Source organism: Tinamus guttatus, unplaced genomic scaffold (assembly GCF_059628265.1).
Source record: "Tinamus guttatus ecotype Peru unplaced genomic scaffold, ASM5962826v1 Tinamus_guttatus_pri_ptg000125l, whole genome shotgun sequence".
Lineage (NCBI taxonomy): Eukaryota > Metazoa > Chordata > Aves > Tinamiformes > Tinamidae > Tinamus > Tinamus guttatus.
In genome coordinates, this window is record NW_028288659.1 from 1,688,100 (window position 1) to 1,749,047 (window position 60,948).

The window sequence follows — 60,948 nt, forward strand, 5'->3', positions numbered from 1 at the left end:
AATTGCCGAAAGCTAGGGGCATAAATCCATGTCACTAAAACAGTAACCTGAGTTTCAAGGACTCGTGTAGAAGGCCTGATCTTCTTCCATTTAGCTCCATAAACAATTGCACAGTCTCCAGTGGATGCAGAATCGAGCTGAAACAGCTGGGGAAAAAACAATCCTTTGCCTCCTTTCTTGAGGAACTTCACTCAAAATAAGTAAATAGCCGTTAAAAGGTATTGCCTCCACTTGAGATGCTGCAGACTGAAACTGCTAACAACAGTGACCTTTTTGCTTTCCCCTGCTTTAGTGTGAAATATTAACAGTCTCCTCAAATTTGACAGAACCCAAAATTTCGAGAGCATAAAATTGCCTGAAACGAAACAGCAAAATTACATGTGTGTAAAAATACTTTCACACCTCTGCACCTTTTATTTGTCAGTGCTCTAACAACCACACAAATCACTTCTGACCCAAGCAGGTAGAGCCACAATTAGTTTAATTACATGGCGCAGGCTGTTGTTCAGTCAATTAGACTTTTCCTTCCATCCACACCATTTCAATGACAGCCGAGTAGCCCCAAGGCTCGTGCTTCTTGTTTAGAGTCGTGACCAGCTGATCCGGCCACAACAGACTCGATGCTGATTTTCTGCTCATGGCACAAGCAGCATATGTTTGAGCTTCCTGCGTCTGCGAAACCCTTGACATTGCGGAGCCTTTCTCAGGACAAGCAAAGTCTTCAAAAGGCAGCACTGTGCATCGTAGATCAGATATGGGTCATCTGAGTGTTTTGCTATGTCACATGTGAGGGAAAGAAGATGAAGCCAAACACTGGCCTGTGGCTGAATAATTTCAAAGCACAGCGAAGGTGCAGCTAGCTGTGGGCAAATACTTTTAGCAGGATGCTGATGTTTTTGAACAAATGTCTTTTGTAATGAAAATATTCACTTTCTTTAGAACAGGAAAAAAAAACAACACTGAATTTGGTAGGAGTGAGAGGGCAGGGTGGTGTAAATCTGAAAAATCTTGATCATACATTTTTAAAGGAATTTTTTTTGACATGTAGGTTCCTCCATCATCAATCACTCAATAGGAAGGAGAAGAGGGCACTCTGGCACCACGGTTCAGAGGACATCCAAACACTTCTCCAAAATGCCTAGGGAAAAGCCCCTCTCCAGACCCAGATCTGTTCCTGAGTGTATCACGTATAGGCAAACTGACCCTAATCTTTACAAGATCCCCCTCTGCCCAAGTATCCCATCTCCTCACTTGGGCAATGCCTGACACTTCTGAGGAAGAATAAAAACACACCTGGAAGCCAGACTAAGTTACAGGGGAAACACTCCCCCAGTCTTACAAGCTGCTGGCCAAACATTTACAGCAAGAGGAAGCACTTTCAGCATACCTGGATGCCTCTTGTAGAAGGTCCCCAAGAAGGACCACACCATCTCCTCAACCCATGCATGCTCCTCATCCTCCTCCCAATGACAGCAGTGGCAGCAAGGAAGCCTCCTCCGCCTTGGTAGCCCTTCAAGAGCAGCACGGGCTGCCATCCTCAGCAGGGTTTCCATGCCCAGCTGAGTCTGACAGATCTTGCATTTTTGCAAAGCGTTCTACACACTGAGGGAGAGGTTGAGACCCACCTCTGCTGCCTAATCATTAATCTGTTCTCCTCATGAAGTGTTTTGACTGCTTGCTTGCAAGAGAAATTGGTACTAATAAAGCACATGAGAGGAAAAAAACCTGCCCCTAAGATCAGATGCAACTGGTGGGTTGCCCACCTTCACCCTCCTTTTCCACTTTCCTGCGTGACACTTGTGTTGCTGAGATCCATGTTTGACCCTTGCCTTTGCCCAGCTTCCCTCCTCTGCCAGCAGCCCTCACAACCCGAATTTTCCCAGATTGTGCTGCAGGTTAGCTCTGGCCAACATTGCACCAAAACACTTTCCATCTCAGCAGAGAGGGGCACAGTACGGAGATGGGCAGTGTTTTATATCTCCCTAGACAAGCAGGATGTTGAGGTGAGGCCAGAATACATCTAGAGTCCCTGAAAACCCCCCAGCTGTGACACTTACTGGTGCTTCAGTCCTCAGTCAGGAACATCTGCCCGCAGCACCTGGGAGGGCTGCCAGTGCTCCTCATGGGTCAGGGAAAACAGAGGGGAAAACCTCAGAGAAACCTTTTGTTTCTGGCTCCAGCCTACTGCCTGGTGACTTTGTCAAGCGACACCTTAACTCTTGCATTATGTAAACAGAAAGAATTGGGTCAGCTAGCGCGGTCTCCTCTGTAGCTTTGAAGGCCCATTTAAATCTCCTCTGGCTCTTCCTTCTGCAGGGGAAAATCCTGCTCTCCCTCGCAGCAGGAGGAAGGTAGCTCGCTTTGAAACTTGGGAAATGCACCTGGGAGCAGCTACAATGCAGGTCGGGCCCTGCTCTCTCATGCGCAAGCAGAACTAATGGCTCTCTGCAACTCGAGAGAGTGGTTTGGGAACTAAACTACTATGTCTGGAAGTGAAGTAAAACACTAAAGAAGACCTCGTCTCACCTACCACTGTTACTCCCATCTCGGGTGGCTGGTTCTGTCTCTGAGGAAAGTAGTGGTTTTGGGGTATTTTTTTTTTAATCCGTAGCTGAGTAACACAAGTAATGCAGCTGCTGTGCTTTTCCATAGAAACATTAAACTGTTTTAATGCCCTTATTTGAAGATCATCTCACAGCTGCGAATGCCAAAGATGAGCAGCGTGCATCTGTCAAAGCCCTTGGTCTTGCCGAAGCTCTAATCTCCAACAGCCTTGCACAGGAAAGGCCCAGCGTGGCTCTGGGTGGACACAGGAAGGATTTCCTGGAGAGCAGGGGGTGGGCAGAGCCCTTCCTCAGCTCTTGCAGAGCACCCAGCCCTGCCCAGGCAGCCACACCAGCACATAGCCCAGCACCAGACCAGTCTCCACCAGACTCCCACCAGTCTCCAAGAAAACCATAAGCAGCTGCTTGATCCCCTGCTGGCATCAAGATTGGGAAAAGACAGACAAGCGGCTGAAAGGCATTCCTGTCTCCTTCCTCCCCAGCAAAACTACTGCATTAAAAAGATTAAAGGCTTGTTTCTGCCCATTTACAATGTACTGATTAAAATAAGAACCATTTCCCTTTTCACGTAGAGAGCAGACTGGCACTGGGATGCCAGCTTCACCATAGCACAGTTTTATACACTTCTACTTTCCTCATCTGAAGCGATCCAGACATTTTTAGTCCAGTTTTCTTATCTAAAGTGCCTATCCATCTGTCTATTCCCAACCTCGGGAACTCCTTGAGCTCACTGGCTCACTCCAACCTTATTTGGGAAACAAGCAAGGACTGAAAGACATGAAATATCTTGAGAATGACAGGCGGGAGAGAGGAGAGAGATTCAAAGGAGGGCTGCTACCCTGAAAAGGCTGTGAGATGAGCCCAGCAGCCCTCTCTGTGCATTGTATGCCAGCCAGCAAGTTGACACCAGGCTAGCTAGGAGGCAGGCAGCTCCAGAGAGGAGAACTTGGAGACAGGGGGGTTGAAGGGATTTAAGGGGAACGAGAGAAGAAGAAAACACTGCCCTAAGGGACAGGTAATCAGAGATGGAGTGACAAATGAAATTATGAAGAGAAAAAATAGATAGTGTTAGTTCTCCAACTTGCTATTCCTCCTCTAGGACAGAAACTACTATTTTGCTCATATTTTTTCCATGTTCTTCTGCACAGCTGAGGGATAATATTTACTGGCCTTCTCTGCCTGTCTCATTCCTTGGTAAGGGACAATCTTTCTCCAGGGAGGCTGATGGAAAAAAAAAAACTTCCAGTGACTTCAGTGAAAACAGCACCAGGACAGGAGCATCTAAAAATGAACACCAAGTGCAATTTCAGCTGAGCTGTGACACTCCATTCTGTTCTTGCCTTATATCTCCTGTTCTATGCTTACTGCAGCCCAGCATCCCGTTCGGTGCCACCACCTGGGCCAGCAGCCTCGCTGATCCCCAGCGATTCCTCAGTTCTTCTCTGCAAAGAAGCTGCAGAGTGGCAATTCAGCTGTATATGCTGGAGTGTGATTTACTTTACCTTAGCCAACACGGGCCCCTGGGCTGAGATTCTTACCTCAAACACTGGGCATCAGCAGCAGCCCAGGCAGATGCTGGCATTTGCACAGGTAAGCTTCCCTGTCTGCTGAGGAGTCAGAAGTGCAATGCGTAAGGCACGTCTGTGCTATGAGGGAGGGTGATTGTATATGTGGAGCTGGATTTGATGCATCTCCACAGGCATTTCTGTGGTTATTTGCTGGGTTGTTTTTTCTGTTTTTTAATGAAGTCACAGAAAAAAGATCTAGACAAAGTTGGTCTTGCAAAGGAAAATGACGTCCTTCACCTGAGAAGATCGCTTTGGACTTTTTGCCATGAGTTAGTAATGAAAAAGTGAATAAAGGAAAAAAAAAATGACAAGGAACAAAAACTGAAACAATAACAACAAAAAAAGATCCAGAAACTGCATTTTCCACATGCCAGAGGAGTGATCTGTCCTCACCTCTCTTAGACTTCTCTTAGCAGAGGCCTGGGCACGGCGTATGGCCCAGGGGCGTAGAGCTGGGGATGCCTTTGCCCACGCTGGGAAGAGCAAGCCACTGGGTGCCTGCTGGGGCAGGGTCTGTCTGCAGAGTGCTGGAGAATTGGGGCTGCTCTGGTGAGAGGAGAAGGTGAAATTCCTGCACTGGCTCAAAGGTCTCTGCTCCTGTGGTCAGCTGAAACCACAGAAGGAGCAAACAAGTGAGAGAGGGAGGAGGCAAAAAAACATCCTCTTTGCCTCTGCTGAGCAGGTCACGGCAGCAACCAAATGCATCAAGAGCCAGGGAGTCTTCCACCACACCAATCTAGACCAGGAGCTCATCCAAAACTTGGCACCTCCAAGGCTGCCTGGCGTCCTTCAAGCACTCTTATCCAGCTCTGAGGAAAACTGGAGCCTCGTGGAGAAGAGGACAGCAGTGTTTTCCTGCTATAGCACAGGCAAGGCAGCAAGGAATGTGTCCCACTTCTAGTCGCCAAACTCTTTGTTCTCCTTCTGTATGAAAGTGGACATGATGACACCCCAGTGCCCTGGGAGTGCTGTGCGTCTCTGCTTGTTCATGTGGCCCTTTTGGGGGGTGGAAAATGCAATATGCCAGAGGTGGCTCCTCTGCAGGAAGCACGTGCGAGCATTGCTAGCTGGCACCCTTTGGCTGAGATGTCCCTGGAAATACTCCAGGAAATGTGCTTATTACTCAGTAAGGACAACTTCCCCCGCTGTCTGCAGCTAACTGGGTATTATCTTTTCTACTACTTTAGCACCTTGAGCTTTCTCATCCTCCCCCTACCAATACTGCAGTAAGTGCTACACAGCAGCAGTGAAGAACTAGCCCTTTCCCCAGGGCTTGTGATATCAGTAGGCAAGGCAGGTGACAGAAACGCTGCTGTTTCCATGTGTCAGATGTATGACTGAGCCAAAGGGAGCTGGCATGGACCTGCCTGAGCTCACAGAGAGGGGCTGTAACAGGGGTTACCAGAGCCTGTCACCACTCCTCCTGCATGAGCATCCCTGGGCTCCACAGAGAAGGACCGCAGTGTCCCATATGTGAGCCCTATGGCTTTGGCTGTCACCTGCAGCCTGGGATGCCGTTGACCCATTGGGCAGGACCCAGCACCAAGGAAGGGGTCTGTCCTAAGTACAAGAACATAAACCATTTGTTGTCCTTCTAGCCATCAACCTGCCCAAGAAGTTTGATGCTTGACCCAGCTAAATATCCTTGGCCTGATCTTGTTCTCGCAGGTGCATGCTGTCCCCTGGTGCACCATGCACAGTGTGCTGGAGTGTGCCCTTCGGACTTGGAGCAACCTTGAGCCCCTCTGACAGAGCAAACACAGGGATGGGTCCTGGGCACATTAGGGGCTTTCTGACAGACCGGGAGGTGACAAAGACCTTATTAGGACTACTGCAGCTAAAACAAGAGTGGAGGAAAGGCCCTCACCACTCAATAAGAAATTCAGGCTTCTCAGTAACTCCCTGTATCCTTTTGCCTGTTGGTCCATCCCCACTCCTGCTGCCAAAGCTCTTCCCCTATGTCTTTGCCACATGTTTAGCAGTGGTGTATGTTCTCCACCTCAACAGAGTGTGATCCTCACCGGCCCAGGCTCCTGCTCAGTGAGAGAGGCACTTTGAAGTTGAGGTTGATGGTTGCAGCATCCCCTTTTACATCTAGGGGCATGAAGCTTACTGTGCGCGGCAGTATCAGCCAGGATAGATGCTCCCTTCCCAGGTGACTGACATCTTTATTGTTGGCAGACAGAAGAAGAAATTTAGACATAGGGGTGCAGCTGAGGGTAAATACAGGCAAAACTTGCTCCTACACAGGGTGGCATGCCTGCTTCATGCCACCCAAACTGAGCATCAGGCTGGTGAGTCTGCCCACTTGGTTGCTCACTTCTACAGCACCCACTGAGAAGAAAAAATTTCATCCTCCTTTCTTCCTTGTCCTCTGAGACACTGAGCTCAATGATGGAGAAGGGCACTGCCGTTAGCAGTGGTCCCCTCCTTGGTCTGCCCAAGACCTGCTCATGGAGTCAGGCAGCTCTCCCCACTCGCTTGTTAAAATGCCCCCTTTTCCAGCCACTATCCCAGCACTCAGGTCTCCATGGCAGACCACCACTGCCACCAGGACCCGTTCGCTCCCACCGGACGCACCTACCTGCAGTGCCCGTCGAGGTCCTCCTGGTGCGTGGAGCTGCTCAAGAAGTCACCAGTCCAAGGAGGCATAAACTGAAAGGCTCCCACGCCTGGGGGAGGTATGAGCCCCTCCTGCCTTGCTCCCTGTGCCTCACCCCATGCAGCTCCTCATTGCCTGTATCGACGAGGACTTAATGAGCTTTGAGCTCATGTCCAGTCAAATTAACCCTCCGCATGTCGAGGGGGATGCATGTGTGTTGGGAGGGGGCAGGTTTCCACAGCCACTGGAAAAACCATGCTGCCCATACAGGTCACTGGAGGGAAAAAAAAAAGGCTTCAAGGGCATGGAGGGAGCACTGCACACCCAGAGCTGGCTGTAGGCCCGGAGAGGGCCAGTGCATCAGACATCAGTGCACCAGACCAGCTCAGCCCTGCTAAGGGCAAGTAGGCTCCGGAGGACTCATCCTGAAGGATGCCCTGGCACCCCAGTTAGGCGCATTACTGGCTGTGCTTCAGGCTTTTGGGGTGAGAGCGTGGAGGCAGAGCCAAAGAAAGGAGGCAATTGTGAGGGAAAAAAAAAAAAAAAAAAGGACAACTAATGTGTAAATCCTATTCTTGGCTCCAAAAGGGGTTGCCTGGAATCTTCCTTTCTTTCCAGGGCTAAAGATAATCTGTGTCCACTGGGAGCACTGAGAAGTCTCTCTCAAAGCAAGTGCAAGGGAACTGACTGCTCTGCGAACACCTCCTCATTAGTGGCAGTATTTTCAGAGGCACAGGAGAAGGAGCACAAGTGAATTAAAGTATAACTCGGCTGAGAGATCACCTGCTAAAATGACACCTTCTCACTTAACAGCTCCTCTCTTCATGTGAATGCAGAGCTAGGTATGCCTAAATTAGTGACAGAAATACATTTAGCAGCTTTCAACACTGCAGAAACAACACAACCAGCGACCTGGATTTTGTTCATCCTCCTGGCCCTATTAGAGAAGTGTTAGCTTCATCCCAAAACTGATGCTTGCACCAGCTCTCTGGGTGCCCAGGAAGGCTGGAGGGCACTCCCACACGTTTTATTACATGTGATGGGAATGACCCAGGTGGCAGGGAGCCCAGCTCCACACCAAGCAACCTTGTCATGCTTGTTAGCCTGAGAAGGTGCATGTGCCGTGGGTGAGACACAGTATGTGCCACTAGCCAGCAGGGACAGAAGTGGCGTGCACGGGCACACAAATGAGTGCAACCAAGCTACAGGGGCTCAACAAGAAGAGTCTCTCGTAAGAGCAGTGCCATTTATCTGTGCTGCTGGTCTTTCAGCTCTGACTTATACCTGCCCAGGCAGAGCCTAAAACCATGCCTGGCCTGTGCTTCTCATTGCCATGGGTTGCCACTGCTGAAGCAGTCACACAGCGGGGAGGGCAGCATATATCTCTACCACATCACACAGACCCAAGGGAATTAGGAAAATGCACCTTCTTTAATGGATCCCATGTATCCCCTCAGAGCAGAGAATCACACATCATAACTCACTGACGTTAAACCTACTACAGCGCATCTGTAGAAGCTCTTAAATCATCTGGATGGGAAGCAAAATATGCTAGCATAAATCCTTGCGGAGTCCTCCTTGGGCTGCTGTGCATAGTCCCACCTATCCTTGTGCTAATATCTTTCCAGTGAACTATGTTTAAGAATCATGTTCCAGGCTAAGCAGGTAATAGAGGAGTATGGAAGAGCAAGAGGAGTATAGAGGAGTAAGACCCCCACTAAGATAAAGGAAAAAAAGATGTTGATTCCAGGAGGACAAGCAAGGCTGGAGAGGGGATGGAGAGAAAAAAAAATCCCTTTTCCTAGGTAAACCCAGAAGGGTTGGAGTGCCGAAAGGAAGGACCACAGACAGGCTGCAGGCATCCTGATTAAAAGGCATCATTTCTGAGCTGACGAAAATTATATAGGTGAGAATTTCATTTCAGAATGAGCTGTGGAGACTGACGGATCCCCCTGCTCATCTACCAGAGAGCTCTGTGACCCCAAATACCTTTTACTTAGGATTTAATAAAGTTAACAGAGAGTTAAACTGCATTTTTCTCATAAATCTTTCCCTTAGATCCTTCTCCGATAGCAAACAGCAAGTAGTAAATAGCCAGCAAAGACGCTATGCTGCCCCCGCTCCCTGCAAAAATCCATTGTGCATTTAAGTGAGTGCAGCCAGCACTGGACAGGCCCGCGAGCGCATGGAGGAGGCGGTGCAGAACAGAAAAACAATTATCGCCCGTCACGGCAGAGGATCTCTGCTGGAATTACTCCCAGCTGAGTCTCGCAGACATGAGATTAAGTCTTTGCCCTGCGATTCTAGACTTGCAGCATTTCAGAGAGCTTCTTGACAAATCTTGAGGAAAGCAAGACTTGCAGTGGTATGGTTGTCTCATTTCTCAGGGTATGCAAGGGCGCAGCACTGAAATGTGGTAGACTATTTAGGAGGCTTAGCTCTCCCTGTGCTGGCAGGCTTGCTTAGCAGCAGTCATGTAGGCCCCAGGCTGGAAAAGGCTTTCTTGAATTTAGCACAGTGTTACCAGGTCAGATTTATTTCATCCAACCAAACTAAATTAGAATAGCTATTTGCAAATGTTAGTTTTGGTAGGGAGCTATAGCAAAGCCTCTGGCTTCCATTTGCCGAAAGGAATGAAAATCCAGCTGTGGACATTTCATTACTTACAGCTTCCTGACCACTCCACACCTGGTCCTCGTTCATCACTGTCCCCTGGTGGTCTTCAGGTCTCTCTTCAAGTACCACTGCTGATGTGATACCTACTTAAAAAAAAAGAAATAGGTGAGAGACTGCAGCAGTTTGCTTGCAGAGCAGGTGAAGGGTTGCCAGCTACAACTCTTAGTCATTCAGGCCTCGTTGCTGCAGATGCCCTCATGTGTACATGAACCAGTTGTCACTGCTGGGATGTGTCAGTCTTTCTCAAGCCAGAGAGACCTGGGTTAGCCCAGGTTAGCCAGACACCAATCTTTTGGACCATCACTACTCGCTGTAGTTCAAATGAAAACACCAGGCTCAATAGGCAAAATCATCTGGTATTTTCTTTGGAAAAATCAGGTCCGTTTTTTTCTTTGGAAAAATCTGTGGAAAAAAATCAGGTTCAGCAAGGGCAAGTGCAGGGTCCTGTACCTGAGGAGGAATAATCCCAGGCACCAGTACAGATTAAGGATTGGCCTGCTACATGGAGAGGAATTTGGGAGTTGACAAGACGTTAACCATGAGTCAGCAATGTGCCCTTGTGGCCAAGAAGGCCAATGGGATCCTGGCCTGCATCAGGAGGAGTGTTGCCAGTAGGTCGAGGGAGGGGATCCTGCCCCTCTGCTCAGCTCTGGTGAGGCTGCACCTGGAGTATGTGAAGGGACGTGGAGCTTCTAGAGAGGGTGCAGCGCACAGTGATGAAGATGATTGATTAAGGGACTGGAGCATCTATCGTATGAGGAAAGACTAAGCAAGATGGGCCTGTTTAGCCTGGAGAAAACTGAGGGGGGATCTTATCAATATGTATAAGTACCTGAGGGGAGAATGTAGAGAGGATGGGGCCAAACTCTTCTCGGTGGTGGCCAGTGACAGGAGAAGGGGTAGTGGGTATAAATTAAAACCCAGGAAGTTTAACCTCCATATGAAGAAGAGCTTCTTTACTGTGAGGATGACAGAGCCCTGGCACAGGCTGCCCAGAGAGGCTGTGGAGTCTCCTTCTCCAGAGATCTTCCAAACCCGCCTGGATGCCACCCTGTGCCACGTGCTCTAGGTGTCCCTGCTGGAGCAGAGGGGTTGGACGAGATGATCTCTAGAGGTCCCTTCCAACCTCAACCGTTCTGTGATTCTGTGAAATCACAGTTTTTCTCCATTTCATACACTACTGACCTATACAGAGAGCAGGTCACAAGGCAGCAATTTCCACTGAAGGAGTGAAAAAATGACTTTGAAAGCAACAGATGATACATTTTGTAAAACATTAGTTGTGTGAGTGAGAAACACAGTTATGCAGTGGGTATTTAAAGTACAAGGAAGCAAGGATTCCTCTCAGCATCACTCTGATACAAGCAACCCCTCTCTTTTCCAGAAGAGTGAACCAAGAAAAGAATCAAGAAAAGAAGAGAGGATGAGGATAGTTCATCATTGGCTAGAACTTGACATGGGCCAGTAAACCCAAATGAATTTGGGAATGTGCCTTAGGAGAGAAGCAGAATTTGAAAGGGTGGGATTTTGAACTGTTCTGTTGGTTGTTGCCCATAAACATTCATGAGACTGAATTTTGATTCACTAGAGTGTTCACAGAAAATGGGAGCTTGGCAGATATGCAGACAAATACGCATTGGCTTGAGGATTTGCATTTGAAGCATTTGGGCTGCCATCTCTAAAGCTTTCAGTGACTTGGGAAGTCTCCAGCAAAAGAGCCCAACCCCACCATATAATCTGGGTGAGTAAATACAAGTCCAAAGAGTGTTTTCTGATTAACAGATATTGGATGTGATGACAGCAGTAAAAGCAGCCAAATAATCAGGCTACCCGTCTCTTGGTTTAAAATTCATTTGCAAAATCATTAGCACAATCATTGCAAAATAAGCAGAGGTATAATCACTCAAGGATAATTTGCAAAGAGTAAAAGGGCTGCTCTCACTGAAAAGAGCTGGTACCATCTCTTAGGCTCCCTGACTCTGTTTGTGATTCCCACCAGCTCCAAAGGGAAGCTAAACTGGCACTGTAGGTCTAGCAGGCATTGCTTTCTTGAGCCCAGTCTAAAACATGTCCTTCCCTTAGGCATCCATAGCAATCCTGCCAACCTGCACTGTGTGGATAGCTCACTTCTTACCTCCATGCTCCCTGATCAGCTGGTCCCAGGTTTCAGCCTGGTCTGAGAAGCAAAGTCAAGCTGCCCAAGACACCTTCGCTCAAGCAGTGATCAGTAGGGCAAATTTAGAGAAAACCTATAAGATGAGGGTAGGTAAAGCATGACCATTGTTGTGCTGAATCCCCTAAGCTTCAACCAAAAGTGATGTAGAGAATTGTCAATCTAGAAGGCATATTTTAACTCTCTTGGAGGACTTCACTCTATGGTTGCTTTGTCCGTAGCAGTCAGGCTGCAAATGTTCAATAAGATAATCATCTCCCAGCACTCTTCTTTCTATGAAAGATGCCAAAATGAAGGCTTCTTCCAGCCTAGGCACTGGCCACCCTCTCTGATCTCTCCCAGTCAAGCTGGCACCAATCTGACATACAGAGAGCTCTCACCACACACATTTGTAATTCTTCATGGACCGCCAGCTCCACTCCCAGGGCACTGAACTTCAAAATCCTTCTCCTGGAAATCTGTCCAGTAAATTTCACAGCCAGCACATTTATTTACAGCTGCTTTCACCCATTGCTCTTAAAACTACATTTATGCCACTTGCCCCTGCAGCTGCTAGGAGCCCTTGGGAACAATTTCATTTGGGCTTTACTTGTTTCAAAGACTGGCTGTTTTTAAATCACTTCATTTCCAGCAACAAAAACAAAACAGAACATGATGGAGGAGGTAAAAACACAAAGAAATATAGCAAGAACAAAACTGAAAATAAAAACAAGGAAAGAACAGGAATTTCCTTCCTGGTAGAGATTAAAGGTGACCTGCAAAGGAAAAATAAATCTGGCTGGAACAATTTTATTTAGGATTTGCCTATTCAACTTTTCCCATGGAATACCTTAGAGACCTGGACAATGAGTAAGATAATGTCACTGGAGATATGGCAAGTAGAACTTCATCAGTTTTGAAAAATATGAAAGAAGTTCACCTTTCTTTTTCTGCTGTTTCTCCTGTGTGCATCAGCTTAACTCATGTTAAGCTTAGGAGAAATCTGTCTCTGCTAACAACTTGTTATCAGCTTGCTCTCAGTTAGCAAGAAAGACCTTGCACTGGAAGGACTAAACATTACAGCACAAAATAAAGATCAATCTGACAAGTCTTGAGATATGCTACAGGAGAAAAGAGGATATTAGGGACTAGGGACAGAAAAGTCTACTAAAAGAAAATGCCTTTATTCAAAAGACGTCACAGTAGTGTTTTTCCTCTCCTTTTTGTAAATGAAGAGCCTTCACTTCTGGTTTTCTGAGAGGAGAAAAACATACTGCTTTACCTAAAGTAACTTGCCTGTGGCTTTTGTTAACTGGCAAAGATAGGTGAAAGCTCAGACTGCTATACCATCATAAAGTTTCTTCATCAAATGCAGGAAAGCTGGCAGTGGCATGTAAGGATGATCGGCGCACACAGGTCACCCAGCCTATTAGTTTGATCATGGTAATAACTAAGGGGCAAGGAACCAGAAGCGAGAGCTGTCACAGACACCAGCCTCAGGATTTTGCAGGGGGAAAGGTCTTCTAAGAGGTACTGACCCAAGGGCTATGGTACCTTCCCACTGACAGAAAGTGCAGAGAGCTCTGTTAGGTCTTGTCTTGTCCTCACATAAGCAACCTATGTTGTCTACCTATATAAAAATCAGTTAGTCTGGAGTAAATCAGAACAACCCACTTTGCAAGCATGTTTGTTGCAGTATAAAGACTCTTTAAATTAGCAGGTGGTCACAATCATTGATGCAAGTACACTTGTGGTTACAGGTTGTGTCACTAAGTGTATTTTTAAAAGCAGAACATCTTTCTATCAGTGAAATTGCTTCCACGAGAGACTGATGATTAAGCTGTTTTTCTTCTAATCCATCCAAAAGCAGTGTGAAAAGTAACAGTGCTCAACTTAGACTTAATATAAATTGAAATGAGTGTAAAAGGAACAGAAATAGAAGTGTCCACACATACTTTGGAAGATTTATGAAATCACATACTAAGTAAACCATCCAAACTTCAAATGCAAATGTGCCCTTAGGTCTAACTACATCATTAGCAAAGCTCTGCCAGGAGAGAGTATGACTCTTTTCACTCTTTACTAAGAGGCTTATGCAGTTGAAAGCATGACAGTAGATGTTTTAAATCAGCTGAAGTTCAGTTATACTGGTATAGCTTAAGTCATTTCCCAGTACAACTGTATGCCAGCACCTTCCCACAGGGAGAGGAAACCTTATTGCAAAGCAATTGAGCTGCTGTGCTTAGTCTTATGTGCCTCCAAAGTCCATGGATTTTTGGAAAAAAAAATGGTGTCATAGTTGCAAGGAGAAAGAACACATTTGGCAGCAAGATGCAAGGCAGGCAACAAAGTAGATGTTAGCAAGAGGCAGTGTAATCACTGACCAGTCAGTATCAGAGTCACCAGGGCAAGTGCAAAGACTTGGAGGAAAGAGGAAGAGAGGAGATGGCAGAAGAGGAAGACCCATAGCCAGTCAAGGATTACAGACACGGGTCTCTGAGGGAATCACAGGCAAGGCCTTGAACCACATCAAGGAGTGGAGGACGAATGTTGCAGGTGTCATGGGAGCCCTGTGATCATCAGTGGTACGCTCCCGTGCTAATGGTTGCAAACAAGTTAGTCATCCAGCAAAAAACAGCACTTGAAAAGAAAGATGAAGGAAAGGAGAACTTCTTGTTTCAGGGCTACAGGGTGGGACCTCCCAGGACATGTTCTTTGAGCAAATTGTGAGTGAATAAGCAGGGAAGAAAAGGTCAGGAGTAGCCCAAACTAAAGCAAAGACTTGAACCCTCTGCAAAGCCCCATGTGGTCAGAATTTAATTTACATCAGTGGAGTACCTAGAAAGAGACTGTGCATGCCCCTCTGTGCAGGAATATGTCTGCATGTGCACCAACGGAAGAGAAAGGGGCCCAATGGGGCATGGGTGAGAGAAAACGTCTGCAGTCCGGAGCCTTGCTCCTGTTTGCTCATGTGATGCATAGGCACAAAATGAGCTCTTGTTTTCAGTAATCAGACTTCATCCCCCAGGGAAGACATGTTTCCATCAATAGAATCGGACATTTGGAAATTGCTTTGCCATCGCTCGATGGGCCATACGTCAACCATGGTGGGACTTGGGCCAGAACAACCCAAAGTTGTTACTGATGCCTCAGCCCAGGGAAAATAAGATGCCCTTCCCTTCTTCCAGGAAAGAAAGAACTTTCAGAAAGGTTATGAACTAACTCTATTTATAGTCGGGATCTAAGGGTACATACCAGGGCAACCTAGCTTACATTTAGGATTTGAATTTTAAAAAGTTTGAGTGATGTGGTAGGTGAATGGGAAAAGGGAGGGGTTTGGAGGAGCCACCCTCATTATTAATAAAGTCCAACTCTAACTGCCTGGAGGCCAGGGAAGCTGGAAAGCGGTCCTGAGCTCTCCCACCCCCAACGTAAGGGAAACGACACCCCTGTATTGAACTGCAGAAGAGGAGAGGATGGAGATCCTTTGTTTCATATAGAAAATTATGTTATGTAAAACTTTGGAAAATGTAGGTACCAAATAACTTTAAAGGCTAAAAGAACCAGCTTTTTGATAGGACAGGTAAAAAAAAATCTCACCAAAAAAAATGAAACAATCAAACAAATTAATTTTAACCTGCCGTTTCTTTCTTGCCACTGCAAAATCAAAAATCAACATGCTCTTCAAACCCTGAATATCTTCCATCCACAGGTTCCGAAAGGAAGTTAAATCAGTCTGACCTGTACAGCTCTCTGAAAGACAGAAGCCCATTCTTGGCTCCTTGAAGGGAAGGTTTATGAGATGAGACTACTAACACTGCCCATGAGCTTCAATTTTATTTAGCCAGTAGCATACTCTTTAGTTAAGCATCACATTTAAAACCGAGCTCTACAAATGCAGTCAGGAACTTGGAAGCCGAGTGCTGATAATGGGACATACACTTGTGCCTGGTACTCATTGCTTAGGTCCAATTAGTGGGACAGGATAGCACGAGGGGCTGGGAAGAGAGGACTCCTCGGCCATTGCCTATTTATTTGTGACCAACATACACTGCCAATGAGAGCATACCTCTCATAGGTACCCTTGGCCCCTATGAAGGAGGCATATCTCATACCCTAGAAAACAGGAATGCCTGGACACTTTTCCCTTAAGGTATGGTAGTAAATTCCAACACTGGGTCACTTTCAGCTGACACTCTGCTTACTGCAATCCTGAACTCTCACCAGAGGGTTTAACCTGCAGTTGCCAATTTAAGGCACTTTGCATTGCCACTGAGATCTGTGTCCAGCAGCTCTAGGGGCTCACATGTGAGTTGCTTGCAGTGTCCCAGCACACAGCACTCCAGCTCTCTGGGTGACTTGCCAAGAAAAATGAGTCTCCTGCTCAGTGTAATTAGCTCATCCCCACTCAAAATCTAGAGAAATCTGCACACAGGAAGGGGATGCTCACTTTGGGAGACATGGTGCTGGTTGCTCTCCAGGATGTAGGAAAGTGAGAAATCGGTTTTATTGTTGTTTTGTTTTGCTTTGTTTTTGTTTTTGTTGAGGGATGAAGGTGAGCTTATTTTTCTGTGAGAAAAAGAACTACTGATGAAATATGAGCTTGTGAAAGTCACTAGACTACCTCAGCAGTCAGCCCTTTCCAAGAAACCATTATCTGTTCCACAGCACAACACAAACCTCACACTTAATAATAAAGTGTATTTTGGAAAAGTCTAGTAGCCACGGGAAGAGAAAGAACAAGAGTGATCATTCCTCTGATCCAGAACAGCCATTCTCGCCTGCTAACGGGATGAAGTTCCCTGCCCTGGCTATAGACCAAAGTGGGCAGGAAAATATTACACAGTCTGTAGAACGATAAGAAAAAAAAAAAAGAGAGAGAGAGAGACTGCATTTCACCAAAAACAAGACAGGGCTGAGTTGCCCATGATTGTCTTTCCATAGCCATTGAAAACATTTCTTCCTGGGAATCCCTGTCCTTTCTACGTGACTTTCCAAACCCAGGCTTGACAAACCAGAACAGACAGCTCTGAAAATATATGTCCTCCTTTGCAGAGATAGGTCATGGGTCAGAGATTCAAAACAGATCCAGAATCACATTCCAAGCGCATGCAATGGGTCAAGCTATTCTGGGTTTAGAAAAAAAAAAACACAAACCAAACCAAAAAAAGCAAGAATTGTCAGAAGTTTTCTCCATTCCCTCTGCCTCAGCAAGAGATTCTGTGTCTTTGATACTTTCTTCCCTTTCTGCAGCCCATGGAGGGAACTGAAAGGTGGTGTATCCACATCTCTTCAGTTTCTCAGGTCTCAAACCCTAATTTTCATCTTTCTGTCTAGGTGTCTGCATTTAGCCTACAGAACACCCCTCTAACCTTTCCCTCCACTCTTGGTATTAATGTGGACGGCAACCAGCAGATCGTCCCCCTCACTCACAAGCAACTTACTGAGGCATCTTACGAGCCCAGCAGGCCATTCCTCACTTGATGCCCAGCAGGCAGGTTATCATGGAGTCCCTTTGGAGAACACAAACTGTACACACAGCTATCTGTGTGAATCAACCACCATCTTCCTGCTCTTTGAGATGACCTCTGCTGCAGGAGTATCCTCAGCACAAGCGTGGTGCCAGTTGGATGGTGGCTCCTACCAAGGAGATGACAGTCCTCCTCCCAGGAAGGACCCTTCTTTGTGTGGGCGTCCTCGGCAGAATTTGGGCACTCACAGTGGGGACAGGCAGCTCCACAACAGTCCCAGCGGGTCACGTCTCCAAACCCCAACAATCTTCTCTGTTTCTCCAGTTCAGCCAGACTCGTAGTCAGAGCAAACAAATTTGCTGGGTACTGGGAGATGCTTGCTCTGTATGTAGACATGCAGCGCCTATGCCTTCAGGGCAGAGATGAGCTATACTTGAGTGCACGTAAACTACTAAAACAAAGAACAAGATGACACAAAGCTCTCAATATCTTCCTGAATGTAGACTGCTCTGTTTGCTGACTTTTCCTTATTGTGCACCCAAGACATTTGGCTAATGTCTCTTATTGCTGCCTGGATAAGGCCAAGCTCCCTCCAAAACTAATTCACCAAACGCTCCTTTCACATACCTGGAGCAGCAAACATTTATGTCAGCCCCAGCACACTCCACAACCTGAATCACACAACGGCTGCAGACAGAACATGCATAACTCACATAGCACAAGCACGAGCTAAGACTGCTGTCATTTGAGGAATCGGTCTCAACTGCTCTTGCATAGGTTTTCCATAAGCAAAATGCCCCGTTTACTCCAATACAACCTCTACTGTTTCCCCTGCTGTAGATGCCAGCCTGGCTTGTAGCACCTTTCCATCCATGGCCTGCAGAGAACAAGGAGGCTGTCTGGGAGGCTCCTGGGCCAGCTCAGTCCCAGGGCTGCCTCAAGGATGTCATGGCTTCTCTTTATCTTACCCAAGTGTAGGAGAGATTGATTCATTAGAGAGATTGATTGGGCCATGGCCATGAACCACCCTTATTTTGTTGAGTTTTTAAGATGAGAGACTCAGAAATTACACGTTTCCATTAGGAACAGGAACAAAAACAAAATTACAAAGAGGACTTGGGAAGGGGCTCATTCAAGTATGTGGCAACAAGGCCTTTCCAACCAGCACTGGTCCCTGGCCATCTCTGTGCCCTCATGTTCAGCTGGGCTAGGCAGGCCTGCAGGGAAGAACACCCTCACCAGGACACTGCAGTTTCCACATAAATTCAAGAGCAGGCTGCTTTCTGGATTTACCCCATCCTGGGCAGCTCAGGAATCCTCCTGCCCCCCTAAGTAAAGGCAAGGCTTCAGCAGCAGCAGAGGGCAAGAACGTGCTGACTAGAGCATGGCTATCCAGCCCTGAAAATCCCTGCCTCCTCCTGTGGTCCAGGTTCAACTGAAACACTAATGCTGCTGACAACAACCAACCAATCAACATCTTGTTTGGCTTGTTTGTTATTGGTTTTGTATTTCTTTCTTCGAGGTTGTTTTTTTTCAGTAAAAGTTTGCAGCTAGTAGTTCCTTCTCCTCATTTTTCCATTTGCCCCTGTAAAAGGAGGTAGTGAGGGCTGAAGGGGAGGGAGCAGGAAAAATGGAATGGAAAGAAACAAAATGAGGGAAGGACAAGGGGAAAGAAAATTCAAGATCTTTTGGATTCTTTTATTTCTTAACAAAAGATTTTGCTCTTTTCCTTTCTGGAAAGAGGGCGGAAGGATCTTTGTAGTTAAAAAATAAAACAACAACAACAAAGCAAAAACAAAAGCATCCTCCCAACAATTAGGTGCTTGAAGAATGTGTGTCCTTTCTACTATAGACAAAGACTTTCGTCTCACTACTAGGAACAGCAGAGAACAGCTACCTCGTATCTTCTCTTCTACTTCAGCTTTAAATGCATTAGTTTTTGGCTAGCATCAATAATTAGAGAGAAAATTCTCTCTTCACTCAACACCATCCCTTTTAACTGTGTTTGCAAACCGGTGGTGTGTAGAAAGGGAGCACTTTTCCTTCAGATAGATTCAGAGGTCTCCAGCAATGCCTATGGAGATGTCTGTGCAAGTTTAAACTCTGCCTGCAGAGTTTAAATCCCTGCAAGCTGGGATTTCTTTTTTTTTTCCCTGCTTTTCAAACTGGGCACCTGGGTCATTGAGCTTTTTCTGAAACACCCTGTGATTCTGTCAATCCCAACCAAAGTGACTGGATGAATTTCCTGATCCTGGGAAATTTGTAATTGCTTTTAATGGGGACAGCTGTGCCCCCTCTAACTTTGTTCAAATAAGCTCCTTTCTAGAAAGGGTAGGACACCACTATCAGGTTATACATAAGCAACAGAGGAACTAGTTCATATAGCAGTTACTTTCAATAGCACAACTCCACATTTGCATCAAAAAAAAAGGTGTGAAGTCATTTAATTTCATCCACGATTTTCGTAGCATTATGAGATTAGCTCAGAAAAAGGACTGAACACATCTCACCAAGCACGCTTGCAATATGGCACTACCGTACGTCTTAAAGGCATGGTAACAGGATTAAAGGGGTTAAATGTTGTGCCAGGGTTACACAATAATCCTACGGGAAGGCCTAGTCTCAATCCCAAGCCTTAACTTCTCATTCTATTGTTTGAAGAACAGAAGAATTTTTCCTTCTCAAAACCAATACCCTGCCTGGCCCTGGCTGTGGCAGCTGCTGGCTTTTGTTCTGGCCATGTGAGGAGCCAGCAAATCATGGGCAACATCACACCCAACATCTGATGGGCTAAAGCCACTAGAAGGGAGAGGGGAAACAAACAAAATACTTACCATGAGACCTGACTGCAAGCCCAAGGATTTTAAGCTCTTCCCTCAAATTTTGCTGAAACATGACATTTAGTGCTTTAAAAATAAAATAAATAGTGTCTTATGTGATGCTGCAGTCCTTTGAAGGGAATCAAGAATGAAGTTTGCTGGCTATCTCTGTGTTTATTGTAAATCATCTCCAATCAATTTACAATATCCCAGAGAGGTATGAATTTTGATACTTGCCTTTTAGTGTTCATTTTGCCAGCAATTTTTACTTTTAATTTTTAATGAAGGAAATTAAAAGGGGGAAATTGCCCTGTACTAATTCACCAGTTAAATGCACAGAAAATTGCAAAAGATAAGGTTCCCATAGCAATTGGAAAGGTACTGCATTGCACAGATGAGGCCTGAATTTCCCACTTACATTCAGTGCTGGTGGTTTATCTACACGTAGCACAGAGACGAGTAATTACTTGGAACAAGGAACAAGGTAAAGGAGAAGTGGGATAGGAGCCTATGGCATCTGTGATTCTTTTTAATGGCAATTCTCCTGCATGTTTTGATATGCCATTTTTGCAACATAGCCATCCACTGGCATGTGTTCCACAGACCACATTAAAGGTCCTGAGGAGATCCTATCATCGGCTTTTCCTGTGATTTTAACTATGCAATTCCAATATGCGCTCAAGCAGGCTTTGGCACTGCATTTTACAGCAGCGCTGTGTAAAGTCCCGGTCTCTGCAGGACGATGTTGTGTAAAACTGCACCAAATGCTGTATTCAAGTGAAAGACCTCCCAGGCATTGCGTCACGGTCACGACTACCCTAGCAGGGTAATTTGACACAATCTGTTTCCGATGAACCCATCTTACCTATTAATTATCCCTTTATCTTTCATGAGTTTATGATCATTGTGCCCGATTATCTGTCTTCCTTATCCCTTGAGTCATCACAGCACAGGCCAGGGAGAAAAATCCTTCTCCCACCCTTGCCTTAAAGCTACTCTACAGTAGGAATCGGGCCCATCAACTCCTTTATTAAATCCTCTATAAAATGCCCCAGAAATGCAGTTAAATTTGTGGGTGTGCAGTCCCTGAGGTTTCGTTTCTCCCTTCTGTGCCGCAGTTCATTTTTAACTGACTGGTCTGGGACATTTCCTGCGCTCCATGATTTTTCTGAAAGAACGGTCAAAGGTTCAGCTATTCCATTCTTGGATGCATTTTCACTGGACCATATAGATTTGAATAAAGCAAGTCACCTAGATAGCTATTCCTCATCCCTTTCCATTCTGAGACTGCCTTGAGATCCTTCATCAATAACTATGATTACATTAAGCACTCTGTCACTCTCTTCCTTTTTAGTGACAACCGAAGCCGTAACTACTAATGCTGTAGTTTAGCCCTTTTATCATTGCCTGTGATATGTTGCTGGCTCCCTCTCCCTTCTGCACAGGTGACCTAGCAGTGCACTTTCCTTTGTCATCCTCCAGGTTCTTATGCACTTCTGAACCAACTCACTTATTCCCTGTGCTAATGCCCTGTGGTTTTGTGCCACTGCATCTCTGGCTTTTCTCCTGCACACCTTTATTTTCTGCCCTCTCTTACCACTGCGGTTTCCTTTCCTCTCCCCCAGCATGACCACATCTTTTTTCTTTTTGGTTGATATACAGCTTTTTTGCTTTTCTCTTTTTCCCCAGTGTCAGCACTGGAGGACACCTCTGACAAAAATCATTTTGCTCTCTGTCCAGGTGCTGACAGGGAGCTCCATTCCAAGGTGCCAAAAGAAATGCCGGCCCAGTCCACATCACCAGCCAGCCAGAAGGAAAGGGTGTCCCAGATACTTCTATCTCTGATGTGAAGGAGAGAAGGGGAGAGCCCAGGAGAGAAATGAAACTGCTTCAGAAAGAAGGAAACAATCCAGAATATGAAGGAGACATCCCCGGTTCTTTACAAGTGGGTTTCTCTCTCTACGAAGCCGAGCACCTCCTTGGCGGGAGGGGACAGTCTTTTGTGCTCTGGTTGAGAGCCGTCCCAGAGCTCCAGCACTCCAGCCACATGCTTCCTTGGTTGGGGCAGATCCTCCGCCGGGCAAACGAGCTGCTTTAGCCGCTGTAGAGAGGCAGGCAGAGAGAGGAAATCTCTATTAATTAAGCTGATAAGCCAAGTGACACCCAATAGCAATCCACAACAATAGCTGGGGGCAAAGGCATCTGGAAAGCTAATGCTACCAAATTCCTGCTCCTTTCCCACTGAATAGCTGTACAAGAGAGCAGGCTTGTTTTCCTACCTTGAAGGGGTCTCAGTGATAATTATTCTACCTCTGGGCTCAAAGCCGCACCATGGCATGATGATCTAACAAGACACTGGGCTCCTCAAAGACATATTTCTGGGAGGAAGGATGCCAGTGGTTAGCTAGCATGGTAGCTAGCATGGCCTCTAGTCCCCTGCTTTCACCACAGACAATTTTTTTTTTGTGGTCGTGGCAAAAGCTGTGTAAACCTCAATTTGTCTTCTTACGCCAAGCAGCAGTACTTCGCACTGACTTTGGTGGAGCTGTGGAGCTTTCAAAATGGTCTGGCCCATCCAAAGAGCTGCTCATCCACTGCTCGGTGTGGAAGCAACAGAAAAGTCAGGATCGTAAAGGACTCCCCGCCTTGCTTCAGCTCCCATGAAGCAGATGCTATGGTGCTATCCACCCCAGCATTCTTCCCTGGGTATAGCATTGCCTTCCCAGCGTTGAGGAACTCCTGCCCCATGGCACCAGCTCTGCTCCCCTCTTGCAGCCCCATGAACCATGGTGGGCAGGCAGGACTCGGAGGCAGGGGACCATCACAGCATTCATCCCCTCACCCCTTCTCCCCAGGAAGAACAAGGCTCACAGACGTTACTCTGGTGCTGTACCTACCTGTCCAGCCCCACACCAGCTCGCACCATGCCTCCTGGGCATGGCTACATCTGCCAGGGTTGCAGTGTTGTCCCTGTCCTCTACAATGCAGCTCTTGCTGCAGGGGGGTTGCCCTGCAGGTATCCCCAGTGCTGTCCCAAATTACTGGCTTTTGGGGCAGTTTATCATTAAAAAAAAAAATGTAAAGAACTCGGAGCTGGAGCTATTTGGGTGATATGTGCTACATTATCTTTCTCAGCCTGCAAAGACAGCATCTATGACTTTCTGATCTTTCTCATTTTGTTTCAGAAGCCCCTCTGGCACCACAAACCTTCCTGAAACCCTGAGACCCTTGTTGCAATGCAGTAACCTGCTGTGTCCTGCAGCCACCTGCCCAGCTTCATGGGGCAGCACATCATTTCCCTGATGAATACTAACTTCCACAGTTACTAACTTTTCCCTTCACACATTGTTTAGGCCAGTGTACGTTCCTCACTTACAGCGCACATTGCAAGCTGAAGCAGGCAATTCATCCACGACTCATCTGATTCATTTCAAATACTCCCACTCCTGGTGAAACACCTGCTAGAATTCAGGATTCCTCTCATTTATTCAAAAGTATTTACCCCATAATTTCTGATATCAGCCATGGCCTAAAGCTTCTCTGAGAGCAGTTCATTGCACATTTTCAGTGTCTGGAACTTGAGCTGTCTTAATCAGACACATTAAGAAACAACATTTGTGTTTCTTGGTCAGCCAAGTGTAACAACAGGAATCAGTTTGTTGCAGTGAGTGGTTATAATTACCAATTACAAACTTGCTTTCGGTGAATGGTTTGCAATATTCAATTGAAATGGACTATACCTCGAAGCGTTTGTGTCAGCAAAATAATTTATTACATTTGTGGGGCATGAGTGGAAAAAAGGAACAGGTAGAATTTGGAAACAAAACCAAAACTGGAAAAAATATTCCAAAATATATTGCACTGTTTGCTTTTATTGTCCCCTGAATCAGTCCAGGCTGCTTTCCTAAACCATGTCCTTGAGAGTTTCTTCATAATAATATAGAGTAAATGTAAAGTTCTTGGAAATTACACCTAATATCACCTAAAGCAGGGAAAATAGAAAAACTCTCAACCTGAAATTGTCAAATCAGTCCCTTGGATGAGCCATAAAATAGGCATTCATAGCAGCGTTTCAGTCCAAGGACTCAAAGCGGTTTGCCACAGGTGAAAAAATACTGCCAGTTTAACAGGTGGGACATTTAGACCATTATTTCAATGACAGCTCTGAGTCCTCATATAGACATATGAAATCTCTGAGCTGTGGAGAGTCCGACGTTATCAGCTGCACGGTCAAGCTCTTCAAACTGGCTGTGGGAATGGGAAGATGTATTACAACTAAATGGCCTTGAGCACAGGAGAGGGCTATAAGAAACAAGACTCAAGACCTAAGCTTGGAGCTAGTAGTATTGCAGAAACTTGGCAAAAAAAATCACCTGGACTTTCTCTTATTAGGAGGTTACATTTCCAAATGGAAGAGTATTGGAAGTGAGAGTGCTTGAGCACTTTTCCTTAAAGCAGTGTTCAATTGCCAAGGGATTTTTTTTTTTCAGGGTGCCACTACATTAGCCTTACACTAAGCCCTTTTTTAAGGGGATTACATGGGTGACACCTCAGTATGTCCTTGACTAGAGACCCTTTTGGGCTAATACAACTTTGTACATGTTTATATACCAGTGTTACTATTCCAGGGTCTTTTTAAGTCCCTCTTGACTTGACTTGAGTTGAAATGAGTTGGTCCAAAACCTACAGCAGGCTGTACGGTCCTCTGGCAGCACTACGTTAATCCGGGTACTGGAGTGCCTTTGCTATCTACACTCCCATGGATGAGAGGCGAGGCCAAACAAATAGCCAAGGAGGCCAGAAGCCACTGGGACAGACCCCACGGCAGAGCTCTGGCCTCTCCAAGGTTCTTCTGACAGAGGTGGCTGCATTGCTCCTGGAGTGCACAGCTCTGGGCTCCCCACAAACCCTCATCTCACCACAGCAGTAACCAGGAGGGAGTTAGGAGCCTATTTCTTTGTATTGCCATTCTCCTACACGTCTCTGCCTGCATTGTTCATGCCTCTGTTTCTCTGACGGCTTTTCTCCCTCTTCTGCCTCTGTGCATTGCCTCATAACTTCTTCTGAACCTGGGGTGGACATTAGCCTGCTCTTCCACAGAGCCTGTCACCCCTTGTTAAGTCACAGTTCGCAGACAGTAAATAGGAGCCCTCATGAGCACAGATTCACCTTCCCTGAGGAGGCAGAGCCAAAGAGGACATCCCACACCCAACCCAGTCGTGGCTGCCTTAGCAGGTCCTCCTCTCCACACATCTCCCATGTCACTGGCATGCCTTTGCCATGAACACTGAGACATTCCTGATCCCTGCTCCCCTACAAGCCCTCACCCACAATCAAACCTGCAATCAGTGGTTGGGGGGAAAGACATGGAGAGAAACTGTGCTGAAAACGAACTGTGCCTCATGTAACACTGGTCCTCCTCCATCAACCATGGGTTACATCTCCATGACTTCATTTTCTCAGGCACAATTCTTCTTAGGACGTTACCAGAGGTCTGAAAAGATGCTTGCAGTGAAAGATGCATGTGAAAGAGAGGCATGGGCGTAACCCAGAGTAGAATTTTATAACTACATGAGTATTTTCTCTTTAATAGCCATGTGTCATTCATTCAGAGAATGTATCTCTGTCCGTACAGGACAATACAGTCCTGACCCAGGACTAAAAAGGGAGCAGGGGTAAGAGACAAAAGGTAAAGGCAGACCAGTACCTGTTTTTACATGTGGTTTGCCGTGGTACAAATCAGTAAAGGAGGAGGAAAGAAAGACTATGTTATGCCATCTTTGTTATGCTCCCCTGCTTAGGCTCCCAATGCCCGGGACTTTCTCCACACTGGGATGAGATAAAGGCATCCTTGAGCTCTCAGCCACTCTGGCTTTGCACACACTGAGGGAATACTCTGCTATCCAGTGGAATGAGCACTAGAGATATTCTGCATATATCTACACAGTGCACCAAATGTGGTGGTCTGACATCTCACAGAAGATGGTGGATGTTTGATGATCTTCCTGCAGGCTGTGCTGAGAATCCCCAAACCCTCCCAGATTATCATCAGGAGCTATTGGGCATTCTGGGGCAGGGTCACTCCCATGCCATGCCTTCTCGATGGAGGAATGTGTTATGTGCATTTTCCTGAAGCCCTTCCCATGAGTGTTCTGGAAGAAGACGGGTGCCCTGTGCCATCAGTTTGCCTGCTGACCATGATCTCCGTACCTGCTTCAGGGGTCCCTTGGTTTTCAGGAGAATGAAGATGGCGTAGAGAGGAACGCAGAGCATAGAGGACAGTGCCATCATCCAGCCCAACACATAGCCCCAGGGTGGGTACACGTAGACATTGTTGTATTTCAAGGGTGTGTACTTGATCAGAGAAAACAGGAAGATCGCCTGAGGAGGAAAGAACACAGACACGGCCAGAGCAAAGGGGGCAAAAGGAGACAGGCAGTCTGACCAAGTTGGAAGCCCAGTCTAGTTAATAACAACTGTGTTGTCTAGCAAGAACCATCGTGCGCCTTACTAGCTAGAGCAGAGCAGAGATTGGTGCATACTGACTGTGCTAGGAGCTATCTCAGAGCCAGGGCCAGGCTTCTCAGCATGTACAGCCTTCAGGTTTCCTTTGAGATCGAACTAAGCAAAGCTGGCAGTAACTCTGAGGGTCCAACAACTCTGAGGCAACAGCTGAGACATTGATAAGCCAGGATTTTGTGTTGGCACTTTCAGAAGCTCTCCAGAAGTACTACCTGGGCACATACTCTTGGGCCCTCTAACCACAAACCTCTCAGACAATTTGGGACAGATCAGGCACTAGCTTTGAAAACTCCTCAGGCATTCAGATCCTGCTGAAACCCATGGACAAAGGACCAGACATCTTCTATAAACAATAAAAGATCCCCTCTACATTTCCACTGAGGTCAAAGAAAACAACTGTCCACATCAGACAGAGGAGCAGAATTTGACTTAGCGATCATGTAAAAATCAGTGGAGCAAGACTGAACGTAAATCCAAAACAGGGAAGAACTTGCCTGATGCAGGGTGCATTTTCTTTAAATAGAGTTGTCACAAAAGTTTTCAAAGAGGCTTCATAAAATATAAATCAAATGGCTATAGAAAGATATTTCTGAGTCACAGGGGGGCACAAAAACACGGGTTGAAGCAAGCATTTCAGAAAAGGATAATTCTCACTGGTCTTCTATTCAGAAGTAATTTGACCAAACCTCTTCACACTTTGAGGATACATTTTCCTTTGCCATCACAGTGAATAAGAGAGTTTTCAACCTCAATTAATTTTCTGGGCAAAAGATAGGACTTTACAAAGGAAACAAATTGCAGCTTCAACTGTGGATCAACTTATGCTTCTCCATAGTAATTTGATAAAATTACAGCAGCACTTTGAAAACAAATCAACCTTTTCTACTATGAATCTAGAAATCCAGTGTTAATACTCCATACTGTTGTAATTGCAGGTACTTACCAGGCACATGCCTGGGGTCAACACTGTCCAGCTTATCTTAATCAGGGGCCATGGCCGGTAACCAATCATGTCCTCAATGTTGTCATAGAAGCGGTCCGCACCTTGGCCAGAAAAGAGACAGAGATGAGCAGGTGAAATTTGCTTTGTTTTACTTCACAGATACTTATCCCGAAGTTCATTATCCTTAATGTTTCTTCTCTTTAAAAAGTGGCCATCCTAATAATTCAACATCAGGAAATTGGCTTTTCTGGCATTTAAAATGCCCATTTTTAATGCTTGATGGAGATGGCGGTGTTTGACTTTTCAAAACCATCCATAACTTTTCAAAAAGCTTGATATAAAAGAACACACAGCAGCAGCTGTAAGAAGGATGATGCAGCTGTTGCACCACTAGCTGCTGGAACTAATGCCTGGCATAAGTAAGCAGGTATGTCTTGGGCACAGCTCAGTAAGGGAAAGCTCTCACAGGCTGAGCATGTGGAAATGCATGAGTGCAAAATTTTGAAAGGAAGGAAGAAAGTAGAGGACAACAAATAAATTCTTGTCCTGTAACAAGATTGGCCCACAAGGGAATTTCAGGTCAAGAATCCCCACTGGACTGGACATTTTTCTTGTCATCAAAAGTATGCTTTCCAAAGACCGCTTCACTTTTTGCCTATCACAAGAAAATCTGGCAATCCAAACACTGCTGGTAACCAAATCTTCTGTCTGCAAGCATTGCTGCTGTCTTGCCCAAATTAGAGTTGTCTGCTGAGAGTCTGATCTCTTTCTCTTCCCATTAGCCTCACTCACTACATTACATATGCTTCATCAACCTGAGTCACAGAATGCATCTGGATGCTAAATACCTCTGAAAATCAGCAAAAGTCCCGCTGACCAAACTCTATCTGTGCTAAGCTCTGACTGTTCCCAACCCAAAACACAAACAGGAAATGTGTGCAATGGTATACAGAGGAGATGATCTAATGCAAATGGACTTTAGCAGACCTTTCAGTAAGCTCTAGCATGTTATCTAGCAATAAAATAATAAGGTTGGCCAAAAAGAGATGTAAAATGAAGGATAAAAGAACCATCCATAAGGTGGCATACCCAGTTCACCCAAACTAGAGCTAACCAGAGGTACAAGACCAGACTGCCTTGGGTAAAATGAGGTAACAATATTAGACAAAAACCTGTCTAGAGAAAGAGTCACCAGTTAAGTACCTTCTAATATCAAATAATGTCATGTTCCTCCTAGTGGAGTTTTATCAGAGTACTTAACTGACAAAACACGCTTCTGCCTCTGTGAGGGTTTTCCTCTGGCATTGAACTCATGGTCATGTCAAATTTCCCACCTGGAAGTGTAATGAGATCCTTAATATCTGATAAAACTTTTAACATCTGATGACTGGGCCATAAACATATGCCTACCAGACTAGTCACATTTGCTAGTTTTGAGGGCTTAGTGGATTTTTTTTCCTTTCTTTGCATTTCAGAATTAAGTCCAAGTATTACCTTTGCTTTAAATGTGTGAATTCTATAAAGGCATTCTATCTTTGTCTTTCTTTTGTGTATTTTTTTCATTATTCTCTGAATCTAACGTAATAGTTTGGAAAGACAGACTTCTTTAACACCTCATGGTTTCCATCTTGAGTCTGTAAGTGAACAAGTAGGCCCCGGGAAAGTACAAGTTGTGGCAAATCAAGGGAAATACAGTCTTGTGAGAGAACCTGTACCAGAGAACAAAACCCTAGAACTATAAACTTAAACTATGCTGTAAATCCCATGAAGCCTCAGCAGTATTTCTGCAAATATGTTGGCGATAAAGAGGGTTGATATATAAAAAAAATCTTTTTGTCAAAAAGCCAAATGTTCCATGAACTAGAGAAAAAAAGACAGAGGAATATAAATGATACCACTGTTTCCAGAGAAAGACACTGTAATTTTAAATAGATGATGAATAAAATCATTCACAATGCCATGCTGTTGAAGTCAAACATCACAAATTTTTGATTTAGGATCTACTAGAAGAGACATAGCAGTTAAAGAAAAATACAAAGAGACTAAACAAAAAGGAGGACATAGCAGACATCCATCCTGCTCCAAAAAAAACCCAAACAAACTGAATCATATATTATTAGTTATAGTGTGCAGTAGCCTCCATCTGTCCTTATCCCTGCTTGCTGCAGTACAACCACCGTGTCCTGCTGTTCCATTGCCAGGGTTGTAGGCAGCAGATGATGTAGTAAAGCACAATGGGACCTGACGTGAATGGACTCAAAGAGTATATGAACAGGAGGTTTTCACATGTTCTACATTTCACAGGCAGATGAAAAAGTAATCAAGCTTAAGATGTCATCAGTTCAATCAGTCAACATTGGCCTTTTGAGCAAATTAGAAGCCAGAAGACTCATGTATTCCCTCTTCTTTTCCAGCACATTAGAAGGATTAGATAAAGCTACCGCAGGGAATGCCCTAAAGACTTCCCCCAAAAGATTTCTGTTGGAATAAAGATGTTTACCCTAGATGCTTGTTCTACAGTATCCCCAAATGCAAAAGTTGCTACATGAATGTTAATATGACCTCTCTTGTGCTTATTAAGCTTATACACTCTTAAAAATGTCACATCATTTCCTGGCAAATCATTAAATTTGGGAACAAAAACTCATGGGAATAAATTTTGCACTCACCCAGCTAAAGATATGCTTAATGTTCTTATGTCTTGTCCTTACAGAACCCGTCTCATTTTAGGCAGCTTACAACAACTACTGCTATTATCTAAGCTGAAAGGCACCATTTCTTCTTCTTTTTTTTTTTCTTCTTTTTTTTTTTCTCAAACATTATCCAGCAACAGGAAGTTTCACAGATCAAGTATACACTGGAGGAAATACTTCTCAATACAATCTGTTTGAACTGTTTTTTTGGAACGTAAAAGTCTCTGCCTTTCAAATCATTACTCCCAAGCTGCATTTATTTGCATTCATCTATATTGAATTTCATCCACAGGATTTCAATAGGTAATGACCTTGGCTCTTTGCCTTAGTGCTAAGCCTCTACCTGCTCCCTCACTGTATCAAATGTGCAGCATCAACACCTGTGCCAAACCTGTGCAAAATAGTGCCAGCAGAAGGATTACAGCATTGCAACAACCACTCACCCTTTGGGTACCAGCTGCACAGAGTGGGCCCCTTATGACCCATAAGCAAGGGTGTAAAATTACCTGTGGCAGCTGCATCAGATAGCATCATGCAAGTACTGCTTGTGTAAGCTGCACTAGGAGGATGCAGCTGAATATGGAGACCACAGATCCTAGGAGCCTCTTGGCGTGTGACTGTGAGAGAAAGATTTATAACATCTCAACAAGGATTCACCCTGGGGGTGACCCACCAGCACGCGCTGGCATTGTTTTTCTCTAGATTTCTATGCAGGTGTGATGGCTCCTGCCTCAGCCCTCCTGCAGTAGTGGGAAAACCAGCTTTCTCCTGGAGCAGCTTATCCTAATGTGCGTGCTGTGACTACCTGAAAAATATCCTCCCCGCAGCACATTTTGGTGGCGTCATGCTGCAGATCTTAGTGCTCAGAAAGTGTGCCTGCTTATGTGAGGGCTGGGTCTTCCCAAGCGGAGGGGCGAGAGGAGAGGGGAAAAGTAAAAAAAAAGCTTCCAGCACTTCACTCTGGCAAACGTGATCAGCAGGTTTTATGCCGCAGAAGGAGAGCAGTATGTGAGGAAATCCTCAGATCTTTGTAGCAGCAGCTGCCTGACAGGCAGAAGGAAGCTGCCAAGCAGTGGGTGGTTGCCGTATGTGCTGGGAGAGGGGAAACTCATAGCGCATATTTGTGTTTGTAAAAACACTGTAATTTTTCACAGTGTAAGCAAGAGGCTCAGTCCTGCCAATTCGGAGGCTGAAGAAATCCCATTAAGCGGCACCGGGGATGTTTTTTTCCACTAAAATGCCCCTCTTTAGCCTGCTGACTATGTTTCAGCCCAGCATCAGGCCAATGAATGCAAAGCAGAACGTCAAGAGGGCAAAGCCCCACCATGCAGAATGGGGCGAATGCATACAGAGTGCTGAGGTAATGACTCATTTCTCACTCCCACCTTTGCTCCATCCGCCTCCCATGCTGTTGAAGTGGCATTATCCCTCTTGTTGTTAATTCTTTGCCATTATTTATCTGTGCTGGTCAGTGGGGGAGAAATGAGGCCTGTGCAATCGTAACAAGGGCAGGGCTTGTTGTGCACATTAAACTGTAATCCATGTGGTGATGAAGAAGCCCTGTCACAGCAGGGAGGAGATCTCCATCTCCCTAGAAATCCTATGGGGCCTGAGCAGAAGGAGACTCTCGGTTTAAATATGGCCTGCATCTGGTATCACAAGCACTCAGGGAGCTTCTCTTTCAGGACCTCTCTTGGATGCATCTTTCTTGCAGAGATGCTTCTGTTGCATTCCCTGGAGGTCCCTGCCAAACACTGCATCTGCTCTCATTTCAGGAAGGTTGTCCAGGCTAGCAATTGGTTCCTGATGTACATGAAGTGTTTGGAGAACATGATACCTCCTTCATCAACAGCTGTGCTACAGCCATTGCATCCTCTATAAAATTCTAAGTGGCAAAGAGTGCATACAAGGATCCATTGCTCACTGTCTCTTCTAATGCAAGACATAGGCAACATGAAATTAAACTAGCAGGGAGAAGGTTCAAAATAAGAAAGAGTGACTATTCACATTGCTTATAAAAAAGAGCTGTGAAACTTGCTGCAGGATTCTGTGGATGGTAAATGTTTATCTGAGTCAGCCTGACAAATGCACAGGAGAGAAATAAATACCAAGATCTTTCTTATGACTCTGGAAATCCCTGGGCCACAAGTTGCTAGCAGCTGGAAGAATATCATTGCCGCTTCCTCTACTCTTGCAGTCTTCCCTGGGCAGCCATTGCTGACCATTGAAAGAGACCTAACATGGAATTCTTGTTTGCAGTCTTTTTTTAGGTTATGATGGATAAACTGCCCAGCAGAAGTCAGCAGAGGCTGAACTGTGTAGATTGACAGACTGATCTAAGTGGGCAACTGCTAGAGCTTTATACAGTCCTTACAGACAGAGTGCTCCTGTGTCTTCGTGAGGCCAAGGAGAGGGTAGCTACTTTTCATCATTCAGGATGAAACCTGGGACCTAATAATCTCAATACATGTTTCAGCAAAATGAACTGCATTCTGTTTGCTCAAACACTGCTAGGCACGCCAGAGATCTCCCATAGGATATCACGGGATATTCTTCTTACTACACTCTCTAGTAAGCATTTGGTTTTCTTCTGATGGTTCACGGAGGTCAGTTTGAAACCTGCTTCTGAGCAGGTCTGTAGTTTAGTTACAGTCTTTGCCTAGAGCCAAATCAGCTCCACCTGTTTCTCTTAGGACTGCTCTCACAGCCTGTGCTATGGGAAGTAACACATAGCAGAGCCTGCATGCCAGCTTTTCGTGTTGAATGAACTGACAGGGCTAAAATGAGCAAGCAATATAAGGAGACTGTAAGAGATAAAGAGACTGAAAAGCAACAGTCATTTCTCCATAGCTTATTTTCTAAATCAAATGTAAGGCAATAGGGGGAAGCTTCAGAGTAGGAAAAAATCATTCCTACTCTAAATGTAGAACGGTGAAGAAACATCATGAGCAAACACATTGGAAGGCAAACAAGAAGAAAGGTAATTACATGTCCCCTCAGGGAGAGGATGAGTCTTTTTCATCCACCTCCTCCATCCCCCAAAATGCTTCCCTTGAAAAGGAGCAACACAAGCTTTTTGTCCCACTTACCATACACCCATCCAACACAGATGGCTTCAAAAATGGCCAGAAAGAGCAGGCAGGTACCACTAGCAGCATAATAATCAAAGAGCTGGAAGATGTACATTCCCCCCTGTAGGAGAGTTAGAAAAGAGAGAGGCATGGCAGGACTATTCCACGGGAGAAAATACTCAGACAAGCAGGGGCATAGCAACAGAAAGACTACACCAAAAGCAGACGGGAGAAGGAGAACAGCTTTCTCTTGGAACTGACCACACTAGGAGCTCTCCTGTCCCAAAAGAATAGTCAGACCACGTGCCAGGAAAGCACTGCTGATATTGGCTGCTTTCTATGTCAATAGGAGCAGTTTTTTTTTTTTTTTTTAATCACATAGTAAGTGTCTATAACCCTTTCAAAATGCTATGTGGCTGTTCCGATCTTTGCAGCCAAAAAAAAATGAGATGACAATCAGGATGTTCAGATACCTCATTTTGGTCTGCATTCATTTCTACATGCAAGGGGTCCAAGTTCTGTAGTTGCAGAGACATGTGGCTCTCTTGCTGTCTTCACCTTTGGTTTGACCCCTGCTTAATTGCAATCAGTCACTGGTACAGCTCATTTGATTCCCATTTCTTATTTTCATGTGTTTTCTCTAAGGGAAATCCTTTCAGACATACATTAAGCAGATGCTTCCCAGTGGTGCTCAAGGACTCCAAACACTAACAGAATAACAGAGCACTTACCCCTTCATCCCACCACATACTGATGTGATGTCCTACAGCGATGGGAATATATGCCTCTATGTGAAGCAGCATAAAAAAGCCATGGAAACCTTTAATTTAGCTTCACACAGTCAAAGCTCTCTTCATCTCATTGGGAACTGAAACAAATTCTTAATCAGGATCTTGTGGAAGTATCATTCAGAAGTGGCTAAGAGGTTTAGCAGGATTTAACTGTCACTACTCAGTGCATGGAGTCAGTGCAGGGTGGCACTAGGACCCCAGCCAAGGTGTGTGGTACACGCATGGTACACGCAGCACAACATCATGTAGACAGAGGTATTTGGCCACCACTGGGCAAACTCCATGTGCACAGCAACATGCTGATGCACCTTGGTTACTTCTGCTCCTGGGAGCTCATGCTTCACCCAGCTAGCTTCCCTCCACTTCTTCGTGTGAACGTGTCTGGAGACCTCCTTCTACTAACTCAGGCAAGGTTTAGATGCATTCAGCCTGGACTCTCGTGGAGAGTGGCCAGTAAACTAGCAAATACATTAGAAATCAAGGAAAATTAAGAGCATCAAAGAGGCTTGCTTTCTCTTCCAGGTCACTCTTCCAGGGTTTCTAGTGCTCACATGAACCACAGCTATTCATTCCTTACCTCAGTGACCAGTAACAAGCCCAGAAAGTAGCATATAACTGCAACGGCCAGGATCAGCAGCTCTCGACGCCCCTTCTTCCGAAATATTTCCGGAAACTTGTCAATAATAGCTGTCACCATGCTTTCCACACAGACAAACTGCAGAAGAAATCATGTCAGAAAAGGCAGTGAAAACTCCCCAAATATCTATTCTCTCAATGACATTTTTTATTTCTGCCAACCAACCCCCTTTTTTCACAATGTGGCCTGTTTTACAAGCAAGAAACAAGCCTGAGAAAGGAGACACCATCATAAGAGGAGGGACACAGCTGTATGTGCTCTGCCCATGCTGTTTTCTCCTTTCTTCTGTCAATTTCATTTCCATCAAAGGGCTGCTGCAATTATGGGAGGCCCAAATGAACCTAGGTATCAATAAGGTCACTTTGGAGCTGCAAGCTGAAAGGGTGAAAATATAGCCACTTCTGGAGGGGAGGAGCTGTCAAATACATGAGGAATTGTCTCAAACTCAATGATGTTGCACGCTATTGCACAGCAGGATCACACAGGGCATATGGAGACAAGTGATGAACTGCACCCATTGCGGATCTGAGAAGGCACAAGAAACTGCTATTGCATAGAGGAGATCCCCTGCTGCCAGGAAATTAAATAGAAGTAGGTAACTGGGGGCACCACTTAGCCCTGAAATAAAGCATTTGGGCTCCACAGTACAAGAGGGATGTGGAGCTGCTGGAGAGAGTCCAGCGCAGGGCTACAAGGATGATCAGGGGCCTGGAACATCTGCCCTATGAGGAGAGGCTGAGGGAGCTGGGCCTGTTCAGCCTGGAGAAGAGAAGGCTGAGAGGGGATCTAATCAGTGTATATAAATACCTCAAGGGAGGGAGTGCAGAGGACGGTCATGGTCTCTTTTCAGTGGTGGCCACTGATAGGACTAGAGGAAATGGCCGGAAACTGAAACATCAAAAATTCCATAGGAACTTAAGGAAAAATTTCTTAACAGTGAGGGTGACAGAGCACTGGCACAGGCTGCCCAGAGAGGTTGTGGAGTCTCCTTCTCTGGAGATCTTCAAAACCCGCTTGGATGCGGTCCTGCGCCACGTGCTCTAGGTGTCCCTGCGTATGCAGGGGGGTTGGACTAGATGATCTCTAGAGGTCCCTTCCAACCCTAAGCATTCTATGATTCTATGATTCTATGTTCAAAGAAAAAAGAGGCACCCCGAAGCTAGAAAGGGAGCGGTGTTTTCTGTACCTGGCTGTCCAGTCCCAAGAAGATCAACATGAGAAAGAAGAGGCAGGACCAGAGCTGAGACACAGGCATCATTGTTACTGCCGTTGGATATGCTATGAAAGCCAGGCCAGGACCTGCCAACAGATTGCTATATGATCAAGAGTGTTCCGTGCATCACCGCCTGCCACCAACACCCAGCAACTCAGAGAGTGATTTAATGTCCTGCTTTAAAAATCATCTTGTCGTGGTCCTGTGCTCTAAAATATGGTCAGGTCCTAAAAGCATTATGCAGGAGAGTTCGTGACAGCTGGGAAGGTGGGAATGACTGGCTGAAAGCCATGTCTGGGAGCACAGATCCCTGCAATCCTGGATGCAGGCACCCACAGCAATAGAGGATGTAGACAACATCATGGACTTCACTGAATAGACTAGTTCATAAAAAGTTTCCTCTACTTCAAGCTTTTTCTTGTGCTTTGGCCCTGAAGTCTCCTGGGGAAAAGAAAAAAGAAAAAAAACCTACCTGATTCAGCCACTTCTGCAATGGGTACACCCTGCTTTTGAGCCATGAAGCCCAGCACAGAGAAAATGGCAAAACCAGCAACAAAGCTAGTGGTACTGTTCAGGATACACAGCATCATGCAGTCCCTGGAAGGAGGTGAGATCAGAGGGAGAGCAGAATGAGCCCGCTTTTGGTCACTTCTGTACTCAGCTTCCTTAATCAGACAACATGAGTCAAGGAATATCAATACTACTCTTGAACTCTACTTCTAAAGTCAATAGCTCAAAGCAGAACAGAGCCAAAAATGAGTCCACTACTTTGTACTTCTGCATTCAAGAACGGGAGAACTATATGTGGCAAAAAAGGGGACAGAGAACACCACTGATGGCTTGTAGGCAGGATGCCACCATGATGTTCACAGGAACATGGCAACAAAAGAACTGATAGGATTCAAGGGAAATAGAGAAACAGCAGAGAAAAAGAGGGAAACAGCAAAACAGAAAATAAGAGTTTGCAAAAGTAAATATGGTCAAAAAAGAGGAGTATCTGAAAACACTAGCATGTTAACAAGGTCTATTAGGACAAGTACTAATGGGATAACCTAAAGTATCACCTGACAAGGGCTGTGTCTACACTGTCTTCATTAGCTGTGAGCTGTGCTCACGTGGAGGCTTGAGAGCGCTATGACGTTTGTCTTCAAGCAGTTGTGCTCTCATGCAAAAACAGGGCCTCAGTCGGAGCTGTCTGGGGTAGAAACCCCTCGTCTTGGGCTCCTGCCTGGCAGCCAAGAGGCCACGGCCAGCCCACAGCATATGCTGACATGGGCAGTGCACACACCTAGCACATTTGGGCTGGAGAATCCGTCCAGAGCTAAGCTGGTGGTCAGAGCTACCCAAAGTGTTAGATGAAGGCTTCAGCACACCAGCCACTTGGTGACAGATACATTTCAGGAAAGCCATGGAAAAGTATTAACTGCCTGACCAGCAGCCATGGCAGCACCTGTTTATGAATGAAGGAAAAGGAGGTGACTATTTTTTCTGAGGCACCATTAAATGCTTCTAGCCTTGTTGGAATAATACATGAAAGAATAATGAAGCCCCTGCTCTTTGGGACTCTAAAGAAGTTAGCAGTAATGGTCCTGATGACTTTCCTCACTGAGCTTCATGTCAGGCCATGGAAAAAGTAGATCTGTAACCTAACATTGAGGGGGAGAAAGAGTAAGACAGGCCAGACAGATTTGATCAACTTCTTGATATGATGAGCATATCGTTAAGGGTGTGTTACTCTGATTTTAGGATCACTTTCCCCCTCACGGTTGCCAGTGGTGCCTCCACAGTACTGCTCTCCCATTTCCAAGCTGACTCATACAGGAGAGCATTACTAATATCATTTTCTGGAGCTCCAGTGTTACCTTAGTGACCCTCCATTCCTATGCTGAGTCTTCTGCAACTTGGTAACTCTAAGCAGATCATTATAAAAAGCAGCGTGACTAAAGGCCTTCCCGGGAGGCAGTGCCTGCCTCAGGAGTGACTCTGTGCTGTTTGCCCATGAGCAAATTTCTGTGAAGGTGTGAAAAGTCCTGGCTTCTCTTACCTGTAGCAGTTGTTGGTGTATTTGTTGTAGCTGCCCAGAGCTGTCAGGCATCCCTGGCAAATGGCATAAGAGAAGAAGATCTGAGTGCCTGCATCCATCCAGACCTGGAACAGAAAAGGACAATGGCTTCCAGCCCAGGCAACCAAACAAACAAATGCCTGGGCCCTGTCCAGCAGCCACCCCTCCATCACAGCAGAACAAACTGCCTGAGATGGAGAGGCACAGCTCCTACAGAAAGTGAGATGCCTCTCTAGGAAAACCCAGGTAACTGGGTCCTCCAGAGGAAAGCTTCCGAGAGTGCTGAATTTGCATGTTCCACTCAGAGTGATGCAGGGGTGCTGGTCCATGCCTGACACCACTCCTCCACCCCTTGTCACTGCAGCCTGGGCAGAGGGAACATCCCTGATAACACGGCTCCAGCTGAAGTTGCCACTACAAGGGGGTCATATCTGTGGTCCCTCCATGGCACAGGGCTCAGCAAAAATGCTCAGGAGTCATCAAATGAGGGCCAGTGAGGTCTTTGCATGACAATTCCCTGCTCTGGTTTCACAATTAAAAAAGCTCAGTCAGATGGCTCACCTGTGCTCCATCCTCCTTTTCCCCATGGAAGAGTCTGTTCTTCACTCAGTATGTTGGGGGCTCTCATGCTCTTCCAAGGAAGGCCCTTCCCTGTCGGTCAGCAGGCAGGAAGGAGAACAACCCACCTTTTGTTTGTTTGCTTGTTTTCCTCTCACTCCCTTTTTGCTTTTTTTATTTTTTTATCCTGCAAGCAGCCCCCAGCTGCAGATATCCAGGCAGCTGCAATTTGGCAGCCCCTAGAAAATCCCAGCCAGGCACTGCTGCTTCGATTCCCACAGCTCCCTCACAGATATGTGCGTACCGGGAGCCCACCAAACACGGGCATGCATCCTGCCTCACACCAAAACCCCAAGTTCTGCCTAGACTCGGTAGCAGGCTCTCTGTCCTGCTACGCTTTGCAGCAGCCCGGAAAGTCCATGTCAGCTTTTCCCAGGCTTTAAAAGATAGGGAGGTTTTCAGTAATTTAGCTATGACCATGAATAAAGCACACTTGGCCTCAGTAAGTCCCCTGTTATTTATTTTGATATTAAAATGTCATTTATGTTCAGCTGGCTCCGAGTTTTCAGCACACCACAGATTTTGTATTGACAACGCATAATTGCATCTGAAAGCCATTTGGGGGAAGACAGTGTGTTTGGCAGCTGGTTTGGGAGCAGTTGGGGCTTTGGCCATCTGGGAAGATGGGGGAGGTAGGCTCAGACTGCAGGCAAAGCATGTTGCTGGCTGCCTCCTCGAGAAGATTCAGCGGCGCCGTGATTAGCAGCAGAGCTGTTTAAACGCTCTTCCTCAAGGAGGGGGTCAGCACCAGCACCCCCTGGGTGGATGAGGCAGCCTGCCCAGCACCGAGCTCATGTGAGGAAGGGAGAGAAAGGTGCCTGGAGCAGCCCCATGCTGCGCTCCCTGGGGGCCTGTGTACGTCCTGCCCAAATCCCTGCCAACCCCCCACCCCACATCAGGTTGCAGCAGGGGAGGTCCAGGTTAGATATTAGGAAAAAAAGCTACACGGAAAGAGAGATGAAGCACTGGAACAGGCTGCCCAGGGAAGTAGCGGAGTCACCATCCCTGGCAGTGTTCAGGAAACGTGTTGATGAGGTGCTTAGAGACACAGCTTAGCAGGCATGGTACTGATGGGTTTACAGTTGGACTTAATGATCTTAAAGGTCTTTTCCAGCCATATTGACTCTATGATCCTATCATCGCTCCCAAAAGAGCTGGCCTGAAAGAGCGGGAGACACAGGCAAGTAGGTGATGGGGCTGACGTACCCTCTGGCCAACTCCTGATCTGAAGAGGGGGAACCAGCACCCTGGGTGGGGATGCAAAGCTGATGCCTGGCTGCTAAAGTGAGGGGCTCTGCTCCCTAGTAGGGACCCACTGGAGCCAAACAAAGCTGTAATGGGGCCAGATAAAAATGAAAAGTGGTAGATTATTTTCTCCTCTCTTTTCCTTAATTATTTGCATTTAAGACGTAGCAAAACCATCTGTTCCATGTTGAATATTTCATATACTCTTCTGTTTTTGTTGAGCCCGTGAGTGGAAATGACCTAATATGCCCATATGCTGCAAAGACATCAGCGAAAAGGCTGCGCTGTGCAGGGAGACTAGACCCCCTCCCAGCTCTTTTTAAGAGGTCTCGCTGCTATGCTTATCCTTTCCAAGAAGACAGCTAGATCCTCAGCTCAAAGAGCCCCTCCATCCCTCACTCACCTGTGGGTCCGTGAGCCTGGTAATGTCTGGCTTCAGGTAGAAGAGGATGCCCTCAGCAGCACCTGGCAGTGTCACTCCCCGCACTAGCAGGATCACCAGCGTCACGTAAGGGAAGGTGGCAGTGAAGTAAACAACCTGCAGATGCAGGAGAAACGAGAGGCAGGAGACTCAGCAGGGAAGGGGAAGTGGACACATCACCCACAGGCACCCACCCCAGGCAAGGGTTCCTTGACTCTCCTGGTGACTGTGCTTGCTACAACCAGCATGGAAGTGGGGTGGGGAAAAAAATAACCAGGGGCACTTCTCACTGGTGATTTAGTTAATCTACTTTTTGCTCCTCACCCAGCTTGTGCCACTAGTTGTTCCGCTCTATTGCTTGTTTCCAGTCCAGCCACTTTCCTGATCTCAAGCTGTTCTCTTCATCTTTCTGGAGCTGCAAAAGGAGCCCAAACCTCTTCCTGTCGCTGAGTTTTAATGAGGAGTTATTAAAATGGTCCTGCTCTCAGCAAGAGTTTTCCAAATTAAATAGCAACTTTTGCTGCCCAATTTAAAACAGCTCTGAGGGGGCCTTGTTTCTAGAGGATGCTCATGCAGGCTTACATCTCTTCAGTGCCTCTGAAGCGCACAGATAAAAAATTGAGGGCACTAGGAATCTCAAGGCCTTTTAAAGAAAACACAGAACATTGTTTTTGTAAAAGCTTCTTTTCATTTTTTCTTGTGTGTAATGTAAATTAATATTAGAGTAGAATTAATCATTTCTAATCCATTGCCTAATTTAGCATTTTTCTCTTTGCAAAATATCCATGAGCAAGTTGTAACTTCCTTACATGTATTCATTATTAAAATTCATCAAGTAATATGAATGCTTGTTTATTCTATGGATTCATGGTGAGGAGCCTAAAATGAAGCTGTTGCTGCTTAGTGATAATTGGTTGAATAAGTCACAGTACGTGGCATTTTTGCTGTTCCCTGACTGAATGAAAATATGAGCACTTTTGGCACCAGTACTGAATTTTACCTTCAGAAATCACTTCTGGGGAACATTTATAGAGATCTACTAAATGCATAAGGAAAGGAAACATGGAAAGAGCACAAGAGTGGGCAAAATGAATAAAAGAAAAAGACTTTTAAAGAAAATGAGTCTTCACAGAGTAATTTTAAGTTATTTTCCCATGGCTGTTATTGTTTCTTTAAGTTCTGACTGCTTAAATTGCAGAAATATAAACACAAGGGTCAGGCAGGGCCCTCTTAGGCTAGCTGATTACTTTAGCCTTTCAGTCAAACACAACGCCTCTTTATTCTGCAGCTGTTAAACACAATTATTTGCCTATTCTGAATTTTTGCTACACTTCCCTGCTGCTTATCCTCAAATATAGTCAGTGAGGTAAAAGAAGAAAGGATCTCGATGTTTTAACAGTACCCCTGTAAATCGCAAAAAAAAAAAAAAAGAAAGATAAAAAAAATGCAGAGAAGACAACTACCCTGTCTGGCATGTCTCAGGACAGAAATGCCCATTTTGTATGGCTGCGCCATTTTCATAATGCCTAATTAATAAAAACTAAGTTCTTTATCCTAAAAGTTGTGATGGAAAAATCTTCTGTGGTCCTAGGAAAGCCATTCTCGCCACTACCTGTATTTATTGCTTCCCCTCACTTTCTGCCTGACTTCGCCTACCCAAATTGGCCTAGTCAGCCTGACTGAACTTCTTCAGCCATCTCCTATGCACAGCAAGCTCTCCACGCCTGGGGAGCACCGAGCAACAGGGACACTCACTGTAAAGAGGACAAGGAGCTGGAGGGAAGCTGGGACAGCTCAATTACCTTTCCTTGCAGGACAAACAGTTTTCAGACCCTTTCAACAGTCTGTGAAAGCAGAATGATACCTCCTGTGGAGATGGCACAGGAGCCATCTGAGTATTTCAGCCAACTCACAGGGAGCATCAGAGACCTCGATTGGAAAAACAGAACATCCCCTCTCCATATGTGTTGAATCTGGCTCTCCCTCTTTTTTCCCTCTAGTGTTTTCTGAATACATTGCTGGCACCATGGTGGCAGCTTCTCCCTCTCACTGAGACGTTATGTTCCCACCTGCTGTGTCCCAGCTCAAGACTCATCGCTGGCACTCCTGAATGAGAAGTGGTGGGTGACAGGTCAGCACAAGCCAGAGCCAGAACCAGAGCCACCATCAGAGACTGGAAAAGGGTGCTCAACAAGTCAAGGCCACAGGAACTCCCTAAGATGCACCCCAAGGCTTGACACATTCATTCCATTCAGAAAGATAGCCAGTTCACCTGATTTATGGGATCTGCCACAACCAGGGAGCGCTGGCTCCAATCTCATTTAAAAAAGTACAAAGTAAACTGCTGAGCCCAAGACCACATAGCCAGACCTTTCCCAGCCCCAGACACAAATAATAGTGCAGGAAAAGGAGGCAAGAAGGGTACATGCCCAAGGTGGCTACAGGCAGCAGCTTGTCTATCATGCTCAAGAGTTTAATTATTGGCAGGGATTGAAATTGGGAAGGAAATGCAAGAAGGCTATAAGAAGACTTAGGGACTAGGAGAATGGTCTCTGCTCCTACTTTGCCTGTGGACTTGACCCCTTTCCAGATGCAGAAGTAGCAGATGATCCATGCGAGCAGGAGACACAGAGCCAGTTCCCAGCGCACAGTGCCCAGTTTGTGAATACCATCCGTGAGCCTCAGCACTCGCTTCCTGACAGCATCCAGGGACAGGGAGAAAAACATTAGACTGCGTTTGTCCACACACACCTGTCCCACATTATCCCACCCAAAGACCTAACAGACTATCCGTAATACAACTGCCCAGAACTCCCAGACACATAAATTATCCTAGCCCTTTCTATAAACTCCCCCCTCTGCTACTCTTGCTGCTCTACCATGCGCTGTAGTCAGCCTAAGCCTCCCTGCTCTCTAAAGCTCATGGTACTCTGCCCTTCAGACTTGTGTTGCACAAAATCATCACCAGCCCTGCAGTGCTCTCCCGCCCTGGAAGCTGCCCAGTAAACCCTGCTCAGTCCGAAGCAGGCCACCAAGGTCATCCTCACCTCTCTAACTCTGGTCTCCCATACACTGTGGACATCCTATAAATAGGAATAAACAACTTTTTTTTTTTTTTTTATCTCATGCCTTTCCTTCAGCCCCATTCACTGGATCTTCACCAATACCCAAAGCAAGTAACATGATTGCTGAGCACTGCAACTCACACAGTTCCAGTAACCCAGTCCTGCACACACCATTCCTATGCACTCCTTCCTCAAAACTAAAGCCCTCTGGGACCCCTTTCCCTTGCAATCTGTGCAGAATCCCCACACAACCATTTCAGAGGGACCACAGCCCTCGCTCTACATTTTGTGCAGAGAACAGGGCTACAGAGGGGATCTGTCACGATGCAGACTCATTCTGCACAAATGGGTGCATCTCCTCATCTTCTGTGCCCTGCAGTGGCTAAAAGCACAAAGGAGACTCATCCCTGCCAAAGGCATTTTCAAGAGGCATAGATGAAAAAATACTGTTGGTGGGGTTTTATATTACCCCAGCACCACAGCCAAGCCTTCCTGAACCACCTCAATGACACGGCCCAGTTGTTTCAGTGGTGCTCCCCAGGCGTGAGCCTGGGCAACATGACTGGCTAGAAGGGCTGTTTATCTTTTACTCCAAGCACGATATGGTCAGAACAAGGGAAATCACAGTTCTGTAGCTCTCTGTTTCACTGTAGAGGACCCTTGACAGTCTGTCCTGGTCTTCATACACTTGAGTGCCAACAGCAGCCTGCAATACATACCTCCTGCCTCCAGCAAGCCCTCATTTCCTTATGGTGCATCTCTCTGTTATCCAAGCACCTGAATGGATACTGCCATGCCAGAAAGGGAACATGCCTGTGCACATGTGTGCAGGAGCACCCAGGTGTAGGCATGGTGCAAGGAGCCTTTTGGGTGTATCTAGTACTCTTGCCCCTCAGCTGTGTTGCACAGACCTCCAGGCTGTTTGCTGATCTCCTGGTCAGTTCAGTGCATGGTGCTCCTCCTGCTGATACTTTGCACCTCATCTGACCTTACAGAAGTCTCCTGGGATATTCCTACAGCTGTGGCCTTTGATTGAATGAAGAATGTGAACAGAGAGAAAGCGATCACATACTCCCAAAACTCAACCACAGGGGAGGTGGCATTTGCAGGTATGGTCCTGTTGTCCAAGCTGGAGCTATTCAAGAAGTCCACACAGAGATCTACCAAAAGAAAAGGAAACTGATGAGCCAGAGAAATTCTCTAAGGTCCCTCTATGAGGGATATTCCTTCCCCTCTGTACCCTAAATCTCCCTGTAGCTGCAAAGAGATCCTTTACATTGTGCATTAGAGCTTCCCACTAAACTATTGCATCTCATTATACATCTCATTAAACTCTTGCTTTCCCCACTCCCAAATGAATCCCTCCTCAGGAGCAGGCAGAGGGCTTGTGGAAGGAGGAAGGAAAATGGGAAGGAGAGATTGGGAAAGTGATTTCCTGCCAAATGGAAAACAGATGGCTGCAAAATGTAGATTACTATGGGGTAGCCAGTATGAATAGCCAGGACACAAAATCCCATTTTCAGCAAAACACACCATTCCCTGTCTACACACACATTCATGTATGTGCTTGCAGATACCACAGTTGTCTTTATGTTCTGCTTCCCCTTACCCAAACTTGTCACATAGTGTGAAATTCCTAAAAATGGAGGAGATTCCCTGCATGCAAGAAATTCACATCAGTGTTCATCTGGAAAGCAAAAGATTGTCCACAGGAAAACAGAGGAAGCCTAGCTATGGGTGGAATACTTCTGCATGGTGAGAGAATATCTGTGGCTTTCCTTGCAAGCAAGAGGAGCCTTCAGCTCCCCTTTCCATGCTGGGGAGCTGAAAGAATCAGATCTGCTGTTTAAAGACGGCTACGTCTGCTGGGATTAAGGAGCAAGGAAAGTGGCGAGTGGGCAAAATTAGCACATGATGGAATTGAACTACCTGACAAGAGGAAAAGGGAAAAAAACAAACTACTGCCAAAACCTTTTCCAGACTGACTTCTATTGAAAGCAAAACCTGTTCCAATACAGTAAAATGGGCTTGTCAGGCAATCTAATCGATGAAGTTTCTCTCTCATCAACTCCACCTTCCCAGACACTGCCTAAGTGCCCTAAATAAAACCAAAGTCGGGCCTTCGCTGTTTGGTACAGTTAGGAGAACAGTGGATGGAGGAGATGAGTCTTCTGGCCAAGATATAAATATGAAGGCTTGAACAGATGTCATTAGAGGGCGGAAAGGATGCACAGGAATTAGAGTCTTGCGCTATTTTTTATGCTGTGGGAGATCTGTATTGGTAAAATGCTCCTGTGTAGGCCTGGTCTACAGGCCTGGTCTTTTGGTTTACCCGAAAGCAGAGTAGGGCAAAGGAAAACAGTTCGGTACATGACAACAACTGTCCCAGTAATTCTAAAGGAGTGGGATACTGAATGGGAGTTGTGAGATAAATTATTGTACTAGATCTAAACAAAAAGCTCCTGTCATGTGGAGAGGGGCATAGATTGCTTTGAAAATTATGTGAACACAACATCCCCACTACACACAAAAATATGGAGTTTTCAGTAAAATCTCCATCCCCGAAATTTCTTTATTCAGAAGTAATCTTCCCCTCCCCTGTCATTAGGCATAGCATCAGACCATTATCCCTCCTGACACCCACCCATGGTTTAGTGAAGAAAGCTCCATTCACTAGATCCTGGGCCACAGAGAATCTTATGAGATCTACCTTTCTCAGCATCACACTGTGACACCCATGGTAAACTGCAAAATGACAGTGGAAACTAAAGAAGTTCATCTATAACCAAAACATCTTTATATCAATACAATACATTTTCTACAAAACTAAAATAATTTCCAAGAATTGGGAAAAGGGGAGAGTAGTTAGCTTTGATGGAAAATTTCCCTGTCCACTTGCACTTTGCAGGAATGAGCCACATGAAGGTGTACCTGAGTTCCAGGGGTTACTGCAACTGGCCCATGGCAGCACCGCAGTGAAGGAGCTGAACAGGTAGAAGAGTGCCCAGCACAGGATGATGATGTAGTAGATATTCAGATAGCACTCGATGACTTGTGAGGCATAACCAATTCCTGTGAATAAAAGCAACAAATATGAGGATAAGGCTGCCAGCCATCTCCTAATGTGTTAGGTGTAGCCTCAGATGAAGTTCTGGGCCATATCCAAGTAGGAAGGATGCAGTGCCAACAACTTGTCTCGTTAGAGAATGGTGCAATGCTCATCTCAGGGAAAGAGAAAGGATTTTGTAACTTTGCACATAGAGATGGGAACATATTAGTGGTGTCTCCAGAGAGGTCATGAAGTGTGATGTTGGGGTGGAAGTACAGTGCTAGGAGTCAAAAGCTCCGGCCTCACATCCTAGCTGCGCCCATCACTCACCGAGATATCAGAAAGGCCACTAAAGAGCAAGCCCAGTTTTTTAAAAACAGGTGTCAATGTCCTTTGAATTGCCTTTCCTGTCCAGCCTCCAGTTCTGACTCCAGAGGCCACAGGTCTCCCTTGGGTCTTGCAGGGATGTCTCGTAGACTCCCCAGGGCATTTTAAACAGCACTGCATGCCTGTGGTTAGGCAAATAAACCAGACCTTTAATCTGCATGAGCAAAGATTTCCTTGTCTGTGAAAGGAACAGGAAAATTGTGAATGTTAAATTAATTAATGTCTTAAAACCATTAAATGACCTTTCTCCAGGAGAAAATAAGGGCTATAGGAGACCTGATTTGTATCCCTTTGCCTTAATCACAGCAGCAGCTGTATCTGGACTGTCAAACTAGTGATTCCAACTCAAAAGAGGTGAATACCAGCCTGCAAACACCATCAGGACAGCACCTGGTAGAGAAAGAGCTGTAGAGGGTACTGCAGGCCAGCTCGCCTTCCTCGTCTTTTCCTCTCCTTGATATTTGTCCTGGCCTATATACAGGCACCTGTTTGTAGACACTTTGCTCTTTGCCCTCCTGTTTGTTGGCCACACTCCTCTCATCTCTGCCAGGCTCTGAGCACCGCAAAGCAGTCACTGTGGTTTGCACACTGCGCCAGTACAATCAGCCGGCATGGTAAGCCAGTGCTCACCCACATGATGCCAGGGTACTAACCCCTGCACAAGCCACAGAGACCAGGGGAAAACAAGGTTGGGAGAGGGAGGGAAAAAAAAATCCAAAAGGGCTCCTAGTCACTAATTTTTAGAAGCTGCCACCAGCAATTCTCCTTTGACTCACCTTCAAAGATGGGGCAGATCTTCTTCCAGGATGTCAGCCCTCCCTGGTTTGTGTACTGCCCCAGCGCAATCTCCAGGAAGAACAGTGGGATCCCACAGGCAAAGAGGAAAATGAGGTAGGGGATGAGGAAGGCTCCTGCAGAGAGAGGCGAGATGGTACCTAAGAAACTTCCTCAAAGTCTTATCTCTGCGACCCCTCAGCAGGTACAGAGGCCAAAGCCGGAATCAATTACATGAACACAAACATTTCTCTGAACTAAATGTGCAGCCTGTGCAAAAGAGTAGAGTCCCTAACTCCTTTCTTGGAAAAAATATTAGAAGAGTGCTCTGTCCCATGCTACTGCAGCACTTCTGTGTTTGATCTTAGACACAACCTAGAAGCTGTGGAGAATGAAGGAAAAAAGAAAAACAAAACAAAACAAACAAACAAACAAACAAAACCCCAAAAAACAGATGGTACTGGAGAGGTTGCCCCCACTGCCACAAGCCTCTCATTCAAGCTTCCAGAAGAAGTCAGGTAAAGCAAAAGGTATCATGGGTTCACAGTCGTTCTTCCTTTCCCAGAAATTACAACAAAAGTCTCCATTACCCAGAAGGCACAAATCTAGAGACTGCTGACATTTCTTGGTAAATATTTGATGCAAAGTAAGTGGTTGAGAATTTACTCATATATTTGGCAAGTAGTTTTCACCAGAAGAATAGTTTTAGAGGTTGAAAGGAATGGTGACAGAGCATCTTTCCAGCATTTCCAAAATGAAAAGGTTGAACTGCTCTCTTCAAATTCTTTTCATTAAGATACAGGAGACATCTTAAGAGAAGTCAAAAGAAATAAGGAATTAAAATAATCCAGCAATGAGACAAATGCTCGGTTAAGTTTAAATAAAATATTTCAGAGTAACTCTTGAAAAAGAAGAGGAGGAAGAAAACAGTTATTTTCCTAGAAACGAATGAACAAAGAAGAAACAATAGAAAAAAATGTTGAAAAAGCAAAACAAATCCAAAAAAATGATTTATGCCCTGCTCAGGCAGATTTTAACTTATTTTCCATCTTTGTAGTTCTGCTGCCAAACCAAAATGCTCAGCTCTTTCCCTGTTCTACTCCTAAATCTGTTTTATTGCTTGATTTTCTCCTATCATCTCATAATCTTTCTCCCCATCATGGACATACAAATTTTACACTTTCTCTCCCCTCCAAGCATAGACAGCAAAAGCAAAGCAGGTCAAGGCAACTGCCTTCCTAGTTAGAACAACATCTGCCAAGGTTTCATCATCATACACGTAACTTTGACAGTGAGTATCTCCCACTGCCAGTGCCTGGAGAGCCTCTCAGCTGTTTGCACCAGGGATGTGGGCTCTTTCCCTCAGCAGAAGCAGACCTTGTCCCCCAGGCCCATTCCTCCCATGCCACTACAGTCATCCACACCGAAATTCCTTCCCATGACAGAAAATTAACAATTAGGAACATTTCCTCCATTTTTTAAGCTAACAATGTTAAAATAACAAGCAAGATCCAGATTTCCCCTAAACACAGCTGTGCCATAGCTGCAGGGGACCTGAGGCCAGTGGAAAGGAGGGTGGATCACAGCGCCAGTCCGCGTTTGTGGAGCTGGGGACATGAACTGTGTGTGATAACCAGAGGCAGCTGCTGCATTTGATGGTACAAGACTTCTTAAATGTGTCTGTAGTAGAACTTTATTATTCTGTACATAGATGATTAACCTTTCAGAAGGTCTCAAACCCTGTTTTCTGATACTATTTGTCCCAGAGATTGATCCATTTTTTGTCACTGAGTAGCAAGAGGGCTCCTTACCCACTTACTGGCTTGCTTTTCTTAACCTTTCCCAGATCTTTAATGCCTGTTGTGATCTTCTTCCCAGCTTGCTGGGGACCCCCTTTCTTACAAGTCAGTAATGCCAAACACCTAGATCAAATTTGGAAGGGCAGCCATTGATAAGTTTACACTCAGTTGCTTTAGAGAAAGTCAGCGTAAATATCTTTATTACATCTATTTTTACAGCTTTAAAACTGTCTTACTACATCTGGAGCTGCAGAAAAGCAACAGGACATCATTCTCTAGTATGGGAGCTGGGAAGCTTATATTGATGGTAAATATCTTTTTTTGCAGCTGCTCAAAGGACTTCTTTTATCTTTTAGTGTCATGGGAAAGACAGTGTCTTGTTGACCATTTGGTTCCCTACTGAGTTGGTGGGGGGGAGTATGTACCTTCTACAATAGCTGCATATTTTCGGCAGTGGTAATGTGCAAGTTGGGGGAGGAGGACACTCCCATGATAATCTATTCCAAGCCTGCTGACCTCTGAATACACCCTAAAATATTCCAGGACACTTTAGTTAAATATATATATATACACGCACACAAATATATATATTCAATAGACATTTAAAATGAAAAAAAAAAAAAAGTAGCCTTTCACTTAAGCTAATTAGCATATAAATTGCAAAGACTGCTGAACTGGATACCATAGCATAAACTATTTAGAGATATCATCTGAGCTCAGGAAGGAATTTTCCATGCAAAATCCATGACATTTCTACCCCTGCTTTCAAAGTGTTGGTGCAGAATGGCCTATTAAATTAGATGCATGGTCAGTGTTTTCCATCCCAGGCAGTTCTGAGTTGCATTTGTTACCTCATTGGCCATCATAAAAACCTCAGAGGAAAACAAAAGGTCAGGTGAGAACCATCCCAAGGTTCAACAAAATCTCCTGCCATTTTTTAAACTGTTCTTTCAGCTGACCCAAAGCTCATTTGGTTCAGTGGAGACATTTTATCGACTCTAGCTTGATTCAGATAAACTCCAGTAGCAGCACAGGTGACAGGAATTTGCTAGTCCTGTGACAAACAGCACTGAATCATTCATCCATTGTGTGCCCTGCTCTGGGGAAGGGAGGGACTTTGCAACATGGTCTGCAGAGAAAGGAATTTTAAAAGCAGAGGAACATACACAGCCCAGGGTGTTCAAGATGATCATATTAACTAAGAGCAAGAGGAGTTATTGCTTTATTTGACATGTAATCTATTATTCCTCTTTCTTCCTTATGAGAAGATTGATAAAAGCTCTGATTTACTAAGAAGAGTTAGTGACAGTCAATTATTCTCTCATCTCTTCCGCAGTTTCTTTTTATTGTCATGTGAAATTATAATTTTTAACCATGTGATGATCTTTCTGCCATTCCATTGGGAAAAGGAATCCAGGAAGTCATGCTACAAACAAAAAGGGGAGGGGAACCTTCCTGGGAGCAGATTTCCCTAGCAGTGTGTTGACCACTGGGAGAACTGTTCCTGAGGTCTTCCTCAGGAGGAAGGAGCAAGGTCCTCCTCCTTCCCATCCCTCAAACAACTCCTTCACCCACATGCAATGAAAGATGGTCTTTCCGTCTTACATCTTCCAATACGACGGGCACCTTGGCTCTTCAGCAACCCACTTAGGGTGAGTCACGCGTGATGTGAACTTACCACCTCCGTTCTTGTAGCAGAGGTACGGGAACCGCCACACATTTCCCAGACCGATGATCTCCCCAGCCAAGGACAGGACAAACTCCACTTTGTTACTCCATTGGCCTCTTTCTTCCATTTCCTCCTCTTTTAGCTCTTCAGCCCCTGCCACAGCCCCATTGGATTCTGCAGTTTTCCTCATGGCTCTGTGGGACAGAGGAAAAGCAGAGCACAGGACATAAAAGGCCACCCTGATGGAAGGTGGAGGGGGGGGGCCCAGCCACCAAAATGGATGCATTCATAGTGTTACCACCAGGTCCCTCCTGTTCTTTGGAAAACAGCTTATGTAAAGTCAACACAAAGCATTCCCTCCTGGATATTCCAGGGAGAACTTTTCTTGCCACTGCCCCTACCTAGGTCTTCCCAGGCCTCTTCCTATCTGCTGGTAGCATCGCTGTGACTTTAGAAACAGCAATTCTGAGGAAGAGAAAAGCGGTTAGAGATTAAAGAAGGGGCACAGGAGCAGAAGAAATTCCCCTTCCCAGTATGTACACTGTCTTTTTCTGAAACAGCTTCAAAGAGCAGGTAGAGATGTTATGGATTATTAGTCTGAATAAGAATGGAAGACCTGTCTTTTATTTTCATGCACTGCCAGGGGTGCTGAATTGCTCTCTGTGACATAACGGTCACCACATTATATTACAGCACAGAACCACATCTGAACAAAACACACACATGCTGATTCGACCCGGGCTCACCTTAATAACAAACAGACATGAGCAACAGACCTCTGCCTCCTTGCCCAACGCTGCAAAGAAAACAAAGCAAGGAAACAAAGCCCACGAGATTAGCAAAAGGTCCTCATACTTGTGAATTGCTCAGGTGTTTCAAGACTGGGCAAGGATGTGCTAAGAAAAGACAAGCTCAATTATTGCAGTGAAAATGTTACCGGGAAAAAGCACAGCCAGGCAAATACAGAGGAAATGCACTGTCTGACATTGAATGTGACTGGGCCTGTAGAGTGATACAACAAAGTAATTCTCCCTGTCTATACTAAATCCTGAGTTGTGTTTAGCATCATCTTAATTAAGCAAAGTTAGAGGCCGTTTGTTACAAGATAAAATTTTCCATCATACACAAGCTCCTTTTTAATTGTCTAGTCAATTTAAATCTAGCCAAAATTTGCACAGACCAGACTAAGTCTTCTTGTTGACATTTTTACATTGATTACAAGAATCTGAATGTGGGAGGAAATTAAAATGTAGAGAGAAAGAGCTCCCTTTGACTTAGCTAAAAAACTCTCCTCAAAAGATTGCTCTAGCTAGTATACTGAGGTAAGGATGCACATGGAACTCCAACTGGAGGACACATCTTATGTGAGTAGCATTGCTAGTGAACTGTATCAACGAAGTCCTAGAGGTAGCTACATCTCTCCAATAGCAATTGAACAGAAGCTTTGATGGTGTGATTGGCATCAGCAAGGGATACACATTCCCTTTGGCTTTTAACATAATCAAATAGTTGCGAGAGACTATTGAAGGCTATGTCATGAAAATAACATATCTCAACTGTTATTTCAATAATAGCTATTCCCAAGATGATTTATTTTACTAATACTGGTGTTTCAGTGACCATTTGCTCTGATTTTGCAAGGGGAACAAGAGACAGCTGTGTTTTTTGGTGTTGTGGGAAGCTGAAGGTGCTGGGGAGGTTTAATGTTACCTGCATGTTTTTTGGGGGGCTACTTCTAAGCTAACAGTAAGAATTACAACCCAAACAGTGAGAGTTTATCTATTAGATCCCAGAATCCAGGATTAGTCATTGCAAAATGAGCTGGAAGCAGGGACAGAGTCTTTTCTGGACTGGCAGGGAGGCAGTACTAGAAGTGATTTCTCTCGTGGTAGACAGCTTCCCTTTGGTCTTACTCTTGCAGAAAGAAAGCCAGCAGGAGCTTTCTCTCTCTGACTTGAAGCCAAAGGAGAGGTTTAATTATTGGACTTCCAGGAGTATTTTCCAGGAATAAGTTCAGGTTGGATATTAGGAAAAAATTCTACACGGAAAGAGTAGTCAAACAGTGGAACAGGCTGCCCAGGGAAGTGGCAGAGTTACCCTGGCAGTCCCTGGCAGTGCTCAATAAACGTGTAGATGAGGCACCTAGGGACATGATTTAATTGGGATGGTGTTGAAAGGCTTAGAGTTGGCCTTGATGATCTTGAAGGTCTTTTCCAACCACCATGATTCTATGATTCCATGTGGAGACTGGGAAACTGAACAGAACTGAACCTCTCCAGAGCAGCAGCATCTCTATTCAAGGCTTCCACTCCCATCAGCTCTGAGTGCCAAGAAATCAGGACTTTGTCCCTTAACATTAACAGAGATGCAATTTCCTAGTGGTTTGATAGGTTTTTTAATACTTCTCTCTGTCCCTATGAGAGAACATCTCTGCTTCCAAGGAGCAAGCAGGAATAGGGATCTGTGCAATCCACACTGCCCAACTCTGCCTTTGCCCCTGGATCTATTCCGGCCTCTTCTCTCCCAGGCAAGATCCAAGCACAAGCCTGGATGCGGCTCTGTCCAGGGACCACTCCCAATAAGCAGAATGAGCAAGTTCTCACCACACTTGGCTCCACCCTGCAGGACCTCCAGACCTACAGAACACACTTTGCACCTTCAAATGGGATAGGAAGCCATTCCCTCTCTCCTCATGCATAGTTTTTCTCTAGTTCTCTCACTTCAGGCCAGCACTGTGATAGGAGTCTACACATGGACAGCAGGGACTATTGAGTGGCTGAATAAACTGGGAATGGCAGCAAGTATGCTTCTAACATTAAACTGATGCCTACGAACACCATGGCATTTCTTTTGGTGAGGTTCAGCAGGGCAAGGAGCAGCAGCTGGTTGCCCATGCTTATACTTCTCAATACATATAAGACTGTGTATCATGGTATCTCATTTGCGTCTGTAAATTGCCCAATGTAAATGAAATGATTTAATAAATCCTGACCCTGTGGATATATCAGGCCAAGGGACATAGAACGGCACAGGCATATGAAAAGCTAACTGTTATTGAACACGCATAATGAAGCAGACCGTGTTTGGCATGAGGCATATTTCTTCCCTCTGTCATTAAAATAAAGAAATGAAAACAGACCTCCCGGTGTTATACATCAATTGCTCTGAAGATGCCCAAGGCAGCAACACTCTTTATTTCTGCATTTGCCCTGGTGCTGAAGGGCCCATTGTATTCTCTTTGAAATCAGCAGATTTCCAAGGATGCAGAGGACTGAATCCCATACAAAGCATTAACACTACCCTCAGTAAGAGGGCCTCAGCGTGAGCAGAGGAGCATAAAACATGAAGAAGGGCAGACAGAGGTCAGTGACTGTACAACTATCTATTCAAAAATATTGCAGGAAAATTCTGACCCCTTTCTCAAATTTGAGCATTTTTTGAAGTCTCATAAGGACTTACACGGCCAGTGCCTGCAGACACAACCAATATCAGTGACAAACACAAATGAACCAAATGAACCAGTGTGCTAAGGAAATAACCTTCCTTCCTTCCCTGCCCAGCCTTTGCCCTTTATAGCCCACATGCTGCAAATGCCAATTTACAGGCGATTTACAGGTACCATTCCCTCAGCCCCAAACTCATCGTGCTCTATAGCATATTTGGATCTGCACTTGAGTGTCATGCTGCATTAGTCCTCCAACAGCACCTCTAAGCCCAGGTTTAAAGAAGGTCGTGCAATCGAGTGGTCCCCTCATGCTCCTCAAATGCGGGCTGGTGCAATCCTACCAGAGCACTGATGGCTCACTGGTGTGACAATCCTCCTGGTCCCAGCCTTGTCCCCCCTCCACTTAGCTCGCCTGCTGGTTTGACTGGGAGATGGAAATGAGAGCTCCTCCAGTCAGCCTTTTCTCAGCTCCTGAAACACAAGCAAGGCCCTTTTCCTGCTCTCTATCTGCAGCAGGACCTGCCAGCTGGCTAATCAGTTCATTCAGATGCTGCAGCACAGTCTCCTCATCCTAGAGAGGAGCAGAGCTCCATGCACTGTCAAATGGGAGAGGAAAAAATAACACATACTTAATGAAATGTGTTTGATCTGTCACAGTCCTCGGCACGTTCCAGTTTGCTGCAGTCCAGGGCACATTAACATGTACGATGGTGCTTAAGCCTGGGCTTATTGAGGATGTCGTGAAAGGCTGAGAAGAGAGGACTGATCTAATTTCTTTACTTTTATTCTTTTCATGCAAGGTGGATCCAAGAGCCAGCCTATTTCTACTAACGTTTGTGTTTTATGTGTTTTTGTGCTTTACCTGTTTTACATAGGGGCAGTGGAGGACCACAAATGCAGAGTGACCTCCAATGCAGAGTCTCCAACTGAAGAGTCAGCCCATGGCCTCAACCCTGTAACCAGCCTTAACCTTAGAGATATCTGGGTCAGGATTTGGACTTTGCAATTACTCTGAATCTACAGTAGGTCGATAGAAAGCACTGAAGGATAACACAGGGACAAACAGACTTTCAGGGAAGATGCTGCATTCATGGGTTTATTTACCTATTTAAAACAGGGAAAAGCACTCTGCCTATGAAACTAAACCATCCTGACTAGATACAAGTGGCAGGGGTGAAACTAAGATAGTACTCTAAGCCTTAGCACTTTATGCCATGATCTCCACCTCCTCCCTTCCCAGGCAAAGCAACCCGCAGCATTGCACATCTGCAGTATTTCCCTCCTCTGTTTGCCTGCTGTTTCTAAGGACAAACCTATTCACACACCTCCTGGCTTTATTCCTAAACATCTAATCCTACTCTGCCCCGGCCCTATATGTTCTCAGACCAGATGGGGATTCAAATAGCTTCTTGTTTCCAGCTAGGAACAATTTAACTCTCCCACAGCAGCCATAGCCACCTGCCGTGTTACATCACTCCTAACTCAAAAAGATGTTTTCTTCTCCCATTAGATTCTCTTGCTCTTTATATGCAAGCTTGAAGTAAAGGCTGTGCCCCTTGCTGCCCGTACTTTTCACCTAAACTGGGAGAAAAAGCCAGGCAGCAAACTTGCTCCTCTAACTCTTTTGGTCTGAGACATTTTTCCCACTGATAAGTCTGACACTGCCTCTAGCCCTACTCCCTCCCCTGGGCCTGTTCATCCACTAACAGCATCTTTCTTCCTTGGTTCCCTCTCATCTTACTGTTGCTATTTCAGAGGTGACCTGTTGCAGTTTCTTCCATCAACGCTATGAAGAGGTGCCCAGAATATCCTTTGCAGGTATAACTACCAGCCTGTTGTCTTCCTGCAGAGAAGATGGGGGCTTCTTTCCTGTCCAGCGTCACAGGCAGCCCAGTGTGAAAGTAACTGGGTTGGTATGGAATATACTGTGTGGAGGCAGCCACAGTTTTTAACTCATGAGATTTAATGCTGAGAAAACAAGAATCTGCATGGATTTTCCCAGTCACTAACACACAAGCACACAGCTTGCAGTCAGCCAGAAGCACAGGCTGCACCAACTAGTTCTCGTCTTCAACACTTGAATGGACTAGTCCAGTCTTTCCTTGCTCAAGTCTTTTGTGCTGTGCTAGTTCAGCACCTGCCCCTGTGGGGTCTTTCAGGTAAGACCATGGAAGGCAAGGGAGAGCAAGGGCGCATCTGAAATGCTTTGGGCACTCATAGGTTCACTCTGGTGTGCAGAAAATACAGTGTAGAAATGCAGGAGAATAGTATTCATAGGTTGTATTTGGGAATAGCTGCCATCAAAGGGGGGGAAGCATGAACCAGAGAGAGAGGACCCTGAAGGAAACGGAAAGCATCCTTTGAAAGCACAGGGGTATCCTCAGCCCCCTCCCCAGGTGGAAAGGGCTTATCCAGGGCTTACAGCTGGCTGCTCAGGTGAGACAAGGCCCCAGAGAAAGAAGGAAGAAGCCACGAGACATTCCCCTGCTGCATGTCTCCCTGCAAACCAGATGACAGTGCCTGCCGTCACACACGAGCTCCTAGTGCTGGGAAGCTAACACTCTCCCTTAGACCTCTCCTGCTATTTGATCTCAAGGTAAATGAGAGGGAGACAAATCTCAAAAGTGAACAATGAAACAGCAATTGAGACATCGTTAAAACGCACGAGATAATGCTTATCGGAGGAAACACAATTTAAAGCACCCTTGGACACTTGTAGGTACTGCCTGAGCTGAAGGAACCACAAGACGGGATTGCAGGTGACACTGCAGACAGCTGAGCTGCATTTATACTTTCTGTTTTATTTCACACAAGCAGCAGTCAAGCATGTAAAGTGCAATTTAAGGTGGGAAGGGAAGAATACAAAGGAAAACAGGCTGCACTGTGTTACAAAAGGAGTAGCAGGAGGACATGGAAAATTCTCCAGTTGCCTGATATGAACCAGCAGTCAGTCAGCAGCTGAAATCCTGCATTGCATTTTGATGGCAAGAAGAGAGGACAGCTGAGGGAGCACAAAGAAAAAATCAGGAGTGTGTGAGAAACAGCAGTGCCTGAGCACAGCTTAAGGAACAAACTTAGTTGGATTAGTGCATGAGGGCTGCCACTGGAATAGGCTGTAACTGCAGGATGGACAGGTAAATATTAGCAGTAGGAGTAAGTACTTTTCAGACATTTTAAAAGCAGCCACATGAATGGGGCTGGCTGCTTTAACCACAGCCGTTTCCAGATCCAAACACTGCTAGCAGAACAGCTCACTCCAACTGCTAAAAAGAAAAGGGCAGGGAAACATGTAGCAAGAGAAAAACTGATCAGCTCCTGGACAGCATTCAAAATTAAAATGTCTTTCATTCCAAGCTGATCAAAGCTAGATGGTTTCTTTACACCTTCTAATTAACTTGCAGGTTGTGTGGGCTATAGGGCATTTTCAAAGCATCTGTTCAGCAAGGTTCATGGGGCATAGGAGGAAGTAAAAAGGATAAGATTCTGCTTATGTTTTCTCCAGGAAGAAATAAGAGCAACACTCCTGTAGTTGGTGAGTTTGCTGCTCACTGATGCCAGCAAAGAGTGAGATAAGGAGCAATTGTAAATATGCTAATGGCATGTGCACCTGTGATACAAGCTGCAAAGAACACAGAGCCTCATCCTTCAGAGCACATACGACCAGCTGAGAAGGGGAATGAATGGCTCCTGCCTGTCTTTTTGCTATGAAAGCAGGAGAGCCTTCTATGTCCGTAACCGAGGCTGATCTTTCCTGATGGCCAGCACCAAGTTACTCACCAAATGCAGTGCAGCTTGTTCTCTGCACTAGTTCAATCTCTGTCCGTGTTGAATCACCAGCCCTGCGCTAGACTACAGAGATGCAGAAGTGCTTCCTTCAGCCTAGGAAAAATATCAAGACTAGCTGATGAGGTCTGTAAAGGGCAGGTAAGTATGAACAGAATCCTACCTCTGCCTTTTCATCAAACCAAATAAACTCAGACATATCCTGTCCATATCTACTGTCACATAGCACAAGGGCCCATTGCACGCAGTTTTGGCAGGATCCATCCTTCTCTCAGGGTACCACTGTGACGGGTCCCCTAGGGCACATCCTGTGGACTCAGAGGGCCATAGGCAGACCCCATTAGCCAGGAGCCTCCTGATGCCTAGTCCATGTGGTCAGAGGCATCTTGCTGAAGTCCCGTGGTTGTGCCAGGACACCCTGGCACCCAATAAAGCGCAGGTGCCTGCACAGCCCCTTGCTGAAAGGGTAGAGCCAGGTGAATGACACAGAGGCCAAAAGCCACGTTGCTCCAGTGACCCGCTGAGCAAACAGGCACGCGAGTGGCCGATGCCTCCTCCAGTGACCCACATGGAAAAGCACAGGGGAGCAGCGACCCAACGGGTGGTCCGGAGGCACCGCACAGAAGGGGCAGAGTCCAGAGGAGAGGAAACCGTGGCCAATGGGGATACTACCCTGCGGAGGCAGCAAAGTCCCTGAATGCAGGGCAGCATGTGACAGGAGGGAGGCTCCTGGCCTGCATGAACCCCTCCTCAGCCACGCACCGCTGACACAGGCCAGACGGAGCCTGGAAGCTGATGGATGAAGGGAGCGCTGGGTGCAGAGTCGCCACTCTCTGCAGGTGAGCATGGGCCCAAAGGAAATCCCTACCCTCACAAACCCATTCACCACATGCAACAGGGACAGTGAGGCACCATTGCCCTCTGAGAGTAGCTGTATCTGCCCCGAGACCTGTGACACCAAAATTGCTTTACTTATAGCCCTGCCTGTGAGGACCAGCAGGGAGAGGCAGGACTCCTGAGCCTGCCCTCAGCAACGACTGCATCTGCCCCGAACAGTTCATCAAAGATGGGCTGTTGCAGGGTTGGGAAGGTCAGGTCCAAAGTTCAGCCCCTCATATCAGCGGCTGTCAAAAAGGAGAAGCTGGAATAATGGCACTTCCAATGAGACTGGATGAAAGTCCTGATTAGCAGTGATTACTTTAAAAGCATTGTTGGTTTAAGGAGACATGGATCAGGTGTTATGAAACTCCCACATGGGATTGTACGCAAGTAACACCCACAGATAACAGAGGTTAGCACGTGCACCAGACAGACTGACTCCCTTCCCTGTCCAGGGCCAGTTCTATCCCCCTAACTAGGCACAACTTTGATGAAGGCAAGACCTCCAGACACATCTCATATCGCTGCAGCCCCTAAGCTCACAGCACATGGCTGTGACAGCCCCTCCTCAGAGCAGTCTGGGGGGGGCCATTGCATATGGATGTCAGGGGCTGAGCTGCTGGCAGCCTGCCTTACACCTCGTGCCTTTCCCGCTTCACATATTCTCGCCTAACAAACACTGCTCTTTGTTCCCATCCCCACTGATCCCCTCTCACCTCACTTGCCAGTCTTTCTGCTGCCTGAGGCCTTCCTTCCCTCAGCTGCTGCAACCTCCAGTACCAATCACCTGCCCTTTGGGCATCCCTTTGCTCTGCAGCTTCTTGGCACTCCCCAGCAATGTTGCTGCCTGTCTTTTCCAATAAGAACCTTAAGTGAAAAACAACCCTGGGCTGATCCAGACAGTTTGCTCCCCATCCTCCAGCTCGTTCTTCCTTTGCTTAACTTTGGGAATTTTTCCCCTTGCAAGTCTGGTGGCAGAGCACTACAGGCTGCCGAAGGGTGGACCAGACACACCAGCACTCCCAACATGACATGCTCAACAAACAAGCACCCAACTCACCTGAATCCAGTACAGACCCCCCTCAGGCAACCCTGTTCCACCGGAGTCCAGGCAGGGAATCCACTGAATGTGTAAGAGGCACACTGAGATGCCTCTAATCTCGAAGAGATAACACGAGTTATCAAGAGTTAACATGACAATTTCCCTCTCTCCTCCTCTGTTCCCTCCCCTTCCATCATCCCTCCCCACCAAATTATCACCCAGCTCTCATGTGGGTGGTGGGAGGTCAGATGGGGAGGTGTACTGGGCTGGGAGAACTTTCTCCCCAGCTCTCTTACAACATACCCCTCACCAGACCTTGAACTGTGGCCCTGAGAGGAAGGCAAGAAAAGAAAGTTGCCAGAGTCAGCCAGGGCAAAATACAGAAGTTTGCAGAGAGCAACGATGGCAGTTAGCGGAGTGAGTCCAAGTCTGCTCATACTGATCATACAAATCCTGCCTTGCAGAGCCCATGGCATTGCCCAGCCTGCCTGCCACATGCCTTGCCAGTGCTTTAGTGGGATAGTGACATCTCTCAATGGGATAGTGGAATCTCTTAAAAGAGTCCAGGAAACCTACAGAACAAACCGTCTCCTAGGACAGTTACACTAAACCTGCTTTAGTGATCAAGCTCAAGGGTCCCAGGTGTCACCAGGAAGATTCAGTGAAAGGCAGTGAGCAGCAAGGAGGCAAAAGCTTGTCCCAGGCTCATGCAGACTCATCCGTGCTATACACTGCAAATGCAAATGTGGCTCCTACAAGAGCTCTGACAGCCAGCAGAAACACTGAGTGTTTGCTTTGACAGGGTGGTCATATCTGCTAGGAGGAAGCATTCCTGTGTGACTTTATGGCTACACCAGAGGCTTTGCCTGTGTGCACGTGCCAGCCGCAGTGCCCTTTTCCGAGGCTCTTCACAACCGATATTGGCAGCAGACATTCCAGTTCTGCCACTTTTCTCAAGGCAGTTCAGCACAGTAATTTTGCTTTAATG

General features: G+C 45.9%; 1 protein-coding gene across 1 annotated transcript; it reads right to left on the bottom strand.

Moving 5' to 3' along the window:
• Positions 1 to 19,946: 19,946 nt before the first annotated feature.
• LOC104564533 (sodium- and chloride-dependent betaine transporter) lies at positions 19,947 to 60,106 on the bottom strand. Its single transcript, XM_088521560.1, has 15 exons — positions 59,979 to 60,106; positions 50,821 to 51,005; positions 47,346 to 47,480; positions 46,065 to 46,205; positions 44,206 to 44,293; positions 42,631 to 42,763; positions 40,051 to 40,185; positions 37,767 to 37,870; positions 36,195 to 36,319; positions 35,696 to 35,808; positions 34,450 to 34,587; positions 33,100 to 33,202; positions 27,318 to 27,418; positions 26,063 to 26,233; positions 19,947 to 21,953 (listed from the first exon to the last, which is right to left on the bottom strand). The coding sequence occupies exons 2-15, from the start codon at positions 50,999 to 51,001 to the stop codon at positions 21,792 to 21,794; spliced, it is 1,830 nt and encodes a 609-aa protein (XP_088377686.1). The 5' UTR covers positions 51,002 to 51,005; positions 59,979 to 60,106; the 3' UTR covers positions 19,947 to 21,791.
• Positions 60,107 to 60,948: the final 842 nt, after the last annotated feature.

Bases quoted from the DNA above. Each gene is read 5' to 3' on its own strand.
- LOC104564533 (XM_088521560.1), bottom strand. From the start codon at position 51,001: ATGAGGAAAACTGCAGAATCCAATGGGGCTGTGGCAGGGGCTGAAGAG. The intron at 40,186-42,630 runs GTAGGAGCAGAG...CTGCATCTGCAG, and splicing joins GGGTCAAGTCCACAGGCAAA to GTTGTTTACTTCACTGCCAC. The intron at 35,809-36,194 runs GTAGGTTTTTTT...ATCTGTTGGCAG, and splicing joins TGCAGAAGTGGCTGAATCAG to GTCCTGGCCTGGCTTTCATA.